The sequence below is a fragment of the Nicotiana tabacum genome, chromosome 1 (genome assembly GCF_000715075.1).
Source record: "Nicotiana tabacum cultivar K326 chromosome 1, ASM71507v2, whole genome shotgun sequence".
In the NCBI taxonomy this organism is placed as follows: Eukaryota; Viridiplantae; Streptophyta; class Magnoliopsida; order Solanales; family Solanaceae; genus Nicotiana; species Nicotiana tabacum.
In genome coordinates, this window is record NC_134080.1 from 135,518,631 (window position 1) to 135,590,719 (window position 72,089).

A 72,089-nucleotide genomic window follows, 5' to 3' on the forward strand; every position below is an offset into this window, starting at 1 on the left:
AAGTGGATAAAATTTAATTAATTAAGCACCCCACCCACGTGGTAGAAAGGCCACTACATAGGAATGACTCGTATCAAATTATGTAGGTGGCAGATCAAGTCTTATTAAAACAAGACTTAAAGCACTTTGGCCTTGGGTTTCAAAAAGACATTATGTCTTCGACATCAATTATCATAATTCATTTGGTCTTTGGGTTCAAAGAGAAAACGCAAAAACAGTATTAGATTCCATTTTCAAAAGCTAGCTTCATTCATAAAAATTCGTTCATCAATTCAAGTTTTGCCAACGTTTTAATTTCAAAGAGCTATTAATTCTGTTTCTGATTTTCGAGAGCTTCAAAGCAGAATTTCGTCCATATTTTGCAGAAGTAGATTCGTTCAAATAATTTCGGGAACAGGTATGTTAAGGCCCTCCCTTCTTTCTTTTGGCATGGTCCATTAATTACTCTATTCATAGAAATAGTAGGTGTGTCTATATTCTTGATTCCCCATGAAAAATACTATTATCTTCTACTCGTGGGCCTCAGAATAATACGCAATTGGAAAAATTTATTCGGAAGGAATATTGAGATTATTACATATTTTCCCTGTATTTCATACATGTGCATTGACCCATGACCAGATGACGTTATATACGCTTATATATGTAAATATATGTATATGGGATATGGGAAAAGGTTACGGCATTATATACGCACCATCACCTGATCAGCTGGTATATGGTGATAATGTTGCCTACAGTGGCTAAAATATGATTCAAACGGCGTTATATACGTGTATATATATATATATATATATATATGTATATGGGATATGGGAAAGGTTATGGCGTTATATACGCACCACCACCTGATCAGCTGGTATACGATGATGATTTTGCCCACAGTGGACGATATGATATGATGGGATGCCCTCAGAGGCTGATGATGTTATGAAACATGTACATATGCACGATATGACATTCATACGCATATGCATGACGCTAAAGGTAATTTATGATTTACAAAGTTATTCAGACTTATAGGTTGAGTCTTGTACTCTATATTTCTTCCATGTCTCTTATGTACTTATTTATGTGCCTTACATACTCAGTACATTATTCGTACTGACGTCCCTTTTGCCTGGGGACGCTGCGTTTCATGCTCGCAGGTCCTGATAGACAGGTCGAGAGCCCTCCAAGTAGACTATCAGCTCAGCGGAAGATGTTGGTACACTCCATTTGCTTCGGAGTTGCTTGTTTGGTTAGTATGATTTAAACGTATATTGTTTGGTATGTCAGGAATCTATCCCGACCTTTATGGTATTTATGTACTTTTAGAGTCTTGTAGACATATGTCGTATACGTGAAAGATTGTACGGCCCTGTCGACCTATGTTTTAAGTTTATAAATGATTATGTTGTCCTATTAGGCCCGTATGTCACGTGTATATGATGATGTAATAAGAAAGATACGTTACGTTGGTACTCGATCGAGTAAGGTACCGGGTGCCCGTCGCGGCCCATCGGTTTGGGTCGTGACAGATATTGGAGATGCTACTTATGAATGTGACTATTGTGGGGCATATTTTTGGTATGAGGAAAGAATTGAGAAGAAATATAAGAATTAAAACCAGTATTCAGCTTGTGTTGTAGTCGCGAAAATATCAAGCTGCGAAATACAAAGGAGCCTTCTTCGATTTTAAAGGAATTATTGTTTGGATCAGGTTAATATATAAATTCATTTAATAATATGAAACAATACTAAAATTGTATGGATATCTCCTTTAATCAATTCTATTTTCATGATGGTGCAAAAAGTAAACATTTCAGAGAGAATATTCGAACATATAATTCTATGTTTTCATTTACATCAATGGGAGGAAAGATTGATGTCTCTGTCAACCAGACTAAGGGGCCGAGAACATTCAGATTATCTGGGCAAAATTATCATCAGATTGGAAGCTTATTGCCTCCGGACGGATCTACCCCAAAATTTGCACAATTATATATTTATGATACAGAAAATGAGGTGGACAATAGAATTCAAGTTATCCGGTTAGTATTCATCACTTTCTTAACAATATTATTTTAAGAATTAGTTTTATAAAAGATATACCTTATTAGTTGAATTCAATCTTTAATTTTCACAGTCGTGGTGAAAGTAATAATCAACTTCATGCTGAAATTGTGAATGATCTGAAGCAAATGCTTGATGAACACAATGTTCTGGCAAAGTTATTTAGAATGGTAAGAGATCGATTTCAAGTAGATCGAAACTCAAATGTTAGACTCAGATTAATAAGGAAAAGAGGCTCTGATGGAAGAAGATACAACTTGCCGACGGTTTCAGAGGTAGCTGCTTTGGTGGTTGGCGATTTTGAACAAACAAAGTCTGACAGAGATATCATAGTTGAAAGCCAATCTGGACAACTATAAAGGATAAATGAATTAAATGCTGCATACTTAGGTTTGCAATATCCATTACTATTTTCATATGGTGAAGACGGATACCGGGAAGATATTCCTTTAAATGAAAAGGATGAATCCACCGGTGGAAGGAAATGTGTTAGCACACGTGAATACTTATTATACAAAATTCAAGAAAGGAAGCATGAACTCCCAACAATTGTATCATGTAGACGGTTATTTCAGCAATTTTTGGTAGATGGATATGCAATGATGGAATTTTTTCGATTAAGGTTTATTAGGCTTCATCAAAAATAGTTGAGAGCCCACTTTTATAAAGGGTTAGAAGATGCAGTTTTGCATGGAGATATTGAACCTTCTTCTCAAGGACAAAGAGTTATACTCTCTTCCAGCTTCACGGGGGCGCACGTTACATGTTGCAAAACTATCAAGATGTCATGGCAATATGCAAATGGGCAGGGTACCCTGATCTCTTCATCACATTTACTTGCAACCCAAAATGGCCCGAGATTACTAGATTTGTGACGAGTAGGGGATTATCTCCAGAAGATCGTTCAGACATTTTAACAAGGGTTTTCAAAGTAAAATTGGATCGCATGATAAAGGACCTACGAGATAACAAAGTTTTTGGAGAAGTCAAAGCAGGTATAATATTTATGTTCTATAACAATTATTACATTATTATCTTAAGTTATTATAAGCTAATATAAAAAACAAAAAAATCCTTACTAATGTAATTAATTATTTTTATGCAGTGATTTATATCGTTGAATTCCAAAAGCGAGGCTTGCCTCATGCATATATTTTGCTTTTTCTGCATAATAAATACCCAAATATTGCAGATATTGATGGAATAAATTTCAGCAGAATTACCAGATAAAAAGGTTGATCCTTATTATTATAATGCTGTTACAAATTTTATGATGCATGGACCTTGTGGTTCTGCTAGAAAATCTTCTTCTTGCATGCAGAATGGCAGATGTACAAAGCACTTTCCAAAAAAGTTTGTGGCATCAACCACAATTGATGAAGAAGGGTATCATATTTATAGAAGAAGGGATAATTGTAGAACCGCAAAGAGAGTAGGTATTGAGTTAGATAACAGGTATGTACTGCCGCATAATAAATTTGTATTATTGAAGTATGGCGCACATATTAATATGGAATTATGCAATCAATCACGATCCATTAAGTACTTATTTAAGTATGTTAATAAAGAAAATGATCGTGTCACCGCAACTTTTTCTCAAAGTGTAAATAAGGAAGACTCATCGGGTGTTGATGAAATAAATATGTACTGTGATTGCCGATACATATCACCATGTGAAGCTGCTTGGAGAATTTTTAAATTCTCACTACACCACAGAGAACCATCTGTAGAAAGGCTATCATTTCATCTACCAAATAATCAAAATGTCATATTTTCGGATGATGATCCAATTGATGCAGTTGTCAATAGACAACCAGTAAAGAAATCTATGTTTTTAAGTTGGTTTGAAGCAAATAAGATATTTCCTGAAGCAAGAGAATTAACTTATGCAGAATTCCCTCTCAAGTTTGTATGGAAAAAGAATTTGAAAAGATGGGAAAAAAGACAAACATCTGCATTTTCTATTGGGAGAATCTTCTTTGTTCCACCTGGATCTGGCGAGCAATATTATCTTAGATTGTTGTTAGATGTCATTAAAGGTCCAAAAGTCCTATGAGGAACTCAGAAAAATCAACGGTTGTGATCATAAGACTTTTAGAGATGCATGTTATGCTTTGGTTTATTAGATGATGACAAAGAATATGTGGATGCTATAGTAGAAGCAAGTAATTGGGGAATACCATCATATCTTAGGCAATTATTTGCTATGATACTGTTATCAAATTCAATGTCACGTCCAGAAAGTGTTTGGCAAGCAACATGGCATTTACTATCAGAAGATATCCTTCATGCAGAAAGAACTATATTGGATAACCCAGGTAATTAAAATAATGCTTTCAATTTCGAGTTATTATATGATATTTCAGAATTATGGATGATTTTCTTACACGTATAGCAACTTCTCTCGCTATGCAATTCCAGTCCCTGGCCTACTTCTCACACTCTCTAATTTCTCTCAAGCCAAATGGAATGAACACACTCAGCATTCACCATTCTAAACAATTGAGCAGCTTGTGATTTTCCTTTAGAGTTCTTAATAGCCCATTCTAAGTGTTTTTCTTAGGTAGCAGCTTCAAATAATTGTGTGTTTAGCCATTGCATCACTTTCATCCACGATCTCTTTATCAAATCACAGTAATTAAATAAATGGTCTCTAGATTACATTGGGATTGATATAATGTGCAGGCATGCAGCATTGATCCACACTCAGTCCCATCTAGTTAGCCTGTCAGATGCAAGTAATTTCCCCTGTTACTGCAGTCATAAGGTGAACTTAGCCTTTGGCCTTGCAGCATTATTAAAAACCATGCACTTCCACACCACTCGAGGACAGTTGCCTAACATTTGCAAGTACATTTGTCTGATTATGCTTTTGCTTAAAGTAACTTGCATTTGCTCCAATGCTGCTCTAGCTTTCGTTACTTCCCTGATCATCCAACATGCCTGGTAAGGCATATCAAGTAACATTAGATATAAGAAAATGTATCTTCACTTCAAGGCTTGTAGTTTTTCTCAATAAAATGAACTAGATGGTTTGGACTATCTTATTGCTTCAATTTCACGGATAATTAAAATGGCCTTCATATTCATCTAAATTACCATTTTGCATTTTACCGATCCACTAATCTTATTATTCTTTTCATGTAACTACACTAACCCGTAAGATTTAATTGAAATTGTATTTAATTTTTTTTTTTTGTTTTTTCAGAATTTGACCTAACAGATGGTGAGTTGAAAAAACGTTGTTTGCAAAAGTTGGAAAACTTCTTAAAAGGTTGTGGAAGAAGTTTTTAGGATTTTCCAACAATGCCAACACCTGTTTATAAAGAGGAAGAAGTTGACATCAGTAACAGATTAATTCGAGATGAATTGTGTTATAATAGACGCGCTTTGGCAGAGGAACATGAAGAGTTAGTAAAGAATTTGACAGCTGAGCAAAATTGTATTTATAAAAGAATAATAACAGCTGTGAATGAAGATAAAGGTGAATTTTTCTTTTTATATGGTTTTTGTCACGACCCAAAATCTAACCATGGTCGTGATGGCACCTATCACGTTACAAGGCAAGCCTACTTCCCAAAATATTACTACTAAACCGATTATAAAAAATTAATAAAATATTTCAACATTTAAATTTTTCATAAACTGAATCAACTCTAAATATAATATAGAAAAATACGAAAACGAGCCCCAAACATCGGGGTGTCACTAAGTCATGAGCGTCTAACACTATGAACTAAGATATATAAACTGTCTAACTATCCAAAGAAGAAATGACAAAGGGAGTAATAAGGTCCTGCGGACGCTAGCAGCTACCTTGCAGTCTCCAATTAACGTCGGCCTGAACTCAACGATCGTCGCGCTCTAACTCACCTGGATCGGCACATAAAATGCATGGTGTAGTATGAGTACAACCACCTCAATAGTAACAGAAATAGCTAAGGAACTGAGTAGTAGTGATGAGCTAAGTAAAGCAGTCCAATTATTTAATTTCATAATTTAAAAATGAACATAAATAAACAGGCAAATTCCATAACTCAGTAAATACCACAAAGAAATTTAACAGATAAATGCAGCAACAATAAAAGTAAATGCAACCTCAAAGCAATGTCACTCCATCACTCAACACTCACACTCAGCACTCAATACTCTGCGCTCATTAGGGGTGTGTACAGACTCCATAGGGGCTCCCAAAGCCCAAGCGCTAAGCACAGACAACTCACGTGCCATCATATAAATACCTGGATCTGCACGGTCAACTCACGTGCTACGCGGACAACTCACGCGCTATGGTATCAATACTTGGACCTGCATGGTCAACTCACGTGCTATGGTATTAATATCCTCACAACCAGGCACTCGACATCACTCAATCATGTACCTCACTAGCCTCACCATCATCAACAAATAAGGGAACACAACCCACATCAAGTATCACAACATATTAGCAAATAATAAAGACTGAGGTAAACATGCACAATAATTTCTATGACTGAGTAAAAATAATGTGAGCATGAATAAAGTTTAAGCATGATCTCTAACATGAATGCAGGCAAGTTCGAACAAGTAACTACGTAAACATAGATGATGGCCATTAGGCCTCACGGGATGGACCAAGTCTCAATCCCTCGAGGTATACACCCACACGCCTGTCACCTAGCATGGGTATCACCTCCAAACAATCACATGATATCAAATTCGCTGTGTTTATACCCTTAATGCCAGAGTTAAAACTGTTACCTCAACCGCATAAAATCCTACTCTGGGATGTCCTCATCTCTGGACTCGGTCTCTAAAAGCTCCAAATCTAACCATAATCAGATTAATACCATCACCATGTACTAAAGAATTGATTTCCACAATAAAAACTACAAAATATGCCAAAAATCCGAAATCGGCCAAAATTCGGCTCCGAGCCCACATCTCGGAATCAGTCAAAAAATGGCAGAATAATAAACCTTATTCTCTCCTGAGTCTAACCATATAAAATTTATCAAAATCGGACTCCTTTTGGTCCCTCAAATCCTCACTTAAAACTTTCCAAAACTCAAACCCTAACTCCCTTAATTTCACTTTGAAATCATCAATCAAATCCCAAAAACGATGATGGATTCATGAAATATAACCAAAATCGAGTAGAGAATACTTACCCCAATCCATATGGTAAATATCGCCTCCAAAATCGCCCAAATCCGAGCACCCCAACTCAAAATATGATCGAATGAACAAACCCTTATTTTATATATTTTTTTGCCAGTTATTCTGCCTCGTTTCTCGTGCCAAACAATCTCGAAAGTCATTTTTTATGCCTCCAATATATTCTTTGTAAAATTCTAGTCAAGTTAGGCTTTTGAATCACTCAATTTGACCTTATAATAAATGAGATATGTAGGTTTTAATATTTGCAAATAGTGCAGATTTTTAAATACGCCGTCTGTGGCAATTTCGTAATTAATCTGAAAAAATCTAGCAACCTAATTTTTAGTAAAATGACCATAAAATGCTCATACGATATCCATATTCGACGATTCTTTTTGCTACGGGTCCGTAATTACGATATAATGCTTCAATCAAAAAAGAAATCGGAGTTCATTTGTTCAATATGATATCATTTATACTTGAAAAAACGATGTCGGAACATAAGAAAAACGAGCGCAACACGATCCAAACCTCTCCAAAACTTACCATAGGCCCTCGGGACCTCAACCAATAATTCCAACAAGTCATATATCTCTACCCGAACTTAGTCGAACCTTCGGAACACCCAAAATAACACCAGAACACCAAATCAACTTCGAATTCAAACCTAAGAACTTTTAAACTTCCAGCTTTCGTCAATTCAAGCCTAATTCTACCACAGAACTCCAAATTATACTCCGGACACACTCCTAAGTCTAAAATCACCCAACTAAGCTAATTGAATCATGAAGATCCAAATCCGAATTTGTTTACTCATAGGTCAACTTCCGGTTAACTTTTCTAACTTAGCTTTCTAACTAAGAGACTAAGTGATCATTTCACTCCAAAACTACTCCGAACCTAAACCTACCAACTCGATACAACTCAACACGGCTGAACAACACATAAATAAGCATAGATGGGGGGAAATGGGGCTATAACTCTCAAAATGACAAGCCGGGTCGTTATAGTTTTGGAGGAACAGGCAAGACTTTTATTTGGAGGACTCTTTCTTCTTCCATAAGATCTAAAGGAGATATTGTGTTAACTGTTACATCTAGCGGGATTGCATCTCTTTTGTAACTAGGTGGTCGAACAGGTCATTCAAGATTTGTAATTCCACTCAATCTTACCAAAGATTCAACATGTAATATCAAGCAAGGTTCTCCGTTACCAAATTTGATTGTCAAGGCAAAGTTGATTATTTGGGATAAGGCACCCATGATGCATAGATATTGTTTTGAGGCTCTTGATAGAACTCTAAGAGATATTCTTAGTGTAGACATGTAATTTTTGACCCTTCCCGAAATTTTACACATTTGAATGTTTAGATGTTTATTTTAGGTTTAATATTGATATTTTAACTTTTATTCAACTTCTTTGCTTTATTTTATTTTATTTTTTAAAAAACCTACAAAAAAATATAATAATATTTTCTTTATTTTAGGTTATTAGTATTTTTTGTTTAGTTAGTATTTTAATTTGAAGCAATTGGAACTTTATTTCTATTTGGATTTAGTAGTATCAAATTTTAGTTTTGTTACTTATGATCTTTTAAAAGAAAAAAAAGAAAGAGAGAAAAGAATCCAAAAAAAAAAAGCGAAAAGGGAAAATCAAGAAAGGAGGAAATCACACACTTCGTCTTCATTTTAGTATAAAGTCACATACACATTCTTCACATTTATTTAGTATTTAAGAAATAAAAAAGAATTTGATTATTAATAAAAGAAGAGTCTTTGCATTCTTTAAATGTGGACCCCTCCACACTAGTGGACAAAAATAGGCTAACAACTCTCATGCACAATCCAATTTTAAAATCACACATGTAGACATGTGATTTTTGACCCTCCCCAAGATTTTCCATATCTTAGCATGTAAATATTTAATTTAGGTCTAATATAGCTATTCCAACTATTTTTGACTTCTTTACTTTATTTTCGTCATAAAAATAAAAATTACAAAAAATATTTTAGTTTACGTATCTTTCATAAATTTAAATAAAAAATATACAAAAAATAGTACCTTATCTTTATTTTTATATAATCTTGAAAACACAAAAATAGTTTTATGTTTTATAGTTTAGTTCAATTAATTATAATTAGTTTTATATTTTTATATTATAATTGTACATAATTTTAGAAGGATGAATTAGTTTTAGGTTGGTTTATCCCGTCTTTATAAATCTATAGTCCATTTTTTTAGTCTTTGGCCCAATTCTCTAGCCCATAATTCCTAGGCCCATACCTCTAACCTAATCTCTACTCCTATATATAGTATCTAACATCTAAAATAGACCTAGCCTACACAAAAAAGGAGAGTCGCAGAACCCAAAAAGAGACCCCCCAGCTTTTTCAGAGATCCCATCTATCTTCTTCAGATCCCCTCCTGCTGATGAAGTGACCGAAAATTGCTTAGTGGCATAGCGAAAAAGGCAAGGCGCTTAATTCCATCATCTTTCAGTAGTGCTCATTGAATCTACACTAATGGACTTGTTAACGTTGTTGCTTTCATCATTAAAATGGAAAAAGAAACGCACAAAAAACGACAGTCTTTGAATTCAAAAACAAAAAAAGAAAATAAAAAGGCACACATACACACAAGGACAAAAGGGAGGCATTTGATTCTTTGTTAAAGGAGTTCAGAGAAGTTGACGATATAGTGGCTCGCAATTCTGCCGATTTTGAGAGCTTTCCAAAAGTTGGGCGCGGTCGATTCGAGGTGCCAGTTCACAATCTCAGTGTTTCGGTCCAAGGATTGTTGCTTTGCTTAGCCTGATTGATTTGCAATTTTCAGATTGTTCATCAATAAAAGGACAATTTCTCAATTTCAATTCTCATTTCATTGTGTTATAATAGCTTGGTGCGCGTGTTGGTTGATTTGTTATTCTATGTTGTTTGAGTATCATGTTTTAGTTGTCATTTAAATTATTTTGATTAGTTTTTATTTCGATTGTAATGTATGTAGTCTTGGTTCTTCAATAAATGCTTTTAATCGGGCCAATGAAAAATCGGAGTTGTTTCTTTCTTGGCAAGGAATAAGAATGGATCATAAGGTGGGTTTTGGACCACAAGGAATTTGGCCAAGTAATAGATCATGTTGGCTAGCTTATTTTCCCCCAATAATATTTTGTTCGTAAATTTGGCCTTACAACAATCTCGAAGATTAAGAGTACACGGAGTTTGCATGTGTGGCCATTGGTTGAGCGTGTGTTCTGCTAATGTATTGTGTCCAAGCTGGATCATTTTTCCAATGAATAATTGAATTAAAAGAACATTGGATCAAGAGAGCAAGAAAGTGACAAAAATTGAAAGTGATAGTAGCGTGCTATATTGTTTCTGGCATTAGCTTGGCTGCCGCACCCCTTTATTTTCTTTATTTTGCAATGAAGGCGACTTAATAAATTATCGTGGTTGTGTACATGTTCGTGTGGCATAGTTACGATTTCAGAAATTAAAACCAAGGTATGCGTTCGCAACTTTGGGTGAAACAATCTTATTAATAATAAGGCGTGATTAATTGTGGATACGTACGCGTGACACAATTTTTGATGCGCCAAATGAAATGAGTACACGTACGCGTGACTCGTTTTTTAAAGATAATTCAATAATTAATAGTAATTGAGCAAATAAAAGCTGTTAAGGGGGTAGATGCACATAGGTTTGAAAATAAGTAATTAGACAATTTAGTAAGCCAAGTATAATCAAAGCGACCGTGCTAGAACCACGGAACTCGGGAGTGCCTAACACCTTCTCCCGGGTTAATAGAATTCCTTACCCGGATTTTTGTGTTCGCGGACTGCTAATAGAGTTAAACTTCCTCGATTCGGGATTTTAAACCGGTGACTTGGGACACCATAAATTATCCCAAGTGGCGACTCTGATTTTCAAAATAATTAATCCTGTTTCGGTTATTGTCACTTTAATTTGAAAAACTCCCTTATATCCCTTCCGAGGCATAGGTAAAAAGGAGGTGTGACAGCTCTGGCGACTCTGCTGGAGATAAGAACCCAGAACTTCCGGTTCAGAGTTCAAGAATTCGAGCTTATTAATGCGATTTTTATTTGGCTTTATTGTTGATATTACTGTATTTTGTGGACTTAATATGCTAATCATCATTTACCGCTTTGATATTGTTTGAATTGTATATAACTGTCTTTTTACGCCACCCCTCTGAGTCTTTTGGAAATGGTGAAAACGTTCGCGTGGGCCGCTTTTTCAGTAGAAATTATACCAAATAGAACGAGGCTGGGCAAGAGACAAGGCCGGGTAGACTTCAGTGCTCCCGGTATGTCGCCCCCTCGGCCCCAGTTGTTCGCTCGGGTACCCCAAGTCTAGACCAAAACCCCAGGATTTAAACCTAGAAAAACAGAGCTTCATGCCGGATCCCTAGTAGGAGCATTTGTTTGCATCATGTGCATTTGACTTAGGGGACTCAACACAGGGGTTGGGTCCGTCTAGGACAGGTGTGCCCAAAATAACAGACCATCCTGATGCATTCTATGTGCTATGTGAATATTTATTTGTTTCGGCTTGCATGTTGACCAGCTAAGAAAAGAAAAACAACAGGAAAGAAAATAAGAGTGATGTAGGATAGAGAATTCACCTGGTTCTGAAAATCCCGGTATTCGAGAATGCCTCGAAACTCTGCCCAAATTGTTTGAAAAAAAAAGAAAAGGAAAATGTATTTCAAAAAATATGAAAGGGAGTCAATATCATGTTTTTCCAATTATGTCAAAACTGGCGAACTACGCGGGTCTGATTCTCACCGGATGTGAGATACGTAGGCAAACCTCATCGGTTCCGGCCCATAATTTTCAAAAAAATCCAAAAATATTTCCCTTTACTTCCTCTCTAGAAAGGTTTTTTTTAGACCCAAATTTTCAAAAAATATTTTTCATTCCTTGCTTCTTTAGAAAGCCTTTCTTTTAGACCCTAATTATTTTTTAAAAATATACAAAAATATTTTCTTTTAATTTTTTCCAAAAATCCAAAAATATTTTCATTCTTCTTTCAAAATTTAAAAGAAAATTCAAAAAATATTTTTTTAGAAGCATTTCTTTCATAAATTCAAAATAAAATTCAAAAAAATATTTTCTTTCTTCTTTAGAAAGTTTTTCTTTCGAAATTCCAGAAAAAAAAAATTAAAAAAAAAATCTTTCTTCTTTAGAAGTCTTTCTTTGCAAAAATGCTGAAGAAAAATTAAAATCCAAAAATATTCCCTTTCTTCTTTGTAAGTCTTTCTTTCGAAAATATAAAATAAAAAATTCAAAAAAAAGTTAGTTTATTTACTTTATTCATGATCTTCCCGAACTACGCAAGATCTGATTCATATTCTCACATGATATGTAGGCAACCCACATCAGGTTCGATCAACCATTGAAAAGAAAAATGAAAAAAAGGAAAACAAATGAAAAACAAAATGAAAAATGTTGATAATAACAAGGAGCAACTGAGTCCATTCTAACATGTTTTTGTTTTGAATTGTGAAGAAAGTTGAGGTGGTCGGTTTGTGGTAAGCTGGAAACACAAGATACAAAGAAAAATGATAACTGACATCGAAGCTGTTACAAGTGCTCAAGAGACTCAGGGTCAGAGGGTTCAACAAGAGTCTACTGTGTTTGAGAAAAATAGAATACTGAAACAGCAAATGACCGAAATGTGTCAAGCATGGGCCAGTGGTCAAGGATAGCCTCGTCATGAGTCACAATTTGCTACACAGCAGATCTTCCTGCAAACATTGAGAAGCCTGCCCGAAAGATGGTACAGGAAGAAATGACCCAAAGAGTGAAAAGCTTAGAACAACGGTTGATAAACAAGCAAGGGTTGGCACGTCAAAAGAGTGTTGCCTTCAAAAATCTATGTATGTTCCCCGATGTCCACTTGCCACCTGGTTTCAAGACTCCCAAATTTGAAAAGTATGATGGACATGGAGACCCCATAGCCCACCTGAAAAGGTATTGCAATCAACTGAGAGGTGCGGGAAGAAATGAAGAATTGTTGATGGCTTATTTTGGGGAAAGCCTTACGGGAGTAGCCTCCGAATGGTTTATGGATCAAGACACGTCTCGCTGGTATGTCTGGGATGACATGGCACAAGCCTTTGTCAAACAGTTCCAATACAACATCGACATTGCCCCAGACCGTATCTCCCTTTCAAACCTGATGAAGAAACCAACTGAAAGTTTCAGGGAATATGCCATTAAATGGAGAGAGCAAGCAGCTAGAGTTAATCCACCCATGGACAACCACGAGCTAATCACTGTCTTCCTTCAAGCGCAAGATCCAGATTACTTTCAAAACATGATGTCCGCGGTTGGCAAATCCTTCTCGGAAGCAATCATGGGAAATGGTAGAGAATGGTCTTAAGACATGCAAGATTATAAGTCAAGCAATTCTCAAAGTCGCAACTCAGGCTGTCCCGATTGAATCCGATAATTTCAGTGGCACGATTGAGAAGAATGAAGAAATCATGATGACAACAGGTTCGAGAATAGGTCCCAGGAAAACACCTCGAAGGTATGTGTAGCCTCATCAGGTTTCTCATGACTCCTCTGAGCATTGTTATCCACCTCAGGACCCACAATACTTTGTTGCTCCACATCAGTATGTTGTTCAGCCATCAAAACACCCCAGAAGGCGAGCACGAGCATCACAAAATCTCCAACAGTTTCCACAAAATTTTCAGCTGCTCTATGACCCACATCCAAGCCAGAGGTATAAAAGGGAACAAAGGTTGAAAGATAATTTTACACCAAAAGGAGAGTCCTATGCAAGCTTATTTGAGAAGTTAAAGCATTATGACATGATTGCACCTATTCCTCCAAATCATGTGGACCCACGTGCAAGAATCTTTGACCCTTCTAAAAGGTGTGAATACCATTCCAATGCCTAGGGGCACGATGTTGAAAACTGTCGGGATTTGAAAAGAAAAATAGAAAGGATGATCCAGGAAAAACTGATTGAAATTGGAGAAGACCCTGGTGATTCTGATGAGCATATGGGTGGCTAAATGTCAAGCTTAGCAATTGAAAAGTCATTCTCTCCCCACTAGGAAGGAATCTTGGTAGCATGTTTTGATGTTTTTTCTATTAACTGGGTTATTTCAGGGTTATGATCCACATTTTATTTGTTTTTATTGAGTCAAACCCTTCTATCCCTCTATTATGTTTGTGTGAGTCTTGTCTGTCTATGTTGTTGCTATTTTCATTAGCCGGGTTATTTTAGGGTTCTAACTCGGATTTTAGGTTGTTTGTCTTATTGTTTACTCAATGAAATACAGTTTGTCCTTTGTGTCTTTCCCTTCTTAGTTCCCTTCCCGCTAGTTTTAGTGACATGACATGCATGCGAAAATTTTGGCCAGATTTTAGAAACTGATTTAATCTGGAATTGGATAACTGAAAAAACACTTTTGAGGATGAATAAAGAGTTGAAATACTTTGGAATTAAGGTCGAGTAAAATTCACCTTCAAAATCATTGTGAAGATCGCGCTTGAGGATGTTTAATCAATTGAAGTTTGTTGGAAAGTTTGACATTAAGAGATGGAAAGTGTCTTGTGACCACAAAACACCAAGAAGACGGGCATGTTCATCAATGATGTGATCGCGATAGGATACTATAATTGGCGTTCTCGAGGTTGGGAGGCCCTTTTTCTGCTACCCAAAATACTTTATACCCTTTGTCACCCCTTTGAGTCTGTGTTATTTTCTTTGGCCACCCTCTTTTGGAATCAAGTTTAGAGTCAAGAGTCAAAAAGCAAAAAAATGAAAAAAATAAAAAAAAGTCCATGTCCCAAGAGTACAGACTGGGGAAATTCTTAGAAAGTTCAAATGAAAAAAAATAAATAAGAAAAGAATTGTCAAAGGTTCATGCCTTCAAAAAATAGAAGATGGGGCAGCTTGTTTTGAAAACAAAAAGAAACAAAAAAAAGATAGGGAAAAAAGAGAGAGAAAAAAAAACAGAAAGAAAGATGAAAAATAGTTTAGGTCAGATTTTTGAACTACGTTCGACCTGATTCCTTAAAAAAAAGGATACGTAGGCAGCCTCACGGTTCGGTCCAACAAAATAAGAATTCAGAAGAAAAAGCAAAAAAATAGAAAAAAATAGAAAAATCCAAAAATCCCCAGCATTTGAAATTGGGGCAAAGATTTTATTTCATTTTTAAAAGAGTCGATTCCAAGAGTTGTAAGTCTACAACCCCTCATTTTGAGTTTATTTTGAGCTTTCACGCCGACCTTTCTTTCCAACCCTATCCAAAAACACTCCAAATAAAGACCTCCCAATAAGCCTTCAAAAATGCCAAGAGACGCATGCAATGAGCAACAGTTGTCACACGACGTAGAACATCGTCGAGTTGCTCACAAAAAGAGGGAAAGAAAAAAAAAGAAAAATGAGAGAGTCTTATTAGTGAAAACCCTCACGGGCACTGTAAGACGACGGTAAGCAGAGATGAATAAATGAGAGAGACTTGTTGGTGAAAACCCCTCGGGGCACCATTAGTCGAAAGTGAGTCGTGAAACTGATGCAAAGGATTGACATGGATAGGCCTGACTTCAAAGATTATAAGAATGGTAGAAGGGAAGATTGGATTAGTTTGACAGATCAGGCCGTTGAGTCCAAAATGCATGTCATGATCATTAAGGCTAGTTATTGAAAAAAAAAAGAAAAAAAACTTCTTCCCTCTGTCCTTCCGACAGGGGCATTTCTTGTTAATACTTGTTTCTTTGCACCATTGTGTCCTCCACTCTGAGTCAGTCTTCGTCAAAACAAGCAAGAAAAGATTTCAAAACTGCTACCAGTTTTTCAGCTGTATAAAGTAAATTTGGCCAGCACACTCAGTTGTTACTATCAACATGACTTGAGGATTCATGCACATGCCTCCCCAAAAGACCCATGTCAGCCTACTCGGCGCAAGAAAGATAACTTGTGATTCTCTCTGACAGACAAATTGCTCAAAAAGCAGGAAGTCATTCAAGATATCGGAAAAGGTCACCTAAGCAAAGATCTCCGGTTGGGATAAGGGTGTTTGAGCTGCAAATACAAACGGTAATGGGTGTGAAACAATCAGAGTTGGTGTAGAACAAAAGTCTTTTGAGACCGACTCAAGTTGATTGAGCAAAAGCCAAGTTGCCCAAGACTCAACGCCACAAACCGACCACCACTTTCAAAACTAACAAAAATTTCTTTGTTTGCAACATGAACAAAGCAGTGCAAGGAATGTGGTTCAAAAAAATGAAAAAGAGGGGAAAAGAAAAGAGAAAAAGAAAGAAAAATAGAAAAAAAAAAGGAAGAAAAAAAAATGAAAAAAAATGAAAAGAAGAGAAGAGCCGACAAAGGGATGTTTCTCAAATCTTTGCCTTTATTTGTCTTGCTAATGTGAATAAAATGTTGCCATTGCACTCACATTTTTCCTCCTAGGGTAAAAAACCCTAGTCTGATGAATTTTCTCCCAACCAAAATCTTAGTCCGATGAATTTTTCTCCTAAGATAAGAAAACCTAGTCTGATGAATTTTCTCCTAGGATAAACGTCTTAGTCTGATGAATCTTTCTCCTAAGATATGAAAACCTAGTCTGATGAACTTTCTCCTAGGATAAACATCTTAGTCTGATGAATTTTTCTCCTAAGATAGAAGACCTAGTCTGATGAACTTTCTCCTAGGATAAAAATCTTAGTCTGATGAATTTTTCTCTTAAGATAAGAAAACCTAGTCTGATGAATTTTCTCCTAGGATAAACGTCTTAGTCTGATGAATCTTTCTCCTAAGATAGAAAACCTAGTCTGATGAATTTTCTCCTAGGATACAAAATCTTAGTCTGATGAATCTTTCTCCTAAGATATGAAAACCTAGTCTGATGAACTTTCTCCTAGGATAAACATCTTAGTCTGATGAATTTTTCTCCTAAGATAGAAGACCTAGTCTGATGAACTTTCTCCTAGGATAAAAATCTTAGTCTGATGAATCTTTCTCCTAAGATATGAAAACCTAGTCTAATGAACTTTCTCCTAGGATAAACGTCTTAGTCGGATGAATCTTTCTCCTAAGATATGAAAACCTAGCCTGCTGAACTTTCTCCTAGGATAAAAATCTTAGTCTGATGAATTTTTCTCCTAAGATAGAAAACCTAGTCTGATGAATTTTCTCCTAGGATACAAAATCTTAGTCTGATGAATCTTTCTCCTAAGATATGAAAACCTAGTCTAATGAACTTTCTCCTAGGATAAACGTCTTAGTCGGATGAATCTTTCTCCTAAGATACAAAAAAAAAAAAGAAAAAAAGAAAAGAGACCTAGTCTGATGAACTTTCTCCTAGGATCAAAATCTTAGTAAACCTAGTCCGATGAATTTTCCCCTAGGATAATAATTTTTTTTTAAAAAAAAGGGAAGTCTGAATTTGAAAAAAAATGATGAAAACATAAATAAAAAAAAGAAGGAAGTCTGGTTTTTTTTAAAAAAAAAGAGGGTCAATTTTTAGTTTTCTTGAAATCAGGGGCCCCGCCTGGAGAATAGGGTCAGTCTTTATTTTAGTCAAGCTTAGTTTATAGTTTTCCTAGTTTATTCTTTAGGTTACTCTCATCTTTGCATCAATAGTACAAGTGGTTTACAATTTTGCTAACAACTCACAAATCTTCCTAGTGCAAACTGGGGCAGAAAAAAATTCTTTTGTTTTGTATGTTTTGTTGCAATCAGGCGCCCACCTGGAGAACAAGGGAAGACAACTCAAGTTTCAAGAGAAAGCAGTTTCGAAGGAAGACACTTCAAGTTTCAAGGGAAAATGGTTTAAGGTGCAAAGGAAAATAGTGTCAAGTAACAAGAGAAGATAGTTCAAGTTCAGCAATCAGGTGCCCGCCCGGAAAATAAGAGAATTCAACTCAGAATGCAATTCAGGTCAGCAACAAAAGAAGCTCACGTCAAGAATGCGAGTCAGCATGCCGAGATGATCAACAGAAGTTAGTCACAATCTAGAATAAAAAGGAAAAATAAAGAAAGACAAGAAGTGAATCCAAATGCAGAAGTTAATGAAAGATGTGAGCTGCTCAAGATAGGGCTGAGGTCACAAGCTCTGCATGTCCCGTTTTGGTCTGAAAAGCTAAAGAAGAACGAACTAGCACATGCAACTAGCAAGTGTCAAGGTTCAAATCCAAAGTCTGTATGAAAAACCATTCAAAACTCAAGATCAAGCTTCAGAAGACTTACAGATAGGAATCTTGTAACTCTTAGCTGGTAGGCTTAGCTAGTCTTTTTCATTTTTGATTTTGATGTAATAGCGGGACCGCGAACCGGAACCTCGACGTTACCTCAATCAACTGTCCACCTCGGCATACTCCATCATCGCACTCACTTCGGAACTACACGTGGCCTGATTCCCTTATAACCAAGGATATGTAGGCAGCTCAGATATCAGAGCTCGGTCACATTCCCCTCTTACTTAGTTTTAGTCTCTCCAAATAAGGGTCGGGTAAAAAAAAACTGTCTAGTCGTTCTTTGTCTGAAAATACTTCGTCTTTCCAGTCAAAGAGGGGCAACTGTAGACATGCGATTTTTGACCCTCCCCAAGATTTCCCATATCTTAGCACGTAAATATTTAATTTAGGCCTAATATAGCTATTCCAACTATTTTTGACTTCTTTACTTTATTTTCGTCATAAAAATAAATATTACAAAAAATATTTTAGTTTACGTATCTTTCATAAATTTAAATAAAAATATACAAAAAATAGTACCTTATCTTTATTTTTATATAATCTTGAAAACACAAAAATAGTTTTATGTTTTATAGTTTAGTTCAATTAATTATAATTAGTTTTATATTTTTATATTATAATTGTACATAATTTTAGAAGGATGAATCAGTTTTAGGTTGGTTTATCCCGTCTTTATAAATCCTATAGTCCATTTTTTTAGTCTTTGGCCCAATTCCCTAGCTCATAATTCTTAGGCCCATACTCCTAACTTAATCCCTACCCCTATATATAGTATCTAACATCTAAAATAGACCTAGCCTATACATAAAAGGAGAGCCGCAAAACCCAAAAAGAGACCCCCCCAACTTTTCCAGCGATCCCATCTATCTTCTTCCGATCCCCTCCTGCTGATGAAGTGACCGAAAATTGCTTAGTGGCATAGCGAAAAAGGCAAGGCGCTTAATTCCATCATCTTTCAGTAGTGCTCATTGAATCTACACCAATGGACTTGTTAACGTTGTTGCTTTCATCATTAAAATGGAAAAAGAAACGCACAAAAACGGCAGTCTTTGAATTCAAAAGCAAAAAAAAAAAAAAAAAAAAAGGCACACATACACACAAGGACAAAAGGGAGGCATTTGATTCTTTGTTAAAGGAGTTCAGAGAAGTTGACGATATAGTGGCTCGCAATTCTGCCGATTTTGAGAGCATTCCAAAAGTTGGGCGCGGTCGATTCGAGGTGCCAGTTCACAATCTCAGTGTTTCGGTCCAAGGATTGTTGCTTTGCTTAGCCTGATTGATTTGCAATTTTCAGCTTTGTTCATCAATAAAAGGTCCACTTCTCAATTTCAATTCTCATTTCATTGTGTTATAATAGCTTGGTGTGCGTGTTGGTTGATTTGTGATTCTATGTTGTTTGAGTATCATGTTTTAGTTGTCATTTAAATTATTTTGATTAGTTTTTATTTCGATTGTAATGTATGTAGTCTTGGTTCTTGAATAAATGCTTTTAATCGGGCCAATGAAAAATCGGAGTTATTTCTTTCTTGGCAAGGAATAAGAATGGGTCATAAGGTGGGTTTTGGACCACAAGGAATTTGGCCAAGTAATAAATCATGTTGGCTAGATTATTTCCCCCAATAATATTTTGTTCAAAAATTTGGCCTTACAACAATCTCGAAGATTAAGAGTACACGGAGTTTGCATGTGTGGCCATTGGTTGAGCGTGTGTTCTGCTAATGTATTGTGTCCAAGCTGGACCATTTTTGCAATGAATAATTGAATTAAAAGAACATTGGATCAAGAGAGCAAGAAAGTGACAAAAATTGAAAGTGATAGTAGCGTGTTATATTGCTTCTGGCATTAGCTTGGTTGCTGCACCCCTTTATTTTCTTTATTTTGCAATGAAGGCGACTTAATAAATTATCGTGGTTGTGTACACGTTCGCGTGGCATAGTTACGATTCCAGAAATTAAAACCAAGGTATGCGTTCGCGCAACTTTGGGTGAAGCAATCTTATTAATAATAAGGCGTGATTAATTGTGGATACGTACGCGTGACACGATTTTTGACGCGCCAAATGAAATGAGTACACGTACGCGTGACTCGTTTTTTAAAGATAATTCCATAATTAATAGTAATTGAGAAAATAAAAGCGGTTAAGGGGGTAGATGCACATAGGTTTGAAAATAAGTAATTAGACAATTTAGTAAGCCAAGTATAATCAAAGCGACCGTGCTAGAACCACGGAACTCGGGAGTGCCTAACACCTTTTCCCGGGTTAACATAATTTCTTACCCGAATTTCTGTGTTCGCGGACCGATAATAGAGTCAAACTTCCTCGATTCGGGATTTTAAACCGGTGACTTGAGAGACCATAAATTATCCCAAGTGGCGACTCTAATCTTCAAAATAATTAATCCCGTTTCGGTTATTGTCACTTTAATTTGAAAAAACTCCCTTATATCTCTTCCGTGGTATAGGTAAAAAGGAGGTGTGACAACCACATGCTAGAGAAAAACAAAAAATATTCTTTTAAGTAGGGACCACACACATTCTTATCTGGATGGCTTTTTCTTGGCCAACACTGCTGCATATATACACATACACGCTGATATATAGAGAGGAAGGGGGAAGAGGGGGCTGGAGAGGAAAAACGAAAGAGAGGGGACAGATCTGGGGAACGAAAGGGCTGGGGATCGCACAAAAACACAGAGCTATCTTCTTCCTTTCCCAAGCACAAAAACACAAAGTTTCAACACCATGTAAATTCTCCATAGCCTATTACATCCATCTATGAAAGAAGCTCCATTGCTTCACCATTAAACCATCACAAATAAGCCCCAAAATCACCACAAAAACACCTCGTGTAAACCACTTGAAGCCATCTTAAATTCAAGTGAAACCTCGTTCTACAGTTCCGGCGGAAACAGAGGTGAGTGAACGACCAACTGCTGGTCATTTTCGAGTCGAGCTGACGAGCTTTCCGTTAGCAGATCCGAGGTGCCGATTCGAGGTATGTTGTTTTCTTCTTTATCGTTTTGCTTGGAAGATCATGCTTGGTTAAATTTTTGTAATCTGTTATGGGTGCTAAATATTTTGTCGTAGAAATCATTTTCACTTAGTTGGTCTCATGTTGGTTACTTCATTTTCTTGTTAATCATGAAAGTTGCAAACATTAGTTGACTGCCATTTTGTGGTGGTGAAGATTTACTTGTGGTGCCTTTTTTGACCGGCACCATTACAGCAAAATTCACGTATTGGCATATTCTTGTGGTTGGTGCCAAAATTCCTGAAATGTCCTGGTGAGACGTTGTTGAGAAACGTCGCCAATTAGTTGTTTTTTCCTTTTCATGGTAGATACATAGAAAAACTGTATGTCACCATCTGATCTCGACCTGAGCAGCAAAATTGATGGTGAATTTGATAGTTGTGCTTTATGAGAAAATTTTAAGATCTTTAAATTTGATTTGGTACATTAATTAGTGGTTGATTTCGTGTTTGATTCTAAATAAAATTGGCGAAATCTAGTTATTTTTGTCTATTCACGTTAGAATATGTTGAGGCGTGTCGTGCCAAATAAAATCTCAAAATGCGTGACCCTCATTTAATTATTTCTTTTAATCCTTAAAAATCGAGGTGTGCCATTTAGCGAATTTTCATGGCCCTCGCAAATTTAAAAACGCGTAGTTGCTTTAGGCGCGTAATTTAAATTAATTTCCTTAAACCCGGGTGTGCATTTCATGTGACCCAAATCCAAAATCTCCACAATGTTAAATAAAATGTGTCTCGGACTGCGGGTGCATTTCATGTGGTGTGGTCCAAAGACGTGTTTTAGATGACGTTGAAATCTTCCTTAAAAATAATCAAAAGCGGCTAGTAAGTTAAAAATGTACCAAAGGCTAAAACTTGTATTAAAATCAGATAACAGGTCAATTATAATAGTTTAAGCGACCGTGCTAGAACCATGGAATCCGGGGGTGCCTAACACCTTTCCTCGGGTTAACAGAATTCCTTATTCAGAATTTTTGGTTCGCAAACTTCAAAAGGAAAGTCGAAATTTCCTCGATTTGGGATTTAAAATAAACCGGTGACTTGGAACACCAATTAAAATATTCCAAGTGGCGACTCTGAATCTTTAATTGAAATAATCCCGTTTCGATTGTCCTTTAATTGAAAAAACTCCCTTATATACCTTCCCTTCCAGGGGTGTAGGTAAAAAGGAGGTGTGACAGCTCTGACGACTCTGCTGGGGACAAGAACCCAGAATCTCTGGTTCAGGGTTCAGAATTCGAGCTTAGAATAACTGTTATAGTTGGTTTGTTTTATCTGATTTTTACATGTTGAGCCTAATGTGCTAAATGCCGCTTTTACCACTTTGATATTGTTTGGACCGTATATAAATTGCTACGAAACCCTCCTTTCTCTGAGTCTTCTAAATCATCTGGGAAGTGTGCACTTCGTGTGACTTCTTTTCTGTTAGAGTCTTATCTCAATTTTAGAACGAGGTTCGGACAAGTTGCAAAGCCGGTGAAGCTTCTGTATTCCCGGTACGCTGCCCCCCCCCTCGGCTCGAGCTGTCCGCTCGGGTAAGCCAGGTCTAGAACAATACACCCAGGTTTTTAAACCTAGTATAACACAGCCTCATGCCGACTCCCTAGTAGGAACGCTTGTTTGCATCACGTGCATTTGACTTTGGGGACCCAACACAGGGGTAGGGTCCGTCTAGGACAGATGTACCCAAATTAAAAAGACTATCCTGATGCATCTTACGTGCTACTTGCGCATCTGTTTGTTTCAGCTTGCATGTTGACCGGCTTCTAAAATAGGGAAAGAAAATGAAAAAAAGAGAAAAAAGAAAATCGAAAAAAAAAAAGAAAATCAAAGGAACGAAATCAATAGTGAGAGGTAGGTATTTGAAATTTCTGAAACTCTCCCGAAATTAAAGCCGAAATTTTGATAAAAAGAAAAGTCATTTCGAAATAAGTCAATTTCTATTCCGTCAAAAACTGGCGAACTATGCGGGTCTGATTCTCACCGGATGTGAGATACGTAGGCAAACCTCATCGGTTCCGGCCCACCATTTTCAAAAAAAAATCCAAAAATATTTTCCTTTACTTCCTCTTTAGAAAAGTCTTTCTTTAAGACCCCAATTTTTTTAAAAAAAAAAAGTCCAAAAATATTTTCATTATTCTTTCAAAAATTGAAAAGAAAATTCAAGATTCAAAAATATTTTCTTTAGAAGTCTTTCTTTCACAATTTTAAAAATAAAAGTCCAAAAATTCAAAAATATTTTCTTCTTTCTTTAGAAGTTTTTCTTCGAAATTCAAAAAAAAAAAGGTCAATATTCAAAAAAAAAAATATCTCTTTTCTTTAGAAGTCTTTCTTTGCAAAATTTTTGAAGAAGAATCAAAATTCCAAAAATATTCTCTTTCTTCTTTATAAGTCTTTCTTTCGAAAAAATAAAATGAAAAAAATTCAAAATCCAAAAAAAAAGTTAGTTTATTTCCTTTATTCATGATCTTCCCAAACTACGCAAGATCTGATTTATGTTCTCACATGATACGTAGGCAACCCACATCAGGTTCGATCACCATTAAAAAGAAATGAAAAAAAAATGAAGAAATGAAAAATATTGATAATATAAAGACCGACTGAGTCCATTCTAACATGTTTTGTTTTAAATTGTGAACAAAGTTGAGGTGGTCGGTTTGTGGTAAGCTGGAAACACAAGATCCAAGGAAAAATGATAACTGGCATCGAAGCTGTTACAAGTCCTCAAGAGACTCAGGGTCAGAGGGTTCAACAAGAGTCTACTGTGTTTGAGAAAAATAGAATGTTGAAACAGCAAATGACCGAAATGTGTCAAGCATGAGCCAGTGGTTTAGGACAGCCTCGTCATGAGTCACAATTTGCTACACAGCAAGAGCAGTACCACTCTCCTCTGAGTACCACTCGTACTCGTTTGATCTTCCTGCAAACGTTGAGAAGCCTGCCCGAAAGATGGTACAGGAAGAAATGACCCAAAGAGTGAAAAGCTTAGAACAACGGTTGAAAAACATGCAAGGGTTGGCAGGTCAAAAGAGTGTTGCCTTCAAAGATCTATGTATGTTCCCCGATGTCCACTTGTCGTCTGGTTTCAAGACTCCCAAATTTGAAAAGTATGATGGACATGGAGATCCCATAGCCCACCTGAAAAGGTATTGCAATCAATTAAGAGGTGCGGGAAGAAATGAAGAATTGGTGATGTCTTATTATGGGGAAAGCCTTATGGGGGTAGCCTCCTAATGGTTTATGGATCAAGACACGTCTCACTGGTATGTATGGGATAACATGGCACATGCATCTGTCAAAGAGCTCCAAAACAAAATCGACATCGCCCCAGACCGCATTTCCCTTTCAAACCTGAAGAAGAAACCAACTGAAAGTTTCAGGGAATATGCCATTAAATGGAGAGAGCAAGCAGCTAGAGTTAAGACACCCATGGATGACCACGAGCTAATCACTGTGTTCCTTCAGGCACAAGAGCCAGATTACTTTCAAAATATGATATTTGTAGTGGGTAAATCCTTCTCGAAAGCAATCAAAATGGGGGAAATGGTTGAGAATGGTCTTAAGACAGGCAAAATTATATGTCAAGCAGTTCTCAAAGCTGCAACTCAGGCTGTCCAGATTGAATCTGATAATTTTAGTGGCACGATTGAGATGGATGAAGAAATCATGATGACATCAGGGTCGAGAAGAGGTCCGAGGAGAATGTCTCAAAGGTATGGCCAGCCTCGTCTGTTTTCCAATAACTCCCTTGACCATTACTATCCACCTCAGAACCCATAATACTCTGTTGCTCCACCTCAGTATGTTGGCCAACCACCAAAATACCCCAGAAGGCGAGCACGAGCATCACAAAATCTCCACCAGCCTCCACAAAATTTTCAAGTGCCCTATAACCCACATCCAAGCTAGGGGTATAGAAGGGAACAAAGGTTGAAAGATAATTTTACGCCAATAGGAGAGTCCTATGCAATCTTGTTTGAGAAGTTAATGCATCATGACATGATTGCATCCATTCCTCCAAATCATGTGGACCCACGTGCAAGAAGCTTTGACCCCTCCAAAAGGTGTGAATACCATTCCAATGCCTAGGGGCATAATATTAAAAGCTGTCGGGATTTGAAAAGAGGAATAGAAAGGATGATCCAGGAAAACCTGATTGTGATCCAAGACAGTGACGCCCAGAATATCGCACAGAATCATTTACCTGCACATGATGATGCACACTTTGTGGGGATGATGCCCGGTGACGTGGAGTATGAGAATCCTCTCGGGAACTTGTCGACTGAAATTGGGGAAAGCCATGGTGATTCTGATTAAATGTCAAGCTTAGCAATTGAAAAGTCATTCTTTCCTCATTAGGAAGGAATCTTGGTAGCTTGTTTTGATGTTTTTCTACTATCTGGGTTATTTCAGAGTTGTCATCCAGATTTTATTTGTTTGAGTCAAACCCTTCTATCCCTCCATTCTATTTGTGTGAGTCTTGTCTGTCTGTTCTATTAACTCGGATTTTAGGTTGTTTGTCTTGTTGTCAAACCCTTTCTTCCTTTACTCAATAAAATACAGTTTGTCCTTTTGTGTCATTCTGTTCTTAGTTCTTTTCGCGCTAGTTCTAATAACATGACATGCATGCGGAAATTTTGGTCAGATCTTAGAAACTGATTTATTCTGGAATTGGATAACTGAAGAAAAAACACTTTTGAGGATGAATAAAGAGTTGAAATACTTTGAAATTAAAGTCGAGTAAAATTCAACTTCAAATCATTGTGAAGATCGGGCTTCATGATATTTAATCAATTGAAGTTTGTTGGAAAGTTTGACATTAAAGGGATAGAAAGTGTCTTGTGACCACAACACACCAAGAAGACAAACATGTTCGTCAATGCTGTAATCGCGGAAAGATAACATGATTAGCATTCTCGAGGCTGGGAGGCCCTTTTTTATGCTACCCAAACACTTTATACCATTTATTGCCCCTTTCGTGCCTGTGTTATTTTCTTTGACCACCCCCTTTTGGAATCAAGTTTAGAGTCAAGAGTCAAAAAAAATGAAAAAAGAAAAGTCCATGCCCCAAGAGTACAAACTAGGGCAGCTCTTTGAAAGTTCAAGTAAAAAAAGAAGAAGAAAAGTACTGTCGAAGGTCCATGCCCTCAAAAATAGAAACTGGGGCAACTAAAAAAAGAAAAAAAAGGAAAAAAAGAAGAAAAAGAAAAGAAAAAACAGAGAAAAAGAAAAAAAGAAAAAAGAGAAATAGAAAGAAAGATGAAAAATAGTTTAGGTCAGATGTTTGAACTACGTTCGACCTGATTCCTTAAAAAAAAAGGATACGTAGGCAGCCTCACGTTCGGTCCAACCAAATAAGAATTCAAAAAAAAGAGAAAAAGAGAAAAATTCCAAAAAGTCCCCAATAGCTGAAACTGGGGCAGAGATTTTATTTCACTTTTGAAAGAGTCGATTCCAAGAGTTGTAACTCCACAACCCCCTTTACTTTGAGTTTATTTTGAGCCTTCATGACGTCCTTTCTTTCCAACCCTATCCAAAATCCTTCCAAATAAAGACCTCCCAATATGCCTTCAAGAATGCCAAGAGAAGCATGCAATGAGCAACGGTTGTCACATGACGTAAAACACTGTCAAGTTGCTCGCACAAGAAAGTAAAAGAAAAAGAAAAAGAAACGAAAATGAGAGAGTCTTACTAGTGAAAACTTTCACAGGCACTGTAAGGTGATGGTAAGAAGAGATAAATAAATGAGAGATAATTATTGGTGAAAATCCCCCGGGGCACCACTAGTCGAAAGCGAGTCGTGAATCTGATGCAAAGAATTGACATAAACAAGCCCGACTTCAAAGGTCATAAGAATGTTAAAAGGGAAGATTGGATTAGTTTGATAGATCAGGCCGTTGAGTCTAAAATGCATGTCATGATCATTAAGGCTAGTTATTGAAAAAAAGAAAAAAAACACTCTTCCTTCTGTCCTTCCGACAGGGGCATTTCTTGTTGATACTTGTTTCTTTGCATCATTGTATCATTCACTCTGAGTCGGTCCTTGTCAAAACAAGCAAGAAAAAACTTCAAAATCTGCTACCAGCTTTTCAGTTGCACAAAGGATTCATGCAAAGGCTTCCCCAGAAGACTCTTGTCAGCCTACTTGGCGCAAACAAAGATATCTGGTGATTCTCTCTGACAGACAAACTGCTCAAAAGCAGGAAGTCATTCATGATATCAGAAAAGGTCATCTAAGAAAAGATCTCCAATTGGGATAAGGCTGTTTGAGCTGCAAATACAAATGGTACTGGTGTGAAACAATCAGAGTTGGTGCAGAACAAAAGTCTTTTTGAGACTGACTCAAGCTGATTGAGCATAAGCCAAGCTGCCCAAGACTCAAGGCCACAAACCGACCACTATTTTCAAAACTGACAAATTTTTCTTTGTATGAAACAGGAACAAAGCGGTGCAAGGAAAGTGATTCAAAAAGAGAAAAAAAATGAAAAAAAAGGAAAAAAAACAACAACAAAAAAAAGAGAAGAAAAAGAAAAGACGAGGAAAGCCTACAAAGGGAAGTTTCTCAAATCTTTTCCTTTATTTGTCTTGCTATTGTGCATAAAATCTTGCCATTGATCTTCACATTTTTCCTCCTAGGATAAAAAGTCCTAGTCTGATGGATTTTCCTCCCAATCAAAATCTTAGTCTGATGAATCTTTCTCCTAAGATAGAAGACCTAGTTTGATGAATCTTTCTCCTAGGATCAAAATCTTATTCTGATGAATCTTTCTCCTAAGATGGAAGACCTTGTCTGATGAATTTTCTCCTAGGATAGAAATCTTAGTATGATGAATCTTTCTCCTAAGATAGAAAATCTAGTTTGATGAATTTTCTCCTAGGGTAAACGTCTTAGTCGGATGAATCTTTCTCCTAAGATACAAAAAAACAAAAAAAAAAGGAAAAGGCCTAGTCTGATGAATTTCCTCCTAGGATTAACGTCTTAGTCTGATGAATCTTTCTCCTAAGATAGAAAACCTAGTCTCACGAATTTTCTCCTAGGATATTTTGAAAAAAAAATGAAAGTCTGGATTTGAAAAAATGGGTCAATTTTTAGTTTTCTTAAGTTATCAATGTTTAGTTTTCTTTAAATCAGGGGCCCCGCCTGGAGAATAGGGTCAGTCTTTACTTTAGTCAAACTTAGTTTATAGTTTTCCTAGTCTATTCTTTAGTTTAGTCTCATCATTGCATCAATAGTACAAGTGATTTATAATTTTGCTAAAAACTCACAAATCTTCCTAGTGCAAACTGGGACAGAAAAAATTTCTTTTGTTTTGTCTGTTTTCTTGTAATCAGGTGCCCACCTGGAGAACAAGGGAAGATACCTCAAGTTTCAAGGGAAAGCAGTTTCGAAGGAAGACAACTCGAGTTTCAAGGGAAAGCAGTTTCGAAGGAAGACAATTCAAGTTTCGAAGGAAAATGGTTCAAGGTGCAAGGGAAAACAGTGTCAATTAACAAGAAAAGACGGTTCAAGTTCAGCAATCAGGCGCCCACCTGGAAAATAATAGAATTCAATTCAGAATGCAATTCAGGTCAGCAACAAAAGAAGCTCGCATCAAGAATGCGAGTCAGCAGTTCGAGATGATCAACAGAAGTTAGTCACAATCTTGAACAAAAAGAAAGACAAGAAGTGAATCCAAATGCAGAAGTTAATGAAAGATGTGAGTTGCTCAAGACAGGGCTGAGGTCACAAGCTCTGCATGTCCCGTTTTGGTCTGAAAGGCTGAAGAAGAAGAACGAACTAGCACCTGCAACTAGCAAACGTCTAGGTTCAAATCCAAAGTCTGTATGAAGAACCATTCAAAACTCAAGATCAAGCTTCAGAAGACTCAAAGATAGGAATCTTGTAACTCGTAGTTGGCAGGCTTAGCTAGTCTTTTCCATTTCTTGATTTTTTGATGTAATAACGGGACTGCGGACCGGAACCTCGGCGGAACGGCACCTCGACCGGCTCTTCACCTCGGCATACTCCATCATCTCACTCACCTCTGAACTACACGTGGCCTGATTCCTTTATAGCCAAGGATATGTAGGCAGCTCAGATACCAGGGCTCGGTCACATTCTCCTTTCTTTTAGCTTTTGGTCTCTTTAAATAAGGGTCGGGTCAAAAAATCTGTCTAGTCGTTCTTTGCCTGAAAATACTTCGTATTTCCAGTCAAAGAGGGGCAGTTGTAGACATGCAATTTTTGACCATTCACGATATTTTACACATTTGAGTGTTTAGATGTTTATTTTAGGTTTAATATTGATATTTTAACTTTTAGTTCAACTTCTTTGCTTTATTTTATTTTTTAAAAAAAACTACAAAAAAAATATAATAATATTTTCTTTATTTTAGGTTATTAGTAATTTTTTGTTTAGTTAGTATTTTAATTTGAAGCAATTGGAACTTTGTTTCTTGGATTTAGTAGTATCAAATTTTAGTTTTGTTACTTATTATCTTTTAAAAGAAAAAAGAGAAAGAGAGAAAAGAATCCAAAAAAGAAAGTGAAAAGGGAAAATCAAGAAATGAGGAAATCGCACACTTCGTCTTCATTCTAGTATAAAGTCACATACACATTCTTCACATTTATTTAGTATTTAAGAAACAAAAGAATTTGATTATTAATAAAAGAAGAGTCTTTCCATTCTTTAAATGTGGACCCCTCCCCACTAGTGAACAAAAATAGGCTAACAACTCTCATGCACAATCCAATTTTAAAATCACACACACGCCACATGCGAGAGAAAAACAAGAAATATTCTTTTAAGTAGGGACCACACACATTCTTATCTGGATGGCTTTTTCTTGGCCAACACATACACGCTAATATATAGAGAGGAACGGGGAAAAGGGGGTTGGAGAGGAAAAACGAAAGGGAGGGGACAGATCTGGGGAACGAAAGGGCTAGGGATCGCACAAAAACACAGAGCTATCTTCTTCCTTTCCCAAGCACAAAAACACAAAGTTTCAACACCATGTAAATTTTCCATAGCCTATTACATCCATCTATGAAAGAAACTCCATTGCTTAACCATTAAACCATCACAAATCAGCCCCAAAATCACCACAAAAACACCTCGTGTAAACCACTTGAAGCCATCTTAAATTCAAGTGAAACCTCGTTCTACAGTTCCGGCGGAAACAGAGGTGAGTGAACGACCAACTGCTGGTCATTTTCGAGTCGAGCCGACGAGCTTTTCGTTAGATTCGAGGTATGTTATTTTCTTCTTTATCGTTTTGCTTGGAAGATCATGCTTGGTTAAATTTTTGTAATTTGTTATGGGTGCTAAATATTTTGTCGTAGAAATCATTTTCCCTTACTTGGTCTCATTCTCATGTTGACTTCATTTTCTTGTTAATCATGAAAGTTGCAAACATTAGTTGACTGCCATTTTGTGGTGGTGAAGATTTACTTGTGGTGCCTTTTTTGACCGGCACCATTACAACAAAGTTCACGTATTGACATATTCTTGTGGTTGGTGCCAAAATTCCTGAAATGTCCTGGTGAGACGTTGTTGAGAAACGTCGCCAATTAGTTGTTTTTTCCTTTTCATGGTAGATACATAGAAAAACTGTATGTCACCATCTGATCTCGACCTGAGCAGCAAAATTGGTGGCGAATTTGATAGTTCTGCTTTATGAGAAAATTTTAAGATCTTTAAATTTGATTTGGTAAATTAATTAGTGGTTGATTTCGTGTTTGATTCTAAATAAAATTGGCGAAATCTGGTTATTTTTGTCTATTCACGTTAGAATAAGTTGAGGCGTGTCATGCCAAATAAAATCTCAAAATGCGTGGCCCTCATTTAATTATTTCTTTTAATCCTTAGAAATCGTGGTGTGCCATTTAGCGAATTTCCATGGCCCTCGCAAATTTAAAAACGCGTAGTTGCTTTAGGCGCGTAATTTAAATTAATTTCCTTAAACCGGGGTGTACATTTCATATGACCCAAATCCAAAATCTCCACAACGTTAAATAAAATGTGTCTCAGACTGCGGGTGCATTTCATGTGGCGTGGTCCAAAGACGTGTTTTAGATGACGTTGAAATCTTCCTTAAAAATAATCAAAAGCGGCTAATAAGTTAAAAATGTACCATAGGCTAAAACTTGTATTAAAATCAGATAACAGGCCAATTATAATATTTTAAGCGAACGTGCTAGAACCACGGAATCCGGGGGTGCCTAACACCTTCCCTCGGGTTAACAAAATTCCTTATTCAGAATTTCTGGTTCGCAGACTTCAAAAGGAAAGTCGAAATTTCCTCGATTTGGGATTTAAAATAAATCGGTGACTTGGAACACCAATTAAAATATTTCAAGTGGCAACTCTGAATCTTTAAATGAAATAATCTCGTTTCGATTGTCCTTTAATTGGAAAAACTTCCTTATATACCTTCCCTTCCGGGGGTGTAGGTAAAAAGGAGGTGTGACACTTAGATTCAAAGATGCATCCAACTTAGTACGACCATTTGGAGGTAAAACAGTTGTTCTTGGTGGTGACTTCAGACAAATATTACCAGTCATTCCAAAAGGTACTAGGCAAGATATTGTTAATGCTTCTCTCAATTCTTCTTATTTATGGTCTCATTGTCAACTCTTAACGCTGACAAAGAATATGAGATTGCAAAGTAATGAAATAGGGCCCAAGATGCAAGAGTTGAAAGTTTTCTCAGATTGGATTTTGGCAATTGGTGATGGTATGATTGATAATTCAGTTGATGGCAATGAAAAAGTCGAAATACCAGATGATCTTCTGATAAAAGATTTTGTTGATCCAATATCTGCAATTGTGAAAAGTACATATCCTGATTTTATCAATTGTTGCAACGATATAGGATACATCCAACAAAGAGCCATTCTTGCTCCAACTCTTGATATGGTAGAATCAATCAACGAATATATGATTTCACTCAATCATAGTTCTGAGAAATCATATTTGAGTTCTGATACAATTTGCAGCTCTGATCAAACTTATTCATCATTGGAACATGTACACACACCAGAATTTTTGAATACTATTAAATGTTCTGGAGTTCCAAATCATGCTCTTACTCTAAAGGTAGGTGTTCCAGTGATGTTATTAAGAAATATTGACCAATCAACAGGATTGTGTAATGGAACAAGTTTGGTCATAACTAAACTTGGAAATCAAGTTATTGAAGCCAATGTTTTATCAGGACATATGGCTGGACAGAAAGTGTTTATCCCAAGAATGACATTGACTCCATCTGATGCTAGAATTCCATTTAAGTTCCAGCGAAGACAATTTTCAATCATTGTATCTTTTGACATGACAATCAATAAAAGTCAAGGACAGTCATTGTCTCATGTGGGATTATTTTTGAAGAAACCCGTGTTTACCCACGGACAGTTATATGTTTCTCTTTCCAGGGTAACAACTAGAAAGGGATTAAAAATTTTGGTTTATGATGATGATGGACAAATAACTACTGCAGCTATAAATGTAGTATTTAATGAAGTTTTTCGAAATTTATTCTGACAATTGTTGAGGTGGTACGCTTCTTCTGTTTACTTTTAAATTATTTAACTACTAAGATTTTTGTTGTTGATGATAATGTCTTTTGTTTACATTGTTTTATTTAGCATGTTGAAAGAAATCACGATCCGCTTGTGATGATGGAAAGAGAACTTCTTGAGCTACAGTATGTACAAAAATAAGGTTAGCATTCTTTATAAATTTATACAAATATGCTTTAGAATTAAGTTCTAAATTTTAGGTATTAAGGTTTTTACAGCTTTGTGCGTCCTAAATAAAAAATTCATATCTCTCTGCAGACATGTCAAAACCATGTTCCACTTATGCCATTAGAAAGAAGACTGCTGAAGCAACAATATCCACAAAAATCAGGTCCAATTTCTTTGTAGATTTATACAGATATTATTTTCAACTCCGTTATAAATTTCTGCAATTCTAATTTTTACAGCTTTGCACACTCTGACTAAAAAATGTTTATCTCTCCAATGGCATGTCGAAATTGCGATATGCTTGTGTCGTTGGAAAGAGGACTTCTGGAAGTACAATATATAAAAAAAATTAGACCAAGATTCTTTGTTGATTTATACAGATATACTTTTAAATTCAGTTATATATTTTTGGTATTCCGCTTTTCACAGTTAGACTTGGAAAGAATATTGTCTGTTTTCACGTTGAAACCACTTTCTGCATATGCCGTTGGAAAAAGAACTTCTGGAACTACATTACATACAAAAATGTGGTATAGGTTCCTTGTAAATTTCTACAAATATTCTTTTAAACTCAATGCTGAATTTCTATCATTTATGGTTCTATTTCTTTTCCTCTTATGAGCAGTTAAGACAACTATGTAGTTGGTCCCTCCATGACCTATTGAACTTACTGTTGATGATTCAGCAATTCCATAAATAAATACATCTTCTTTTGAATTTAGTACTTTTGTTGCTAGGATTGATGAACCAAATGTGAAAAGAGTTGCTGAGGTGATTCCAGAAACATTTGTAGGATCCAAATACAAAGAGTGTTGCATCTGAACTACCTACATCTACTCCTAATGAGTCAAATATTCTTCCTATTGAAACTACAAATGTTTTATCAACACTAGCAACAGAAGAGCAAGTTGAGATTGCATCCATAGCTGGAGTGTTGGTTGCTAAATCGGAGGAGCCTAATGAAGTCGGTGATTTAGGTGGTGGTTCAGAGGAAATTGGAGCATTTGGTGCTACATCTAATTAGCCTAATGAAGTAGGTGACCCAGATGTGCCTGCATCTACTTCCAATGAGTCAGTTATTCTTCTTGTTGAAACTTCAAATGTTTTAACAACGGCAGTAATGGAGGAGTAAGTTGAGATTGCTTTCACGGCTGAAGCATTGGTTGCTAGATCCAAACAGCCTAATGAAGTAGGTGTGTGATGACCCGGCTGGTTGTCTTAAGAATTAACGCCCCGATCCCCTATTAACCGCTTTCCCCAAGTTTAATTATGCTATTTTGATTTGCCGGGATGTTCGGTTTTAAGTTTCGGAGAGTTCTGGGACACTTAGTCCCTAAATGAGAGCTTAAGTGTTGGAAAGTTGACCGTAGTTGGAACAGTATGAATACGGCCTCGGAATGGAAATCCGATGGTTCTGTTAGCTTCGTTGGGTGATTTCGGGGTTAGGAGCGTATTTAGATTGTGTTTTGGAGGTCCGTAGCTAATTTAGGCTTGAAATGCCAAAAGCTAAATTTTTGAAGTTTCCAGTCCGATAGTGAGATTTTGATCCGAGGATCGGAATAGTTTTCTGGAGGTTGGAGTAGCTCCGTAGTGTTGAATGTGACGTGTGTGAAAAATTTTAGGTCATTCGGACGCGTTGTGATAGACTTTTTGATCGAAAGCGTATTTTGAGGAAATTTAGAGCTCTTAGGCTTAAATCCTTGGTTAATTCGAGGTTTCGATGTTGTAGTAGGTGTTTTAAGGATTGGTACAAGTTTGAATAAGGTATTAGGTGATGTTTGTGCTTTTGGTTGAAGTCCCGGGGGCCTCGGGGTGATTTCGGATACTTAACGAGAAGTTTGAGGAAATGTTGCAGCTGCTGTATTTTTTTGCTGCTTCTGGTATTTTCGCATCTGCGGTTTGGGGACCGCAGAAGCGGATTTTGGTCTTTTCTTCAAGAACCGCAGAAGCGGTATCGCATCTGTGGATTGGGAGTCGCAGATGCGGAAGCTGGCTCTTTAAGTGAAAGTCGCAGATGCGACATTTGTTCCGCAAAAGCGGGACCGCAGATGTGGAAACTACTAGGCATTATTTTATAAGGGGTTCCGCGACTTTAGGGGTTTATTTCCACCATTTTTAATTATTTTTGGAGCTATTTGAAGGTGATAGAAGAAGGATTTGAGGGGAATCGTTTGGAAGTAACATCCTTGACTTCATAACTCGTTTCTATGTGATTACAGACCTAATTAGTGATGAAAAATTTGGGAAAAAATGGATACTTAGGGTTTGAGTTTAAGAGACCTTTAAATGAGCATTTGAGGGATCATTTAGACTCCGATTTCAGTGTTCTTATTATGTATAGACTCGTGAGAGTACGAGGTTTCTGAAAATATAAATTTCACCCAATTCCGAGATGTAGGCCCGAGGGGCATTTTGGTCATTTTATATAATTTCGGGTATTAGCTTAGAATTTAACTGTAGAATCAGTTACTTGAAGTGTTATTTACATTATGAAAATGAATTGAATAGATTTGGGCCATTTGGAGTCGAGTACTCATGGCAAGAGCATGGTTTCGGATTGATTTTTGAGCCGGTTCGAGGTAAGTGGCTTGTCTAACCTTGTGTGGGGGACCTTCCCCTTAGGATTGGTATGTTTGGTAATTGAAGTGCCTTGTACGTGAGGTGATGAGTGCGTACTTGTGCTAATTGTTAGAAATCAAATTTTCTTTAAGTAACTACTAGTATGTTTCCTTTCCTGTTTTTATTACTTGCACTATTAAGTCTGTTGTTATCTTAGGAAAGCATGTATAAGTGTCTTAATTGCTTTATTTGATTCAACCTGCCTTACTTGAATTCTGTGCAGCATGCTAAGCTAGAATCACTTATTGCCTTAATATGAAATTTTGCCATTTCTATATATCTTCCTGTTGTTGCTGTGTATTTACTTTGGGACTACAGGTTAGATTCCCAGTAGATCCCCATGCATATTTACTTTGGGACTACGGGTTAGATTCCCGAGATCTCCGTACAGTTATATGGAACTACGGGAATGCACCTAGTAGATTCCCCCAGTACTGGGTATTTACATTTGGGACTACGGAACTGAATTCTGGTAGATTCCCACGCACTATAAATTGTACTACGGGATGGAATTCCAGGAGATCCACTGGACATGTACAGATGAGACTACAGGACGGTATCCTGGGAGATCCCCAATTGTTATTATTGGTGCTGAGCAGTATTTTCTTTCCATGTCTACCTTGTTTCTGTATAGTTGTTGTTGTCCTGTACATCCTGTGTTATTTTACTGCGGTACTTCTTTATATTGTTCTATTCTTTATTGTTGATCTTTATATTTTATTTAACCTCAGTAGGGCCCTGACCTTCCTCGTCACTACCCAACCGAGGTTAGGCTTGGCACTTACTGAGCACCGTTGTGGTGTACTCATGCCCCTTTTGTGCATGTCTTTCATGTGCATTGTAAGCACGTGATTTTTGCCCTATATGAGAATTACTCCCAAAAAATGCAAAATAAAATGATTTTCCTTGGTGTGCAATTTTGAGTATTTTTGGATAATTATTTGTATTTGTTTGTGTTTGCTTATTTGTTAAATTAATAAAAAATATAAAAATATGTCGCATTTTGCATGTAGGATTTAATTCTACAATTGTTAGTAATTAAATTAGTTTTACAAAAATTAAAAATTACAAAAATATGCATCTTTTGCATTTTTAGCATTTAATGTCCAAATGAACAATTTTATGCTTAATTATTACTTAATTGTGCGTTAATTGTTATTGGGAGTTAATTTGCGCTTTTATAACTTAATTTAGTTCTTAATAATAATTTAAGTATTTTTATAATTTTAGTTTTAGAAAAATAAAAGAAGAAAAGAGAACAAAAATACAAAGAGAAATCGGATTAGGCCACTTCTTCAAATTTCAACCTCAGGCCCAAATAATTGCCCAATCTTCCCCATGACCCAGTCCACTTCAGACCGGGTCGACCCGGTCCGCCCCATTAACCCATTAACCCAACACCCCTCTTCACAAAACAAAACAAAAAATAGAAAAAAAAACCTAAAAAAGACCAAAGTTCATCCGCCCCCCACCCTTTTGGTTTTCTTCTTCCCAAAGACTCAAGAACACCTCCCATGGCTTCTTCTCCAAACCTTCAGAACTTTAGGCTCATCCATGGCTGCCCTTAGCACCACCATCCACGTCGACCTCCCCGTCTGCTTCGCCGCTGCTTCGCCGGAAAACCCTCGGCCAAAATGGAAGGAAAACTCATCGCCATGGATGCCATGTTTTGTATGATGCTACTGCTTCATCTCCTTCACTGCCCCAGCTGCATCGTTGTCACCTCCCCCCCCCCCCTCGTCGGAACTCGAGCAGCCGCTGCTGCATTGTCCAAACTCAGTCACGTCCAAACAACCCCGTCGCCATCTTCTCCACGCTGCTGCGTCGACTGCTCGCGCTACTGCGTCAACTGTTGTTGCCTCATCGAACAACCATGGCTAGTCTCCATCGCTGCTTCTTCTGCCTTCATTTGGTTTGCCACAACCAAACGCAGCTGCTTCTACGCAGTTGTTCATGTTCATGTGTTTTTGTTGAATTAATTTTCAGATTTCAAATGGAAGTTAATTAGTTATTTTTCATGTTTATTTCATGTTTGTATTATTGTTTAAGTGAATATTTGTTAGTTTAATGTTTGTTAGATTCAAATTGAAATTTAATTGATTATTTCTTCAATTTGTTTCATGTGTTTATGTATTTTTAGAAATTGTTAATATTGTTAAGTTCAAGCTTAAGTTCATAATTGTTTCTTCGTCGATCTTGTTATTTGTCTAAAAGAATTTAGTTGTGTTAAGGGAAATATATTGATTTAATCGTTTGAATCCATCATATTTTTTGTTTAAAATATTTTCATTCATGTTCATACTTTGTTTGGTTGATCTTGAATCCGAAATTTGTATAGTTTGATTTCTTGTTTATCACTTATGATTATTTCTTGAATTTGTCTCATAATCTTGTTTAAGTTTAATATAGGAATTGTTTGTTGTGATGTTGTTAGAGTTGATTTTAAGTTCAATATTATTGAATTTGGAAATCTAAATATACTTGTTTGATTGTTGTTGTTGAATCTGAAAATAGGATTGTTTGTTGCTAAAAAATATTGTTCAATCAAATTTTAGTTGTTCTTTGTTGTTCAATTTGTGTTCATGTGATTTGTTGTTGAAATGTTGAAGAAATCATGTTCATTTGTTGTTTAAATTTGTGTAGAAATTGGTCATATTGGCTATATTTTGGTTGAGTGTGATTAATTGATTTGTTATAGCTGATGGGGTAGTTTGGTAATTTGCAGTACGTTCAGGGGTAGTTTGGTAATTTCAGTAAGGTCGGAGGGGTAGTTTAGGAATTGTACATTTTGTAATTTTTTATGTGAAACATGGGGGACAAAATGTATTGGGGTGGGTTGTGATATAGTTGTTTAATATAAAGGGGGGACAATACAAAATTTAGTGGGGAGGAATCTTGTATTTGTTTAGTGAAAGCATGGGGGACAAAATATAATGGGGTGGTGTGATATATTTATTTAATGTAATGGGGATGAGTGAGAAGATAATGGGTTTGGTAGAGAAAATGGGTTGATTTTAATTGATTAAAAGATTTATGGGATGTGATATATATATATAGAAGTCTTGAATACAGATAAAGAGGACGGACAGAACAGAATACAGATAGAGAAAAAAGAGAGGAACGAATCTGGAACAAAAAGAAAATAAGAGAGAGAAAAAAAGGGTGAACATTTAAGAGAGAGAAAAATTCCGAAAAATATTCAAACCTTCAAATAAAAAAAACAAAAAAAAATATTCTGCTTTCTTTCATTGTTTAGAATCAGCATTAATTGTTGTTGTTTCATAAAAGTTGGAAGCATTTTTTTCGGGATTACTACTCCACCGGTCTGTTACTGGGTTGTTACTGTTGTTGGGTTGTTGCTGCTGTGTTGTACTGTTATTACTGCTGCTGATTCTCATCTTCATTTTCTTTTGCTTCCAATATCAGGTACACAACTGAAAAGCTGGTTATTGTAATCCGAAATATGAAGCACGAATACGAAAAATGAAGAGTTGAAATTCTGAATTATATTCAATTATAATCTGAATTTTGTTTGTATAAATTATTTAGCTTGCAAAAAAAAAAAATCAGAATCATGTAGATATTTAATACATATAGTGGAACATTCGACGATAGCTTAACAAATGAACTATCTACATCTATTGCCTAAAAATAAATAAATGGTGTAGTAATTCCGTCGAGTCAAAAATCAAACGAATAGGCCATCTAGTAGGAAGTTGGTAGAAATATTGTTTAGTTAAATAATATTGGCTAATTTCAGCATGTAAATGGTCTAGGATTAAAATTAGAATTGCTATGTTTTTTTTTTTAATTTGACAAACTGAAAACATGCCTAGTATAATGTAACTAGGTAATAACATGTAAATAAATTAAGATATTTCTCCTTTATTTTGTATAGAAAAATTTCAATAAGAAATGTAGGCATTTTAGGGCTGTCCTTTTAAAAATAAAATGAGATGAGACTCGCCCAATAAAATGCACTAACTGCGGGACCCTCAATAAATGTTTAATTGAGTATTTAGAATTCGGGATGGACTGTTTAGTGAATTTCACAGTCTTACCCATAAATAATAATACGTTAATCGCTTTAGGCACGATTTTAATAATAATACATTCTTAAACACGGGTGCGCATTTATGCGACCCAAATCCAAATCCCAAAACATTGAATAAAAATATGTTCCGGATCGCGGGTGCATTTTATGTGACGCAATCCAAAGACATGCTTTTAAACAATGTTCACATTCTTGTAAAAATAATTAAAAAATAATAAAAGCGGTAAAAAGATAAAATTTGCACATAAGTTCATATTTTGTATAAAATCAGATAATCAAGCCGAATATAATAGTTGAGCGACCGTGCTAGAACCACGGAATTCGGGAATGCCTAAAACCTTCTCCCGGGTTAACAGAATTCCTTATCCGGATTTCTGGTTCGCAGACTGTAATACAAAGTCATTCTTTTCCTCGATTCGGGATTAAATTGGTGACTTGGGATACCCTAAATCTCCCAAGTGGCGACTCTGAAATAAATAAATAAATCCCGTTTCGATTGTCCTTTAATTGGAAAAAACTCTCTTGCACCCCCCGCGGGGGCGGAAAAAGGAGGTGTGACAACTCTGGCGACTCTGCTGGGGACAAAAGACCCAGAACCACTGGTTCAGGATTAGAAATTCGAGCTTAGATAAATTGTTATATTTGGCTTTATCTGATTTTTACATGTTTGAGCCTAATGTGCTAAATGCTGCTTTTACCGCTTTGATATTATTTGACTATATATATAAACTGTGCCGAACCCTTCTCTCTTCACCTCCGGGGATGTGCTTACTGGTTGAGACTCCCTATTCTGTTAGTGTCATACCTTGAAATAAGAAAGAGGCTCGGATAAGTTACTAAGCCGGATGGCCTTTTGGTTCCCGGAAAGTTGCTCCCTCCTCGACTCGAGTTGTCCGCTCGGTACACTGTCTAGAACACCGACCCAGGTTTTGAACATAGAATAACGTGACTTCATGCCGGATCCCTAGTAGGAACGCTTATTTGCATCACGTTGCATTTGACTTAGGGGACTCAACACAGGGGTTGGGTCCGTCTAGGACTAGCAACCTAATATGAAAAGACCATCCTAATGCATCCTACTTGCTATGTACATATATTTGTTTCGAGCCTGCATGTTGACCGGTTTCTGAATCTCGGGAATATTGAAAAAAAAAAGAGAAAAGAGAAAATAAAAAGAAAAATATCAGTTAGGGAGTTAATTGATTATTTTAGAAATAAAAAATCAATGACCAATTACTGGCGAAACTCTGCCGAAATTTTGAGAAAAAAAAGGGGAAAATGTTTTATTTTGTTTTACTAAAAAAAAGCAAAGAGAAATAGAAAAAAAAGGAGTCTTTTATTTTTGGAAAGTTGGTTGTTGAAAAAGAAAAGGATAAGAAAAGTTTTTGTTTTAGTTTGAAAAACATAAGTTGTTTCATTATTTGTTGAAAAAGGAAAGGAAAAAGAGTCTTTTATTTTTAGTTTCGAAAACAGGTTGTTTTATTGTCTGTGGAAAATGAAAAAGAAAAAAAAAGAGTCTGTTATGTTTATCTTGGAAAAATAGGCTGTTTTATTTGTTGAAAAGAAAAAAGAAAAAAGAGAGTCTCATTTCTAAAAATAGTTTTTATTCGCTTATGAAAGGCCAAAAATAAAAATAGAAAAGAGTCATGTTTTAAAATAGTTCGGTTAAATTTGCCCGAACTACGCGGGTTTGATTCTCACCGGATGTGAGATACGTAGGCAACCCTCATCGGGTCCAACCCCCATTTTTGCTAAAATAGCCAAACCCAATAAATAAATAAAAAACGTGTCAAAATTTTAATTTTGTCATAAATAAGTCGGACGGTGTCCAGCCTCCCCTTTTGCTAAAAAATAGCCAAAAAAAATATGTCAAATTTTAATTTTGTCATAAAGAAGTCGGGTGACGCTGTTTTGTCAAGACATATCCGCATGTTCCCGAAAAGGACGCCGGAAGGCTGACTTTGCAGCCACCTTTTGGGTCATGTTTAGGATTTTGGTCCAGTTGACCCCCACAGCCTTAAAAAATCTTCGCCCCCGAGGCGCTGAAGGGTCGTGTTTGCAACACCCGGTTTTTATTGCAATTTGAAAAAAAAAAGAGTCAATTTGGTTTTTTTAGTCAAAATAAGTCGAGCCAGCTTCGGCCGCGTCTTAAACCGTTCTTGCCAAAATAGCCTTAGAGTATCTTTCAGTTGTCGAAAGGCTATTTTCGTAAAAGAACGGACAAGTGTGTAAAGTGTCATAAAATAATCCTCTCCGGCCTCAAAATTTGGAAGGGGCCACGTTTCCAAAAATAATCGTTCGGTTGCATTTGTCAAACGGAGAAAGGAAGCTGGCCGTTTGTTTTTGGATTTTGTAAATCTTTTGATTAAAATATGTGGGTTGTTTGATTTTCGAGTTTGTAGGTCATCTTCAAACCATTGAAACCCAGTTTGTTTTAATATGAAAATTGATAAAAAATGTTTATTGTTTATCTTTATTGGTCCGAACTACGCAAGGTCTGATTCATGCGGGGTCATGATACGTAGGCAATCTCCATAAGATTCGACCACAACAAAAAAAAAAGAGAAAAATGAAAAAACAAGAGAAAAAAGAAGAAAAAAGAAAAAAAGAAAAATCGAAAAAAGAAAGAAAAAAAAGAGATGTTGTTAATAATGGGGACCGACTGAGTCCATTTTAACCAGTTTCGTTTTGAATCACAAAGAAAGAAGGCGGTTGGTTTGTGGTAAGCCGGACAATGACACCTAGAACATCGCGCAGAATCCTTTACTCGCACATCATGATGCACACTTTGCGGGGATCAGGCCTGATAGCAGAAGCACTCAAATCCTATTGGGGACTTGTTGACTAAGGTTGATGATATTAAAAGCTGATAATGGTCTTGACAGTATTGATGCGAAGCTCAGTGTCTAAGATGCCAATTTTGATAAAATGGGAGGACGCTCCGTTCCTTGGTTAGCAAAAAGAGAAGCTTGTGGTGGTTTATTTTGTTGTCATTTTCGTTGTCCGGATTATTCTTAGGGTTGTAATCCGAATATTGTCTTGTGTCAAACCTTCTTATCTTTCCCATTTGTCATATCAGTTTGTTTAAGTTTTGTCGAGGCTGTGTTAGGATTTTATTCTGGTTGTTTTGTTTGTTTTATTATACAAACCATTTCGCCAGTAGTCTAATACAAAAGCCGGTCTTTTGTTATTTCCAGTCATTTTTTTGTTTAGTCCTTTTATCATTTTGTTCAATGCCGATTCTAGGGACATGACATGCGCACCCAGTTTGGGCCTAACCTTAAAAGTTAATCATAAAACCCTGAGAAGGTGATCAAAGCATTTAAAGGAAATAAGAACGGTTTGAGATTATTTGGATCCCGAGTCATGTGGAACTAGGGCAAGTAAAACACAAATAAAACCGTTAAAAGCAGGATTCGCCAAATTCGCATGAGGGTCATTCATGATAATGAGAGCGTCGCCCAACAGTGCTTTAGAAATGACAAAGGAAAAAGCAAATGTTTAACATAATTGTCAAGTCCAGCACCATCGGAAGACACTATAAATCTATTGTTTAATTGTGTTGTTTGCATTTGGCATGTTTTGTAGACTGGAATGACGAAGGCATTTGGTTCTGCTACCCAAACACTTTATCCTTCGTTACCCCTTTTGAGCCTTATTTATTTTCTTTCATACCCCTCGTTCGGAATCAGTAGCAACAAAGAGAAAAAGAGAAAGAAAGAAAACAACAAAACGGAAAAAAAAGAAAAAAAAAGGAAAAGAAAAGAAAAATGATAACAAAAAAACAAAGGAAAGTCAAATGAAAATAGAGGAATTGGGAACTACGTTTGACCTGATTCCTCAAAGAGGATACGTAGGCGCTTCACGGCTCGGTCATAGTTTTGAAAAATGAAAAAGAAATCAATTAAAATATCCCCAAACAAGAAACTGGGGCAAAGGTTGCGTTTGTTGTAAATAAATCTAGTTCCGAAAGTTGTAATTAATAACCCAAAATCGATGCACTTTTGAGCCTTTAATACCCTTTCCTTCCAGCCCTATCCAAAACCCACATTACGGTCCAAAGAAAGACCTTCTGATCAGTCTTCAAAAGATGCCAAGTCAGACAAATGAGAGTCTTACCGGCGAACATAACATTCTGTTCCACAGCAGAAAGGACTCTAATCTCCAGCAGAGAGAGTCATACCGGCAACACTCCAAATCCCCAGCTGGAAAGTGATATAAATGAGAGAGTCTTATCGGTGAAAATCTTCACGGACACCATAAGGTGATGAAAGCTGAGAGAAAAACCCAAAATGAGAGAGGCTTGATAGTGAAAACCCTTCGGGCACTACAAGTCGAATAAGATTGAGAATCAGATGGGGAATTGCCAATTGAAGATCTTGAAAGATGATTGGCGGTAGAGGATAGGCCACATGCGCATGTCATGACCATTAGAGTCGGTATCTGCATTTGATAGATTTTTATTCTTTTGTTAAAGAGTCATTTTTTTCCTTTGTCTTTTTATTCTGTTCCCTTTTATCTTTTTCCTTTCATAGAAAAATACCCAATAAAGTCTGTTTGGTCATAACAAGTGTGAATTGACTTCAAAATATGCCATCAGCTTTCCAAATATGCAAGATGAGATCTGACTAGTACATCCAAGTGGTATAGTCAGCAAGGAACAAGCGCGAGGCCAGTGTCAAAAAAGATATCCCCAGCAAAAGGGAATTGACAAAAGGATTGACGAGTGTCAAGAGGGATATCCTTGCCAAAACCAAGGTTATAAACCTCAAGGCCAAGCCCCATGAACAAAGCAAGGAAAGCAGTGAGCATGATTTGGGGAAATTCATACTAGACTAAAAGGTCGGGGAAATGCCAGTTTCCGAGCTATGCCTCAAAAGAAGAGGGATATCCCCAGCAGAAAGGGATTATCCCCAGCAAATAATATCATCCCCAACAAGTTGTGGAACGCAGAGCAATGAAGGAGAAAGGGAAAGCCAACCCCAGCAGGAGTATCACAACCAACCACCGCGTTTTAAACTAACAAATTTTGTTTGATTTGAAATAGGTAAAGGAAATGGCATTGATGACAGAAATGCATGCCATAAGGGAGACTGTCAAACTGGGGCAGAAAATTTTCCTTTCATTTAGAAAATTTTCTGGAAGTCAGGTACCTAGTCGAGGAAGAATAAAGATAGCACCAGTCTCAAGGGAAGTGGTGTTTGAACCAGTGTTGCCCCAACATAATAAGTTTCAATGGAGGAAGTATTCCCCAGCAGACAGAATAAAGGGATGACACTTGTGCTCAGAAAAGCAAAAAGCAATTATCATCCCCATCAGCTTACAGAAGAATGAAGCATCGATTTGAAGGGATAAAATTCCCCAGCAGCGTTATCCTCAACAACGTTATCCCGAGAAGATAACACTTTTATCCCCAGCAGTGTTGAAAAAAAATTGAATTTGAAGGAGGGGAAGAAAGGAGACTTCCCCAGTAGTATCATCCCCAGCAATCAGGCGTCCACCTGGAGAACAAGGAAGAACAGTTGAAGTATCAGCAATCAGGATCCCACCTGAAGAATAAGGGAATACAATGGAAGTATCAGCAATCAGGAGCCCACCTGGAGAATAAGGGAATACAATTCAAATTTTAAGTAATCAGGAGTCCCCCCTGAAAAACAAAATGGCGTTTTATTTTTGACATTATTGGTTGAAGTCAGGAGCCCCCCTGAAGAACAGAATGGTGATTTGTTGGTTGAAGTTGGGAGCACGCCCATATAACAGAGGAATACATTCAGTCTTTTCATTTCAAAAAAAAAGAGAAAAAAAAAACGAAAAAAGAAAAAGAAAAAGGGGGAAGTAGTTTGCAGAGGAATGAAACATCCTACTCAAAAGGAAGTAATTTTGGAAGGAGTAAGATAACATATTTACTCAGCAGAGTTATCCACAGCAGTGTTATCCCCAGTGGATCATCGAGATGTAGAAGCATCCTCGACAGAGTTTCGGGCAACCCAGAGTGGGTAAGGAAGAAAAGGAAAAGTCATCCCCAGCAAAATAATCCCCAGCAGTTTCGAGGGAAGACAACACAGGTAAGTAAATAATTCAGGAAGAAGGAAATGGTTCACCCATAGGAGATGCATTTTCTCCTAAGTTTGTTTTCACCCATAGGAGAGGCATTTCTTCCTAAGTTTAGTTTCACCCATAGGAGATGCATTTCCTCCTAAGTTTGTTTTTACCCATAGGAGAGGCATTTCCTCCTAAGTTTAGTTTCACCCATAGGAGAGGCATTTCCTCCTAAGTTTAGTTTCACCCATAGGAGATGCATTTCCTCCTAAGTTTACTTTTACCCCATAGGAGATGCATTTCCTCCTAAGTTTAGTCTTACCCATAGGAGAGGCATTTTCTCCTAAGTTGTTGTTTAACCAATAGGAGAGGCATTTCCTCCTAAGTTTAGTTTCACCCATAGGAGACGCATTTTCCCCTAAGTTTGTTTTTACCCATAGGAGAGGCATTTCCTCCTAAGTTGTTTGTTGAAATCAGGAGCCCGCCTGAAGAGAGGAAAGGCGTTTTATTTTAAAGTTATTTAAATCTCGCCAACTTAAAAGGAATGGCGTTTTGTTTTCATTTTCAGTTGTTGAAGTTGGGAGCCCGCCCATAGAACAGAGGCATACATTTCAGTCTTTTCATTTCAAGTGTTGAAGTTGGGAGCCTGCCCATAGAACAGAGGCATACATTTCAGTCTTTTCATTTTCAGTTGTTGAAGTTGGGAGCCCGCCCATAGAATAGAGGCATACATTTCAATCTTTTCATTTCAAGTGTTGAAGTTGGGAGCCCGCCCATAGAACAGAGGCATACATTTCAGTCTTTTCATTTTCAGTTATTGAAGTTGGGAGCCTGCCCATAGAACAGAGGCATACATTTCAGTCTTTTCATTTCAAGTGTTGAAGTTGGGAGCCCGCCCATAGAACAGAGGCATACATTTCAGTCTTTTCATTTTCAGTTGTTGAAGTTGGGAGCCCGCCCATAGAACAGAGGCATACATTTCAGTCTTTTCATTTCAAGTGTTGAAGTTGGGAGCCCGCCCATAGAACAGAGGCATACATTTCAGTCTTTTCATTTTAAGTGTTGAAGTTGGGAGCCCGCCCATAGAACAGAGGCATACATTTCAGTCTTTTCATTTCAAGTGTTGAAGTTGGGAGCCCGCCCATAGAACAGAGGCATACATTTCAGTCTTTTCATTTCAAGTGTTGAAGTTGGGAGCCCGCCCATAGAACAGAGGCATACATTTCAGTCTTTACATTTCAAGTGTTGAAGTTGGGAGCCCGCCCAGATAACAGAGGCATACATTTCAGTCTTTACATTCCAAGCGTTGAAGTTGGGAGCCCGCCCAGATAACAGAGGCATACATTCAGTCTTTTCATTTCAAGTGTTGAAGTTGGGAGCCCGCCCATAGAACAGAGGAATACATTTCAGTCTTTATATTTCAAGCGTTGAAGTTGGGAGCCCGCCCAGATAACAGAGGCATACATTTCAGTCTTTTCATTTTCAAGTATTGAAGTTGGGAGCCCGCCCAGATAACAGAGGTATAAATTTCAGTCTTTAATTTTCAAGTATTGAAGTTGGGAGCCCGCCCATATAACAGAGGAATACATTTCAAGATCAAGTCAAAGGACAATAAAACAGAGGGTTTACAACAGGAATCCCCAGCAGGAAACAATAAAAATCCCCAGCACCGGGAAGCAGAAGGTTGCAACAAGAGGTTCCAGCACAAACTCAAGTGCATGTGTCAAAAGGTAGAAAAACATCGGAAGAAAAGCACCGTAAGAAATGCAAGCAGACAAGAAAGCAAGGCAGCAAGAACCAATTGCAGTCTAGCCTAGTTTCTTGTTTTCTTTTAAGCACGGTGTAACAAGGAGATCGGTAAGCAGTGGTAATAGCATGCAACAACAGTAACATTGCAGTCCCACGGTAGTCCCAGCTACCAAAACTTTCCGAACTACATTAACCTAATTCCCCTTTAGCCAGGGATATGTAGGAAGCCTTTGAAGCAAAGGTTCGGTTAAATCTTTTTCAAAAAATGCTTCATACGGAGTACTCGGATGGGCAAAAATCGCTCGCTTTATCTTTGCACGAAAACCCTTCGTGTCTTCGGGCAAAGAGGGGCAGCTGTAAGCACGTGATTTTTACCCTATATGAGAATTACTCCCAAAAAATGCAAAATAAAATAATTTTCCTTGGTGTGCAATTTTGAGTATTTTTGGATAATTATTTGTATTTGTCTGTGTTTGCTTATTTGTTAAATTAATAAAAAATATAAAAATATGTCGCATTTTACATGTAGGATTTAATTCTACAATTGTTAGTAATTAAATTAGTTTTAAAAAAATTAAAAATTACAAAAATAGGCATCTTTTGCATTTTTAGCATTTAATGTCCAAATGAACAATTTTATGCTTAATTATTACTTAATTGCGCGTTAATTGTTATTGGGAGTTAATTTGCGATTTTATAACTTAATTTAGTTCTTAATAATAATTTAAGTATTTTTATAATTTAGTTTTAGAAAATAAAAGAAGAAAAAGAGAACAAAAATACAAAGAGAAATCGGATTGGGCCACTTCTTCAAATTTCAACCTCAGGCCCAAATAATTGTCCAATCTTCCCCATGACCCAGTCCACTTCAGACCGGGTCGACACGGTCCGCCCAATTAACCCATTAACCCAACACCCCTCTTCACAAAACAAAACAAAAAATAGAAAAAAAAACCCTAAAAAAGACCAAAGTTCATCCGCACCCCACCCTTTTGGTTTTCTTCTTCCCAAAGACTCAAGAACACCTCCCATGGCTTCTTCTCCAAACCTTCAGAACTTTAGGCTCATCCATGGTTGCCCTTAGCACCACCATCCACGTCGACCTCCCCGTCTGCTTCGCCGCTGCTTCGCCGGAAAACCCTCGGCCAAAATGGAAGGAAAACCCATCGCCATGGATGCCATGTTTTGTATGATGCTACTGCTTCATCTCCTTCACTGCCCCAGCTGCATCGTCCTCATCCCCCCCCTCGTCGGAACTTGAGCAGCCGCTGCTGCATTGTCCAAACTCAGTCACGTCCAAACAACCCCGTCGCCATCTTCTCCACGCTGCTGCGTCGACTGCTCGCGCTGCTGCGTCAACTGTTGCTGCCTCATCGAACAACCATGGCTAGTCTCCATCGCTGCTTCTTCTGCCTTCATTTGGTTCGCCACAACCAAACGCAGCTGCTTCTACGCTGCTACTGTCCAGCTCCTCCGTCGTCACTGTAGCAGTTGCTACGTCCATCGCCTCCTTCATCTTCTTCTCGTCGCCTTCAGTCCCAAAACAAGATTCAACCATTTCGTTTGGTCGAGTTTCAGTCGAGGTCATCGAGCGTAGTTTTGAGTTCGTCAAATTTGCAAGGAAGGTGAGTTCGTCGTTGAGTCCGGACAGATTTATTCCCATTCGAGGTTTGTCGAAACAATCCATACAATCGAATTCGTCGTTGTTCATCTCCGGTTAGTAGATTTTGAGTTTTATTTTGTCCGTATTTTGTTTTGATATTTTCGAATCTAAAATCGGCAAATGTTTGTTTTATTCATGTAAAATCGGTAGATATTTGATTTTTGGTTTTGTTCATGTTCATGTGTTTTTGTTGAATTAATTTTCAGATTTCAAATGGAAGTTAATTAGTTATTTTTCATGTTTATTTCATGTTTGTATTATTGTTTAAGTGAATATTTGTTAGTTCAATGTTTGTTAGATTCAAATTGAAATTTAATTGATTATTTCTTCAATTTGTTTCATGTGTTTATGTATTTTTAGAAATTGTTAATATTGTTAAGTTCAAGCTTAAGTTCATAATTGTTTCTTCGTCGATCTTGTTATTTGTCTAAAAGAATTTAGTTGTGTTAAGGGAAATATATTGATTTAATCGTTTGAATCCATCATATTTTTTGTTTAAAATATTTTCATTCATGTTCATACTTTGTTTGGTTGATCTTGAATCCGAAATTTGTATAGTTTGATTTCTTGTTTATCACTTATGATTATTTCTTGAATTTGTCTCATAATCTTGTTTAAGTTTAATATAGGAATTGTTTGTTGTGATGTTGTTAGAGTTGATTTTAAGTTCAATATTATTGAATTTGGAAATCTAAATATACTTGTTTGATTGTTGTTGTTAAATCTGAAAATAGCATTGTTTGTTGCTAAAAAATATTGTTCAATCAAATTTTAGTTGTTCTTTGTTGTTCAATTTGTGTTCATGTGATTTGTTGTTGAAATGTTGAAGAAATCATGTTCATTTGTTGTTTAAATTTGTGTAGAAATTGGTCATATTGGCTATATTTTGGTTGAGTGTGATTAATTGATTTGTTATAGCTGATGGGGTAGTTTGGTAATTTGCAGTACGTTTAAGGGTAGTTTGGTAATTTCAGTAAGGTCGGAGGGGTAGTTTAGGAATTGTATATTTTGTAATTTTTTATGTGAAGCATGGGGGACAAAATGTATTGGGGTGGGTTGTGATATAGTTGTTTAATATAAAGGGGGGACAAGACAAAATTTAGTGGGGAGGAATCTTGTATTTGTTTAGTGAAAGCATGGGGGACAAAATATAATGGGGTGGTGTGATATATTTATTTAATGTAATGGGGATGAGTGAGAAGATAATGGGTTTGGTAGAGAAAATGGGTTGATTTTAATTGATTAAAAGATTTATGGGATGGGATATAAGTAGAAGTCTTGAAATCAGAAATAGACAGACAGAAAAAGACAGAGAGATTAGAGAAAAAAAGGAGCTGAACATTTATTCCAAAAAGAAAATAAGAGAGAAAAAAAAAGGGTGAACATTTAAGAGAGAGAAAAATTCCGAAAAATATTCAAACCTTCAAATAAAAAAAACAAAAAAAAATATTCTGCTTTCTTTCATTGTTTAAAATCAGCATTAATTGTTGTTGTTTCATAAAAGTTGGAAGCATTTGTTTCGGGATTACTACTCCACCGGTCTGTTACTGGGTTTTTACTGTTGCTGGGTTGTTGCTGCTGGGTTGTACTGTTATTACTGCTGCTGATTCTCATCTTCATTTTCTTTTGCTTCCAATATCAGGTACACAACTGAAAAGCTGGTTATTGTAATCCGAAATATGAAGCACGAATACGAAAAATGAAGAGTTGAAATTCTGAATTATATTCAATTATATTCTGAATTTTGTTTGTATAAATTATTTAGCTTGCAAAAAAAAATCAGAATCATGTAGATATTTAATACATATAGTGGAACATTCGACGATAGCTTAACAAATGAACTATCTACATCTATTGCCTAAAAATAAATAAATGGTGTAGTAATTCCGTCGAGTCAAAAATCAAACGAATAGGCCATCTAGTAGGAAGTTGGTAGAAATATTGTTTAGTTAAATAATATTGGCTAATTTCAACATGTAAATGGTCTAGGATTAAAATTAGAATTGCTATATTTTTTTTTAATTTGACAAACTGAAAACATGCCTAGTATAATGTAACTAGGTAATAACATGTAAATAAATTAAGATATTTCTCCTTTATTTTGTATAGACAAATTTCAATAAGAAATGTAGGCATTTTAGGACTGTCCTTTTAAAAATAAAATGAGATGAGCCTCGCCCAATAAAATGCACTAACTGCGGGACCCTCAATAAATGTTTAATTGAGTATTTAGAATTCGGGATGGACTGTTTAGTGAATTCCACAGTCTTACCCATAAATAATAATACGCTAATCGCTTTAGGCATGATTTTAATAATAATACATTCTTAAACACGGGTGCGCATTTATGCGACCCAAATCCAAATCCCAAAACATTGAATAAAAATATGTTCCGGATCGCGGGTGCATTTTATGTGACGCAATCCAAAGACATGCTTTTAAACAATGTTCACATTCTTGTAAAAATAATTAAAAAATAATAAAAGCGGTAAAAAGATAAAATTTGCACATAAATTCATATTTTATATAAAATCAGATAATCAAGCCGAATATAACAGTTGAGCGACCGTGCTAGAACCACGGAACTCGGGAATGCCTAACACCTTCTCCCGGGTTAACAGAATTCCTTATCCGGATTTCTGGTTCGCAGACTGTAATATAGAGTCATTCTTTTCCTCGATTCGGGATTAAATTGGTGACTTGGGACACCCTAAATCTCCCAAGTGGCGACTCTGAAATAAATAAATAAATCCCGTTTCGATTGTCCTTTAATTGGAAAAAACTCTCTTGCACCCCCCGCGGGGGCGGAAAAAGGAGGTGTGACATGCATATCCAGGTACCGCTACTCAAGCCTACCATCCTTGAGGGAGGCGACTGCTCTAGTGACTTCGAGGTACATCTGCCGCGTCCGCAGACCGTGAAGTCCCTTTCTATTCTAGCTGTTAAACATTGCCCTTCTGTATTTTTCTTTCTTGATAGATATTCTGGAGTTAGACTGTTAGATATTCCAAAGGTTTGTGTTTCTGTGAGTTTCCGGGTTTTGGGATAGTGTACTTGGTTTTGAGAATGTCGTGTTGTATATGCCGATATAACTATTGTTCCATTCAGTTACTTTTGGTTTTTGGTTATTTTCTTCCGCAAGTTTCGTTTATGTTCTGCATTTATTAGGCTTACCTAGTCGTAGAAACTTAGAAACTAGGTGCCGTCATGACAGTTTACGGAGGGTGAACTGAAGTCGTGACAAGTTGGTATCAGAGCTCGAGGTTCATAGGAGTCATGGATCACAAGCCGGTTTATTAGAGTCTCGCTGATCGGTACGGAGACGTCTGTAATTATCTACAAGAGGCTATGTAACTGTTAGGAAAATTCCACTTCATTTGATTTCCTTGTCGTGCGATATTTTGACATCATAATTCTAAACTTCTGTATTTTATTCTCTCACAGATGGTGAGGACACACGCTACTCGAGATGATCAGGCACCTGCGCCCCCTACTGCATCCGTCAGAAGCCAAGCCGGGGTCGAGGCCGAGCACACGCACGTGGTGCAACTAGAGCACCTGCGCGAGCTACTGCCGAGGTACCACCTGCAATTCTAGCCAGATTCCAGGCACCTGACACGCCTACTGCCACTACGACTCCAGCTTTTTAGGAGACTTTGGCATAGTTCATGAGCACGTACACCACCTTGGCTCAGGTAGGGTTGTTTCCCCTTGTTGCAGCTACGACTCAGGCCGGGGGAAGAGCACAAACTCCTGCCGCTTGCACTCCTGAGTAGCGAGTGCATGCTGAGCAGGTCCCTGAGATTATTCTTGTGCCGCCTGCAGTGCCAGTTCAGCCTGAGGATAGTGCATCGGCTTCCGAGGATGAACAGTTGAGGCTTGAGAGGTTCAAGAAGTACAAGCCCCCTATATTCAGTGGTCTAGCATCGGACGATGCTCTGGATTCCTAGATGAGTGTTACCGCATTCTTCGTACCATGGGTATATCAGGATCGAGCGGGGTTTCCTTCACTACTTTCCAGCTTCGAGGAGCCGCCTATGAGTGGTGGCACACCTATGAGTTAGACAGCCCGGATGAGGCTACTTTACTGACTTGGACTCAGTTTTCAAATCTGTTACTGAGAGAGTATGTTCCTTAGAACCTCAGAGACGCATGGAGCGCAGAGTTTGTGCATTTGCACCAGGGTGATATGACTGTCTCAGAGTATGCTGTCCGTTACACCAGTTTGGCTAGGTATGCGCCAACCTTGGTTTCTACTGTCCGCAAGAGGGTTCGCCGATTTATTGAGGGCCTTATTCTCAGCATCAGATCTAGCATGGCTCGTGAGTTGGTGATGGACATTTCTTATCAGCAGGTGGTGAGCATTGCTAGGAGGATTGAGGGTATGCATGCTAGGGAGAGAGAGGAGAGGGAGGCCAAGAGGTCTCGAGAGTCGGGCCATTATTTTGGTGCCCATACCCCAGCTGCAGGTCATCATGGTAGGGGTTATATGAGTCACCCTGTTCATTCAGCTCTTCCAGCAGCCAGTAGTGCTCCAGCTCCTCCTAGGCCTCACGAGCCTTATTATGCACCACTGGTATCTAGCGCACCTCCTACGCGGGGTGCTTTCAGAGGTCAGTCTAGCAGACATGGCCAGAGCCAGTCATAGCCACCACGTCCTCCCATAACTTGTTTTGAGTGTAGTGACACACGTCATATGGTGAGGGATTGCCCTAGACTTGTGAGGGGTGCACCTCCACAGACTTCTCAGACACAGCACGCCTCGCAGAGTTCTCAGGCTATGGTTACAGCTCCAGTTGCTACCCCACCTGCTCAGCCAGCTAGAGGTGGAGGTCGGGGAGGTAGAGGTCACCCTAAAGGGGGAGGCCAGGCTAGATACTATGCCTTTCCTGCCCGTACCGAGGTTGTTGCCTCTGATTCTATCATCATAGGTATTATACTGGTTTGTCACAGAGATGCATCGGTTTTATTCGATCCAGGCTCCACTTATTCTTATGTGTCTTCTTATTTTGCTCCGCATTTGAGTGTATCTTGGGATTCTTTGAGTTCCCCTATTTATGTTTCTACTCCTGTAGGAGATTCTCTTGTCGTGGACCGCATTTATCGGTCGTGTTTGGTTGCTCTTAGTGTTTTTGAGACCAGAGCTGATTTATTGTTGCTCAACATGGTAGATTTTGACATTATCTTGGGCATGGACTAGTTGTCGCCCCATGATGCTATTATTGAATGTCACGCCAAAACTGTGATGCTGGCTATGCCAGGTGTACCGCGTGTTAAGTGGATGGGTACTTTAGATCACACTCCTAGTAGAGTTATTTCTTTTCTTAAAGCTCAGCGTATGGTTGAGAAGGGGTGTGACGCGTATTTAGCTTATGTGAGAGATGTCATTATTGATACCCCTTTAGTTGATTCAATTCCAGTAGTACGGGATTTTCCCGATGTGTTTCCAGCTAATCTTCCATGCATGCCGCCTGATAGAGATATTGATTTTGGCATTGATCTGTTGTCGGGCACTCAGCCCATTTCTATTCCTCTGTATCGTATGGATCCTCCTGAGTTGAAGGATCAGTTACAGGAATTACTTGATAAGGGTTTTATTCGGCCTAGTGTATCACCTTGGGGTACTCCTGTCTTGTTTGTGAAGAAAAGGATGGTTCTATGCGATGTGTATTGATTATCACCAGTTGAACAAGGTTACAGTGAAGAACCATTATCCTTTGCCTCATATTGATGATCTGTTTGACCAGTTTCAGGGCGCACGAGTGTTTTCTAATATTGACTTGCGCTCAGGTTACCATCAGTTAAAGATTCGGGAGCCAGATATCCTGAAGATTGCTTTCAGGACTCGGTATGGTCATTACGAGTTCCTTGTCATGTCATTTGGGTTGACCAATGCCCCATCAACCTTTATGCATTTGATGCATAGTGTGTTCCGGCCATATCTTGACTCATTCGTCATTGTCTTTATTGATGACATTCTGGTGTATTCCCGGAGTCGAGAAGATCATGAGCAGCACCTGAGGACTGTGCTTCAGACTCTGAGAGAGAAGAAGTTTTATGCTAAATTCTCGAAATGTGAGTTTTGGTTAGATTCAGTGGCATTCTTAGGCCACGTGGTATCGAGTGAGGGTATTCAGGTGGATCCGAAGAAGATAGAGGTTGTGCAGAGTTGGCCCAAACCATCCTCAGCTACCGAGATCCGTAGTTTCCTTGGTTTGGTGGGTTACTACTGTCATTTTGTGGAGGGGTTTTCATCGATTGCAGCCCCTATGACCAGGTTGACCCAGAAGGGTGCTCCGTTCCAGTGGATGGAAGAGTGTAAGGCGAGTTTTCAGAAGCTCAAGACAGTTTTGACCATAGCCCCAATTTTGATACTGCCTACAGGTTCGGGGTCTTATACGGTCTATCGTGATGCCTCGAGTATTGGCCTCAGAGTGGTGTTGATGTAGGACGGTAGGGTAATTGCCTACTCGTCTAGACAGTTGAAGATACATGAGAAGAACTACCCTGTTCACGACCTTGAGTTACTGCCATTGTTCACTCCCTAAAGATTTGGCGCCATTACTTATACGGTGTGCCATGTGAGATTTATGCTGACCATCAGAGCTTGCAGCACTTGTTCAAGCAAAAGGATCTAAATTTGCGCCAGATGAGGTGGTTAGAGTTTCTGAAGGACTATGATATCACTATTTTGTATCACCGAGGCAAGGACAACGTGATGGCCGATGCTTTGAGTTGCCGGGCAGAGAGTTTGGGGAGTTTGGATTATTTACCAGCATCAGAGAGGCCTATGGCGATGGATATTCAGGCCTTAGCCAGCCAGTTTGTGAGATTGGATCTTTCGGAACCCAGTCGGGTTCTAGCTTACGTGGTTTCTCGGTCTTCCTTATTTGATCATATCAGGGAGCGGTAGTATGATGACCCTCATTTGCTTGTCCTCAAGGACAAGGTTCAGCACGGTGATGTCAGAGATGTGACTATTGGTGATGATGGGGTATTGAGGATGCAGGGTCGGATTTGTGTACCCAATGTTGATGGGTTGCGAGAGTTGATTCTATATGTGGCCCATAGTTCGCGGTATTCCATCTATCCAGGTGCCGCAAAGATGTATCAGGATTTGAGACAGCACTATTGGTGGAGCCAGATGAAGAAAGATATAGTTGGATTCGTAGCTCGGTGTCTCAACTGTTAGCAGGTGAAGTATAAGCACCAGAGACCGGGTGGGTTGCTTCAGCAGATAGAGATTCCTGAATGGAAGTGGGAGCGGATCACCATGGGCTTTGTAGTTGGGCTCCCACGGACTTTGAGAAAGTTCGATGCTATTTGGGTGATTGTGGATCGGCTGACCAAGTCCGCTCATTTTATTCCTGTGTGTACTACTTATTCTTCGGAGCGCTTGACGAAGATTTAAATCCGGGAGATTGTTTGTCTGCATGGTATTCCGGTGTCCATCGTCTTAGATAGGGGTACTCATTTTACATCACGGTTCTGGAGAGCCGTTCAGCATGAGTTGGGTAATCGGGTGGAGTTGAGTACAACATTCCACCCTCAGATGGACGGACAGTTCGAGCGCACTATTCAGATTATTAAGGATATGCTCTGTGCGTGTGTGATTGAGTTTGGAGGGTCTTGGGATCAGTTCTTGCCATTGGCGGAGTTTTCTTATAACAACAGCTATCAGTCCAGCATTCAGATGGCACCGTATGAGGCTTTATATGGGAGGCGGTATAGATCCCCGGTGGGTTAGTTTGAGCTGGATGAGGCTAGAGTATTGGGCACAGACTTGGTACAAGATGCTTTAGAGAAGGTTAAGGTGATTCAGGATAGACTCCGTATAGCCCAGTCCAAATAGAAGAGTTACGCAGACCGGAAGGTTCGTGATGTTTCCTATATGGTTGGAGAGCGGGTTCTACTTCGGGTTTCGCCTATGAAGGGCGTCATGAGATTCGGGAAGAAAGGAAAGTTGAGTCCGAGATTTATTGGCCCTTTTGAGATATTGAGGCGTGTTGGGGAGGTTGCTTATGAGCTTGCCTTACCTCCCAGCTTGGTCGGAGTTCATCCGGTATTTCATGTTTCGATGCTCCGAAGGTATCACGGTGACCCGTCGCACGTGTTGGATTTCAGTTCAGTCCAGTTGGACAAGGATCTATCTTATGTTGAGGAGTTAGTGGCAATATTGGACAGGCAGGTCAGAAAGCTGAGGTCAAAGAACATTGCATCAGTGAAGGTTTAGTGGCGGGGTCAGCCAGTCGAGGAGGCGACCTGGGAGACTGAGCAGGATATGCGCAGCTGTTACCCTCATCTTTTCACTACTTCAGGTATGTCTTTATGCTCGTTCGAGAACGAATGAATGTTTAAGTGTAGAAGGATGTGACAACCTGGCCAGTTGTCTTAAGAATTAATGCCCCGATCCCCTATTAACTACTTTCCCAAGTTTAATTATGCTATTTTGATTTGCTGGGATGTTCGATTTTGAGTTTCGGAGAGTTCTGGGAAACTTAGTCCCTAAATGAGAGTTTAAGCGTTAGAAAGTTGACCGTAGTCGGAACAGTATGAAGACGGCCTCGGAATGGAAATCTGATAGTTTCGTTAGCTCCATTGGGTGATTTCAGGGTTAGGAGCGTGTTCGGATTGTGTTTTGGAGGTCCGTAGCTAATTTAGGCTTGAAATACCGAAAGTTGAATTTTTTAAGTTTCCGGTCCGATAGTGAGATTTTGATCCGAGGGTCGGTGTCACGACCCTAACCCCGAGCCCAGTCGTGATGGCGCCTCTCGTGAAGACAAGGCTAGCCCATTAAACCCAATTCACTTTTTAAACAATTAAACAACATAAAACAGTTTAAAACATGATTTAATGATACTATGTAGCAAATAATAGCAAATAAGTGCGGAAGTCCAACCCGACTCAGCCCTAACCGGGGTGTCACAAGTCACGAGCATCTAACAACACTAAGTCCTCAAATGTAACTACATAGTTTAAATACTGAACTAAGGACATAAAGGAAAGAGATATAGAGGAGCTCCGGGCTGCGAACGCTAATAGCTACCTAAAGACTCCTCGAGATCCGCCTGAAGCTGGAGTGAATCAGCACTTGGGAGCGAAACCAGCTACGCCTGAATCTACACACAGGGTGCAGGAAGTAAAGTGAATACTCCAACTCATTGAGTAACAAATGTAAATAACGACTAAAAGTAAAAAAACACGTAAGGCACAAGGCATTCTATAATGAAGTAGTAAAAATCATTTAAAAATAGTGAACCAGTGAAAAGTCAAGTAAAATCCTATTTCAACAAGTAAACAAGTAATTGAGAGGTAGTTAAGGTAAGGTTAAACAAATAGAAGTTCGCCCTTCGGGTACAGTATCAACAAATCTGCCCCTCGGGAAATATCTTAGAACAATATCAGCCCCTCGGGCTCAATCTCACATCACAATGGGTACCCGCGCTCACTGGGGGTGTGCAGACTCCTGGAGGGGCCCCTTACGGCCCAAGCGCAATAACAAGCCATCTTGTGGCATCATAACAGGCTCTCAGCCTCATATCAATATCAAGCCACCTCATCGCATACATAACTAAGGCCCTCGGCCTCAAATCAATATCAGTGTTTCCTTACAACATAGGCCCTCGGCCTTACACAGTCAAAAATCCTCACAAGCCCCTCGGGCAATAGTAAAATAGTGTTTCTTAGCCCAAAGATCATTTAAAATAGCATTTATGTCTTAACGGAGTAAACCTGGCTGAGTATGAAAACAGTAGAAAATAACATGACTGAGTTCAAGTAATGAATCAAAATAGTGAGGAAATATGAATAAAAATCCCCAAAGGGTTCAAATAGTTGGCACGAAGCCCAAATATGACATTCAGCCCAAATCATGACGATAGCAAATAAATTTCAATCAAATACGCGGTAAAATCATCAATCGGGATGGACCAAGTCACAATCCCCAATAGTGCACGACCCCACGCCCGTCATCAAGCGTGTGTCTCACCTCAATATAGCACTACGATGTGCAATCCGGGGTTTCAAACCTTCAGAACATCATTTACAATCATTACTCACCTCGAACCGGCTAAATCTCTAGCTCGCAATGCCTTTACCCCTCTAATCGGCCTCCACGCATGTCAAATCTATCCAAAATCTAAATGAGGACATCAAAATATGCTTAGGGAACAATGCCCAAGCGAAAACAATCAATAAAGGGCACAAATCCAAAAATTACCAAAACCCGACCCCCGGGCCCACGTCTCGAAATTCAGAAATTTTTACACTAATATATTCCTTATCTTCCCACGAGTTCATACATATCAAAAGTTCTCAAATCCGACCCCAAATGGTCCTTCAAATCCTCAATTAAAGGTCTAAATTTCCAAGCCCTAATTTTTCAATTTTTTGCTTAATTTCCATGATTTTCTAGGTGGAATTCACATAATAATCGGGTTTTTAGTCCAAAATTCTTACCTTCAAACGTTTTCCCTTGAATTCCTCTTCAATCTCCTTCAAAAATCTCCAAAAACGATCAACTATGGAGGAAATAAGCCCCAAATTCGCGGACAAGACGAGCTTAAAAACATTCTACCCGGGCAATTATTCCTTCTTCATGAACGCGGTCAAACCCTCGCGTTCGCGAAACACAAATTTACTTTGACCAATTTTTGCCCTACGTGATCGCGACTAAGCCCTCACGAACGTGATGCTTTACCCAGACGAACCTTCGCGAACGCGCTCTCCCTCCCGCGAATGCGATGAACAACTTGACCTCAAACACAGCTGACCCAATTCCTCTACGCGAACGCAAAGCCCTTCACGTGAATGCGATGCATCACTTCCTAGCCCTCCGCGAACGTGAAGCCCTTCTTGCGAATGCGAACGCCAAATTTCCACTGACTTCCTCTGACTCTTCGCGAACGCAAGGGTCCACTTGCTAATGCGAAGAGTAAAACCTGCAACAGCTGAACCTGCAACTTCTGCAATTTTCTGAACTCCAAAATGATCCGATTGACCACCCGGAACTCACTCGAGGCCCTCGAGACCTCAACCGAAGGCACCAACATATACTAAAACCTTATTCAAAATTGTTCCAATCACCAAAACACCTCAAACAACATCAAATCACCCAAAACACATCGAATTCAAGCCAAACTTTCTAAAATCTTTCGAATTCTGCTTTTGATAAAAAACCAAACCAAACCACGTCCGAATGACCTGAAAATTTGCACGCACATCCCAAATGACATGGCGAAGCTAGTGCAACTCTCGGAATTCAATTCCGACCCCTGTATCAAAATCTCGCGTACCAACCGGAAATCGCTAAAATATCAACTTTGCCAATTCAAGCCTAAATTTACTATGAACCTCCAAAATTCATTCCGATCACGCTCCTAAGTCACAAATCACCTACCAAATCTAACTAAACCATCAGAACTCACATCCGAGCCCTCTAACACATAAGTCAACATCCGGTTGACTTTTCTAACTTAAGCTCCCTCAAAAGAGACTAAGTGTCTTAAACCTTACCAAATTCCTTCCGGATTCGATCTGAACAACCCGATATTGCATAACACGAATAAACAAAGCATAAAGAAGTAGAAATAGAGAAAATGTAGCGATAACTCATGAGACGACGGGCCGGGTCATCACAGTCAGAATGGAATTCCGGAGGTTGGAGTAGCTCCGTAGTGTTGAATGTGACGTGTGTGCAAAATTTCAGGTTATTCGGATGCGTTGTGATAGACTTTTTGATCGAAAGCGTATTTTGAGGAAATTTGGAGCTCTTAGGCTTAAATCCTTGGTTAATTCGAGGTTTCGATGTTGTTTAAGGTGTTTTAAGGATTGGTACGAGTTTGAATAAGGTATTAGGTGATGTTTGTACATTTGGTTGAGGTCCCAGGGGCCTCGGAGTGATTTCGGATGGTTAAAGAGAAGTTTGAGGAAATGTTGCAGCTGCTGTATTTTTTTGTTGCTTCTGGTATTTTTGCATCTGCGGTTAAGGGACCGCAGAAGCGGATTTTGGTCTTTTCTTCAGGAACCGCAGAAGTGGTGGAATTACCGCAGAAGCGGTACCGCATCTTCGGATTAGGAGTCGCGGATGCGAAAGCTGGCTCTTTAAGTGAAAGGCGCAGATGCGACATTTGTTCCGCAGAAGCGGTCCCATGATCGCAGATGCGGAAACTCCTGGGCATTATTTTAAAAGGGGTTCTGCGACTTGGGGGTTTATTTCCACCATTTCTAATCGTTTTTGGAGCTCTTTGAAGGGGATAGAAGAAGGATTCGAGGGGAATCGCTTGGAGGTAACATCCTTGACTTCATAACTCGTTTCTATGTGATTACAGACCTAATTAGTGATGAAAAATTTGGGAAAAATGAGTATTTAGGGCTTGAGTTTAAGAGACTTTTAAATGAGAATTTGAGGGGCCATTTGGACTCCGATTTCAGTGTTCTTATTATGTATAGACTCGTGAGAGTAAGAGGTTTCTGAAAATATAAATTTCACTCGATTCCGAGATGTGGGCCAAAGGGGCATTTTGGTTATTTTACATAATTTCGCGTATTAGCTTAGAATTTAACTGTAGAATCAGTTACTTGAAGTGTTATTTACATTATGAAATTGAATTAAATAGATTTGGGTCATTTGGAGTCGAGTACTCGTGGAAAGAGCGTGGTTTCGGATTGATTTTTGAGCCGGTTCGAGGTAAGTGGCTTGTCTAACCTTGTATGGGGGACTTTCCTCTTAAGATTGGTATGTTTGGTAATTGAAATACCTTGTACGTGAAGTGACGAGTGCGTACTTGTGCTAATTGTTAGAAATCCGGTTTTCTTTAAGTAATTACTAGTATGTTTCCTTTCCTGTTTCTATTACTACACTATTAAGCTTGTTGTTAGCTTAGGAAAGCATGTCTAAGTGTCTTAATTGCTTTATTTGATTCAACCTGCCTTACTTGAATTTTGTGTAGCATGCTAGGCTAGAATCACTGATTGCCTTAATATGAAATTTTGCCATTTCTGTATATCTTCCTGCTGATGTTGTGTATTTATTTTGGGACTGCGGATGTGGGATTCCGGTAGCTCCCCCTTGTCTTTCTACTTTGGGACTACGGGTTAGATTCCCGGTAGATCTCCCAAAATATTTACTTTGGGACTATGGGTTAGATTCCCGATAGATCCCCCTGCACAGTTATATGAAACTATGGGAATGTACCCGGTAGATTCCCCTGGTACTGGGTATTTACATTTGGGACTACGGAACGGGATTCCGTTAGATCCCGTGCACTATGAGTTGGACTACGGGATGGGATCCCAGGAGATCCACTGGACATGTACAGATGGACTACAGGACGGTATCCTGGGAGATCCCCGATTGTTATTATTGGTGCTGAGTTATATTTCCTTTCCATGTCTACCTTGTTTTTGTATAGTTGTTGATGTCCTGTACATCCTCTGTCATTTTATTGTGGTACTTCTTTATACTGTTCTGTTCTTTATTGTTGATCTTTATATTTTATTTAACCTCAGCAGGTCCCTGACCTTCTTCGTCACTACCCAACCGAGGTTAGGCTTGACACTTACTGAGTACCGCTGTGGTGTACTCATGCCCCTTCTGCGCATGTTTTTCATGTGCAGATCCAGGTACCACTACTCAGGCCTACCATCCTTGAGGGAGGCGACTGCTCTAGAGAGTTCGAGGTACATCTGCCTCGTCCGCAAACCGAGAAGTCCCTTTCTATTCTAGCTGTTAAACATTGCCCTTCTGTATTTTTCTTTCTTGTTGGATATTCTGGAGCTAGATTGTTAGATATTCCAAAGGCTTTTGTTTTCGTGAGTTTAGGGGTTTTGGGATAGTGTACTTGGTTTTGAGAATGTTGTGTTGTATATGTCGAGCGGCATTATAACTATTGTTCCATTCAGTTACTTTTGGTTTTTGGTTATTTTCTTCCGCAAGTTTCGTTTATGTTCCGCATTTGTTAGGCTTACCTAGTCGTAGAGGCTTAGAAACTAGGTGTCATCACGACAGTTCATGGAGGGCGAAATGGGGTTGTGACAAGGTGATTTAGGTGGTATTTCAAAAGAAATTGGAGCATTGGTTGCTGCATCCAAGAAGCCTAATGAAGTAGGTGATTTAGGTGGTAGTTTAGAGGAAATTGGAGCTTTGTTTGCTGCATCCAAACAGCTTAATGAAGTAGGATTTTGAGGTTTATGTAATACTTTTCTTGCAAAGTTTGATTAACCAATTGGGAAAAGAGTTGTTACCATGATTCCTGAAATATTTAATAGGTATGTTTTACTTTTGGAAAAAAATATAATCTATTTTTTATTCTTTAAAATTGTTATATCATGAGCTGGTGCAAATACATTTTGCTATAACTTGTTGTAACAGTACTTCTTACATTTCAAGAGAGTTAGTACGCATTTGGCCTATCTATTGTTATCTTACAAGGTTGTTTTTACTTCTCCTTTTGTTAAATGTCAAATCTGCATGTTTTCTTCTTCGTATAATTTGTTTATTTCTATATGTATGTATTTAATGTTCGAGTTGCGAGCGCTGCCTAAAAAATCATATCTCTCTGCTGTCATGTCGAAACCGCGATCCACTTATGCCGTTAAAATAATTTCTTGAAGTACATTATATACAAAAATTAGGTCCAGATTCTTTGTAGATATACATATATTCTTTTCAACTCAGTTATGAATTTCTGCCATTTTGCTTTTTACAGCTTTGCACGTGTTGGAAAACAAATTCATATCTCACTACTGTCATGTCGAAAATACGATCCGCTCGTGCCCTTAAAAAAAGGACTTCTGGAACTACATTATATGCAAAAATTAGGTCCAGATTATTTGTAGATATACATATATTCTTTCAACTCAGTTATGAATTTCTGCGATTTTGCTTTTCAAAGCTTTGCACGCGTTGGAAAAAAATTCATATCTCACTAATGTCATGTCGAAAACACGATTCGCTCGTGCCCTTAAAAAAAGGACTTCTGGAACTACATTATATGCAAAAATTAGGTCCAGATTCTTTGTATATTTCTACAGATATGCTTTTGAATTCAATTATAAATTTCAGGTTTTCTGCTTTTTATAGCTTTGCGCGTCCAGACTAAAAAATTTATATCTCTCTGCAGACATGTTGAAACCACGATCCGCTTGTGCCGTTGGAAAGATGACTTCTGGAGCTACTATATATACAAAATCCAAGTCCAGATTCTTTGTAAATTTATACAGATACTCTTTTAAACTTAGTTATGAAGTTCTGTCATTTTGCTTTTCATATCTTTACACGCCCTGACTAAAAGTACTTTATATCTATATAGGTACATCAAAATCATGATCTGCTTGTGCCATTAGAAAGATGACTTAATTAGGTCCAGATTCTTTGTATATTATATAGATATGCTTTTGAATTCAGTTAAAATTTCAGGTATTCTACTTTTCATAGCTTTGCGCGTCCTGACTAAAAAAATTATATCTCTCTGCAAGCACGCTGAAACCACGATCCCTTTGTGCCGTTGGAAAGATGACTTTTGGAGCTACAATATATACAAAATTGACGTCCAGATTATTGGTAAATTTATACAGATATTATTTTGAACTTAGTTATGAATTTCTGTCATTTTGGCTTTTTACAGCTTTAAAGACATGACAAAAATTTCTATATCTCTCTATAGGCATAACGAAATCACGATCCGCTTGTGCCGTTAGAAAGAAAAATTTTGGAACTACAAAATATCAAGTCTTAAATTTTTTATAAATATATACAGATATTCTTTTTAACTCAGTTCTAAATTTCTATCATTTATGGTTCTATTTCTTTTCCTCTTTTGAGTGATTAAGAAACTTTTGAAATTGGTTGCACTATGACCTGTTGAATCTACTGTTGGTGATTCCACAATAGCTTAAAATAATTATATCTTTTTTTTGAATTTAGTATTTTTGTTGTTGGCGTTGATGAACCAACTGGGAAAATAGTTGTTGAGATGATTCCTGAAACATTTGTAGGTCCAGTTCACATACAGGAAGAGATGAATAGCAACAAATCTGCCATGTTGATTAATAATACAATGCGTGGATACGAATACTAGATTGGTAATGTTTAAAATGATCCTATTTAATACTATATTACTCTATTGCAAGTTCATGTTACTGTGATATTTACTAATGAAGTTTTGGAATAATGCGATACTATCCTTCAGAGTAATCATTCCTTGATCGCTCATGTATACACTAGGAATTTGATATATCTACAAGTGGGATTTCGTGAGTTTGTTCATTTCTTTTGTTTATGTTGTTGTTTATGCTTTATTGCCAAAATACTAGATAAATGTATTAATTAGATGAAGCAGTTGTGAAATACGAACTGAATGTTTACATAAAATTGTATTAGTTTATCAATGATGGATTGATATGAGAACTGAGAATACATAGTACTCCTCAACTATGGTTAGTAATAAATGCATATATGAAGGACACGTTCAATCAGTTTATCGATTTGGATTGTGGTGTAAAAATGAGCATGAGTAAGTTTTTTCTTTTCATCAAAAAGGAGACTTTCCATAAAGAATTTTTTTTACATATATTAGCTTTTATTGATTTTGCATTTTCCTTTTGGAAGTTTAGTCCAAAAATTCAGGTCCACATTCAGAAAAAAATATCAGACAAGTCGGAATTCGCATAGAAGATGCTGCATCATCTTAGGCATCATAAGAAATGATGGTTGCTCCTCAAAATTCAAGCTATTTATAATCCACGAGTAGAGGTAAACCAATGAAACGGTAATACATGATTTTCTATATTTTACATCTTAAGATCACATGATTGAATTATGCATGAGGACAAATAAAATCAAGGTTATCCACTACCTGAGTTTAGTAATGCCGTGATAACTTGGATTTTTTTGATTGAAATGTGTTGAACTCTACGATAATTACACTGTAACGAGGAATTAGCACGTAGTTTGATTACTTGGCTGGTTCGGAAGAGAGATGGAAGTATACATAGTTCAAAGAGAAATTTTCATATTAAAGAATCACATATAGATGCTTTTGCAATATACAACTAAGAGTTATTAATCTATCAGACAATAATTCATGATTTATTGAACTTCTGATTTTCTTTCCTTTTCTCTTGTCCAAGAATGATTAATTGACGCTCTATCATGATTTGCACAATCTAAGAATATTCTTTTTTTAAGTATATTTTCTTATATTGATTTTGCAATTTTATTATACAAATTTAGTCCAACGATCCAGTTCTACATTCAGAAAATATGTCAACCAAGTCAGATTTCGCGCAAAGGTTTTGTAAAGAAAGGGTGGTTGCTGCTAAAAATACAAGTTATTCATACTCCACGCGTAGAGGCAATCAGTGCATAGTTTTTGCCGGAGTTACTGGTGATAATTCCACATTTACATAAATAATCACATTTTTTTTATTACACTCTACCCTTCATTGCCTAAAGAATTAAGCTTTTTACTAATCGTTATTATTAGGAAGCTAAAAAATGTTTGTTATCATTTCAGTCGGCCTCTGTTTAGTCATGAGAGGTGGCACTTTATGGGTTGGGGCATATCCTTTTAAATACCAGAAAAACTATTCAAGTGAGTTTTTTTTATATGTTCATATATCCTAAGGAGTTTACGGGATGTTTAGAAGTCTTAATTTGACTTTGATGTTTCTCTTTGCAGCGAATGATGGCGATACAATTGGTTTAGTTTAAGCGTGTGTTTCAGGTCTCTGCCATTATCATTTCTTTCTATAACTTGTGCTCTTATTGTCCATAAAATGCTGATTGTAAATGCAAGTTTGTTTTCGTGACATCGCTCTCACAAGCTTATATGGTACATTTTGTTTATATGCTTTTACTTTCCAATTGCTTGAAGGTTCTATTAAACTTCTTCATTTTTCTTCCTTGAAAAGGTTTGTTAACGTTTTGATATGTGGACTTCATGAATATGCAGGAGTCTAATTTCTATCATCCGCAAACTTTTACTAATTAGTATTCGTTGGTAAATATTCTCTTACCTGAAAAAGTTGTGCAAGAGTTTGATCCTTCAACTGCTTTAAATTCCATTAAAAAGGCACAAAGAAAGCTACAAGGGTAGCTGAACAGAAGAAGATATTCAAATAAATCTTAAATATTTTTGTGAAGTTAAACTAGCTACTTCACTTCAGTTCCCTATATGTTGTGTTTAACTTGACAATGCATCCTTCATGAATACTCAGTTTTCTCTTCTGTAATGTAGGTTTATACAGTTAATTGAGAGAAACATATACCATTGAATCACTGACATTAATGCAATGTAAAATATAATTATCAGTTTTCGTGAAAGTTAACTGAAGTTTGCAACAAGATGAGGTCATCCCTAACTTTTAGTCACGAATTATCGTCTGATAAATATGTAGGCATTCCATTAAATAATATATTATTTTTTTAAGACTTCAATTTTATCCATCATGTAGAATACAAGCTAGAGACAACACCAAAAGATTGATATTACACGATTGCACGCATGTGTACCTTGTGCAATTCTGTTTTATTTCTGTTACGACCCTAAACCCGGACCCAATCGTGATGGCACCTCTCGTGAAGACAAGACCAGCCAACTAGTCCAATTCAATTTTTAAACAGTTAAACATTAACAATCAGTCTAAGCATGAGTAAATAAGCCAAAGACTAAACAAAAGATAGTATAATGTGCGGAATACAGTCCGAACACAGCCCGATACCGAGATGTCACAAGTCACGAGCATCTATTATGGTCTAAATACATCTGAAAAGTCTGAAATGTACGAAATACGGACTAATGAAATAAAAAGGGAGAAAAGCAGTGCTGCGAACGCCGGCAACTACCTTGCTAAACTCCGATGACTCTGCCTCCGATCAGCCAATACCCGCTACCGGGTTCAGAAATACCTGAATCTGTACATAAGGTGTAGGGAATAAAGTGAGTACTCCAACTCAGTGAGTAATAATCACAATTAAAGTCTGAATGGTAAGAAATCACGAAAAGTGCATCAACATGTTGTATAGAAGCAGTTCAAAAACCAGTAAGAAAGCAATGAAGCTATAAAATCTCTTAAAATATCTTAGCTCAGTTTAAACTTCTTTGAAAATGACTTTCTCAACAGTTGCGCAAATGAATGCAAAACAATTAGTGCAGATAAGCACAGAAATCCGCCCCTCGGTCACAAATACACAATTAAACAGGTACATGACAAGCAAATAAGAAAGATAAGCACATAAGGTTCTCCCCTCGGGCACAATGTCAACAAATCCGCCCCTCGGGCAATATCTCAGAACAATACCAGCTCCTCAGGCAATCACATAGAACAATATCAACCCCTCGGGCTATATCTCACATCACAATGGGTACCCGCGCTTATTGGGGGTGTGCAGACTCCTGGAGGGGCCCCTTATGGCCCAAGCGCAATATCAAGCCATCTCGTGGCATCATATCTAGGCTCTCGGCCTCATATCAACAAGCCACCTCGTGGCGTATATATCTCAGGCCCTCGGCCTCATAATCAAAATCAGTGTATCACCGCTGCAGCGTGCAGCCCGACCCAAAAGTATCCTCACATCACAGGCCATCGGCCTTACTCAGTCAAAAATCACACAAGCCACTCGGGCAACAGTAAAACATGATGCTCATCCCAAAATATGATTTAAAATATCATTTCAAGTGTTAAAGCAGAGTAAACATGGCTGAGTTTTGAGAACAGTGGAAAATAACATGACTGAGTTCAAGCATAAAAATCAAAACAGTGAGGAAACATCAACAAAAAATCCCCAAAGGATTCAAACAGTTGACACGTAGCCCAATATGGCATTCAGCCCAAATAATGATGATAGCAAATAGATTTCAGTCAAATACGTGGTAAAATAATCAATCGGGACGGGCCAAGTCATAATCCCCAATAGTGCACGACCCCACGCTCGTCATCAAGCGTGTGTCTCACTTCAATATAGCACTACGATGTGCAATCCGGGGTTCCAAACCCTCATAACATCATTTACAATCATTACTCACCTCGAACCGGCTAAATCTCTAGCTCGTGATGTCTTGCCCGCATGAATCGACCTCCGGATACTCCAAATCTAGCCACAATCAGTACATAATCATTAAAATATGCAAAGTGAATGAAGCCCACTCGAAAATATCCAATTTACATCAAAATACCAAAATTACTCAACCCCCCCCCCCCGGGCCCACTTCTCGGAATCCGATAAAATTAACATCAATGGAATCCTCATTCTCACACGAGTCTATAAATATCAAGAACATCAAAATCAGACCTCAAATGGCCCCTCAAATCCCCACTCAAAGGTCTCTTAATCTCAAACCCTAATTCCCCATTTTTGCTACTGATTTTATTCCATGGATTTCAAGCTTACAATGATAAAATTCATTATAGAAACAAGTTTAGGATCCAAAAATCTTACCTCCATGAAATCCTCTTGAATTCCCTCTTCAATTAGCTCTCCCAAGCTTTAAAATCGCCCAACAATGGAGGTACTTAGCCTCAAAATCGCGGAATAGCCCTTTAAAATCATTCTGCCCAGGCATAAAAATCCTTCTTCATGAACACGGTCAAATCCTCGCATTCGCGAAGCACAAAATTACTTTGACCAAATTTCCTTCACCGCAAACGCGTGCCACCACTCGCGAATGCGAAGACTTGGCTCTCTAACCCAACACGAACGCGACTCCCTTTCCGCGAACGCGAAGAACAAATAAATCCTCAAACCCAGCTGTTCACTTCCCCTACGTGAACGCGGAGCCTCCCTCGCGAACGCGAAGCACAATGAACACGGAGCCTCCCTCGCGAACGCAAAGGCTAAAATCTCCACCTCACCAGCTAACCTTTCGCGAACGCGAAGGCCAAATGCCTGCAGCACTTAACAGAAATTTTCTGCAACTTTGCAAAATATGAAATGGTCCGATTGACCACCCGAAACTCACCCGAGGCCCTCGGGACCTCAACCAAACATGTCAACATATCCCATAACATCATTCAAACTTGTTCCAACCTTCGGAACGCTCAAAACAACATCAAAACACCAAATTCGCATCGGATTGAAGCCTAAGAATTCCAAAACCTTCTAAATTACGCTTTCGATCAAAACCCCAACCAAACCACGTCCGAATGACCTAAAATTTTGCGCACACATCCCAAATGACACAACGGAACTACTACAACTTCCAGAAATCCATTCCGACCCCTATATCAAAATCTCACCTATCAAACGGAAAACGCCAAAACCTCAATTTCGCCAATTCAAGCCTAAACCTTCCACGGACTTCCAAAATGCATTCTGATCACGCTCCTAAGTCCCAAATCACCCAACGGAGCTAACCAAATCATAAAAATTCCGATCCGAGATCATATACAAACAAGTCAAACATTTCAAATTTCAAGCTTCAACCGAGGATTGTTTCTTCCAAATTCATTCCGATTACCCTGAAAACCAAAACCAACGATTTACATAAGTCATAATACATCACACGGGGCAGGTCACGCCCGAGAACTGAGCAAAGTGCAAAAGCTCAAAACGACCGGCCAGGTTGTTACAATTTCACCCTTTTAAGTAATTGCCTAATTTATGTTGCAGTTTGTCTAATTTCAATCTCTTTATTACAAAGGTCTCATCAAACAATCTTAATTCTCATCAAGTAATCTTAAGCAGGCGCTTTTTGTTGACTTTCTCAAACAGTGCTAATACATGTAGCCAATAATCTTATGTTTTATTTTCTTCCTTGATAGCTGTTTATTAAAATGGATAACTGTGTTTTCGCATGACTTCATTTATGAATATTTAGTGTATTACATGTTTTAAAAATAATAGCATTTGCATGCTTCTTTGTATTCGGTATTTTTCATGTAACATTTTCTTATAAATATTTATATTTAATATTTTTCGCGCAACGCACGGATACTAGTTAATCTTAACATAAAAAAAATAAGGCTCGACAGTTACAAAGCATCTTGTCAATCGGAAGAAAGGGAGCAAAAGACGTGTAACATTCTTCAACGTTTAATAAGTAAGGATAGATCAATTCACGTGATGCCGTCTTATTTGACAATTCATAAAAAGATCCAATCATCGTTCGTTTAGGAATCAAAGATCAACTTAGAGAGAAGAAGCATGATTATTCAAAATTGCATTCCTATATGTTGATTACTGAAATATCTTTTTAGATAAGTAATTATTTATTTTTCCCACTCATGATGAAATACGTCCAAACAACTATTCAAAGAATCAATAACAATTGTTAAACATAATCCTGTTAATTAATACTATAATTTATTTAATCATGTATTACTTCAAATAATTAAATGGTATTTCATACTTTATATAATTGCGACAGTTTATTGTAATAGTACGTATTTTAAAAAGAAAAGGACAGGAAACTGCGCAAAAAGAAGCTACAAAACTAGTTGGTGTGTTGAATATATTAGTTATAAGATGTTATATTTGGCTTCTAAATACAGCATAAGTTTCGTATTCGCTTGATCACCATTCCGCTCCCCACTAGCATTTGAAACTCAGATACCTCAAGTTTAATCTTCAAAAAGTTATAGTAATGAGTACTAATGACTATACAAAATGACAACTCAATCTCAATTTGGATTCTATAGCCCGCCTTTTCAATCAAATACCTCTGTCTCAATTAATACTACTTCTAAAAATTAGAGTAAAGATCTAGGTGATATATATGGACAATTTTCGATTTTTTTTTCTTTTTTAAGAAAGTCTATTCTGAGGTTTGCA

General features: G+C 37.7%; 2 protein-coding genes and 1 long non-coding RNA gene across 6 annotated transcripts; all 3 read left to right on the top strand.

Annotated features, from left to right (window-relative positions):
- The first annotated feature begins 5,361 nt into the window (after positions 1 to 5,361).
- On the top strand, positions 5,362 to 8,523 carry LOC107829249 (uncharacterized). Its single transcript, XM_016656726.1, has 2 exons — positions 5,362 to 5,539; positions 8,321 to 8,523. Exons 1-2 carry the CDS (start codon positions 5,362 to 5,364, stop codon positions 8,521 to 8,523), a joined length of 381 nt encoding a protein of 126 aa, XP_016512212.1.
- Positions 8,524 to 21,057: 12,534 nt separating this feature from the next.
- Positions 21,058 to 29,833, top strand: LOC107829251 (uncharacterized). The gene is made up of 2 exons (XR_001657880.2): positions 21,058 to 21,429; positions 27,906 to 29,833. It is a non-coding gene; the product is annotated as an uncharacterized LOC107829251 (long non-coding RNA).
- Positions 29,834 to 30,285: 452 nt separating this feature from the next.
- LOC107829250 (uncharacterized) lies at positions 30,286 to 39,437 on the top strand. Of its 4 annotated transcripts, XR_012709558.1 has the most exons (5): positions 30,286 to 30,699; positions 33,093 to 33,168; positions 33,285 to 33,357; positions 35,703 to 35,773; positions 39,240 to 39,437. XR_012709558.1 is itself a non-coding variant. In XM_075253614.1 (2 exons), exon 2 carries the CDS (start codon positions 32,104 to 32,106, stop codon positions 32,986 to 32,988), a length of 885 nt encoding a protein of 294 aa, XP_075109715.1. In that variant the 5' UTR covers positions 30,345 to 30,699; positions 31,902 to 32,103; the 3' UTR covers positions 32,989 to 33,081. The 4 variants fall into 4 exon arrangements, 1 of the variants encoding a protein (XP_075109715.1); XR_012709556.1 differs by lacking the exon at positions 35,703 to 35,773 and having other exon boundaries at positions 30,334 to 30,699; XR_001657879.2 differs by lacking the exon at positions 39,240 to 39,437 and having other exon boundaries at positions 30,334 to 30,699; positions 33,932 to 37,928.
- Positions 39,438 to 72,089: the final 32,652 nt, after the last annotated feature.

Bases quoted from the DNA above. Each gene is read 5' to 3' on its own strand.
- LOC107829249 (XM_016656726.1), top strand. From the start codon at position 5,362: ATGCCAACACCTGTTTATAAAGAGGAAGAAGTTGACATCAGTAACAGA. The intron at 5,540-8,320 runs GTGAATTTTTCT...TTTTGTAACTAG, and splicing joins AGCTGTGAATGAAGATAAAG to GTGGTCGAACAGGTCATTCA.
- LOC107829250 (XM_075253614.1), top strand. From the start codon at position 32,104: ATGAGATTGCAAAGTAATGAAATAGGGCCCAAGATGCAAGAGTTGAAA.